The sequence below is a fragment of the Coccidioides posadasii genome, chromosome 1 (assembly GCF_018416015.2).
Source record: "Coccidioides posadasii str. Silveira chromosome 1, complete sequence".
In the NCBI taxonomy this organism is placed as follows: domain Eukaryota; kingdom Fungi; phylum Ascomycota; class Eurotiomycetes; order Onygenales; family Onygenaceae; genus Coccidioides; species Coccidioides posadasii.
The window spans coordinates 39,048-111,136 of record NC_089407.1 but is presented as its reverse complement, the minus strand read 5'-3'; the positions used below and the strand labels follow the sequence as shown (position 1 = coordinate 111,136).

Sequence of the window (72,089 nt, the reverse complement as noted above, 5' to 3'; positions counted from 1 at the left end):
CAATAAGTTATAGAGTGAAGCTCTTGCCACAGTCTTCATGATGGTAAATCTATTACCTACCTCAGTACCTCTATATGGATGCAAGAACATAAAGCCATTGACACTCTTTGAAGCCTGAATAAATCACCAACCCCATTACAGATGGGTTTATAGATGAGAATGTGATGTCTACATAAAGATTTTGAATAAATTGTTGAAGCTCCAACCTAGGTTCAAGAAGATCAAATTTGTAGAATATTATAGCATGCACACCTACAGACTTTGAAACCCAGAAACAAATACTATAATAATCTTGTGAGATATTGTATTTGATGAGAAATTGAATCAAATTGCTATGAATTTGCTAACTGAAGCTGAATATGTTGAACTCTGGAAGAAGTATGATTATATAAATTCACTGAACAGCTGGCAACACAAGCTACTAGATTATCTTATGAAGAAGAAGCCAGTGTAGTGGGAATTCCAGTACCTCATTAGAACAAAGGTTGTTCCAGTCTGAGGCGCAAACCACCCCAAAGCTACTATTCTTAAGCTATATAAACCATCTGTAGCTCCTGCATCTTGCTTATTACCTTCATGCACCATTGCTCTTTTCTACACACTTGTTCCTTACTACCAGTTCAGTTATTAGTTAGAGAATATGAAGATTTCTTGTTTATGAAACTTGCTACTGTTTCTCATTAGAGCTGCCTGTGTTAGTATAGGGCTCTTTAGTACTATTACTCCTTGTGAGCTTAGGTATCTGTTAGAACATATCTATCTCTACACTTAATACTCAACCATACCTTTACTATGTGGTGATTTTTCATCTTTCTTGCACTCTCACCATATCAACCAACTAATCTATCTTGACAAGGCATCCCATCATACCTCACTTCATTTAGTGACCAAGCTGAGACCTGAAGATAATGATGCAGTGATTTGGTGACTGCCAAGAAAGAGAAAAACAAATTCTGAAACACATGAAGTGATACACTATTTCAAGATAAGATCTTATGCACTAGCAACACAATACTAATCAGGTTTTTTATTTAGAAATAAGATTAGAGAGCTTAGATTTGAATGCCTCTTATTTAGAGCTTGCCCAATAAACAGGTTTTTGGAAGATATTAACTAATAGACAGAACATACTGTGTGACATGACCAAAGATCAAGATATCAAGAAATTGGAATCAGAATCAACTATGGCTGAAGGTACTACAGAATCATATGCAACTATATCACAGAGTGAGAACAAGAGAATTGTGGTTCATTTCCATATTTCTATGCCTTCCCCTGGCACAGCAAATGCATCTTGGTTTGACAGCAGAGATGCTACCCTGTTTATTGAAAGATTTTATCAGATGTGCAAGAATTATGAGGTAATTGGCTCTAAAAACATTATTAAATAGTTGGCTAGATACTGTGTTACATGGATTGAAGAATGGATGAAGACCTTGGAAGGCTACAAAGAAGGTAATTGGAAAGTATTCTCTAAAGAGATTATTCATGAATTTTATGATCAAGATATTACTTACAAGATTCACCATCAGGATTACCTCCAGGCAATTACAAAGAAATCACATGCTTGGGATGGCAACATTCACATCTATGTTCAAGAATACACTACTATTGCCAGTACAGCACAAGCCAATAAAAGGCTTGATGAATTCACTAAGATATCTTAGTTTCTTCAGAGACTACCTGAGAAGCTCTAGAATAAGATTATTGACAAGGCCAAGCTCAATCTTTCAGACAATACATCACCTATTAATTTTAAGAAAGTTGTTCAGGTGACCATGGATTTGATCAACCAGTATGAAGGAAATAAGAAGATCTTTGAAGAAGATGAAATGAAACAAAAGAAAATGAAGAAGCTTGGTAAGCAATATTAATTAGCTAACAAGCCCTCTACAGTTAAAGCTCTAAAGAAAACAGCTAGTTTTGTAAAGACTAAAGAATCCAAATCAAAATTCAAAGCCAAGGGCTTTGACAGCACCAATATTGAAGCTGCTATTGAAAAGATGATCAATAAGTTCACAAATTTGGCATTGGCCATGAGAGTACAATCAAATCAGATACAAGGGAATTTCAATTAGTATTATATGCTGCAGAGAGAAGGACCTTCAAAATCTATACCAAATTATTCAAAAAATGTGACTGTTAACTCTACAACTGTACAAGAGAATACTTAACTACCAGTTAATCTCTATTTGGCTTGAAATGAGTTTCTTATGACAGGCTATACTAGTGCTTGTGGATGAGAAGAAGCTCAAACTGGAGGAATTTTGACACATCTCTCATGCTTCTACTGTGGAAAACCTGGACATCATTAATCTCAGTGTTATGAATACCAATCCAATATGAGTAATGGATACTGCCATATTGATGATAAAGAAAACTTATACATGAGCTCTAAGAGTCAAAACTATTGAGCTATCACTTCTAAACCTGGAATCCCAAATATGTATATTGTATGGTCTATGAGAGAGAATGAATGAGCAATTCCAGAGTCAACAAGTTCTAAAAAGAAGATCAATCAGTAAGAAGAGATACCTCCCACAAATTTAACTAGTGTGAAGGTCCAAGCAGGATAACTTGCATACCTAATGTCTGATGGAGAATCTGATTCAGATAAGAGATATAAACCATTGGAAGAAAGAACATCAGTCAATATTGGAATAGTTGGAGAAGCTAAGAACAATCAAAAAGCTAAGATTGCAACACCCTGTACTCAGCATACTGGATAATTTATTACTTACCAGGATAATCAGGCTAGTGTTGATGATAATGTCATGAAAGACATTGAACTGATCAATCAGAAGAAGTCTGAAATTCAGAGCAAGTTTACAGAAAAACAAAGACCAAGATATTCTGCAACAGATTGCTTATCCTCTCAGATCCATGATTTAACAGATGCCAATGAATTAATGGGTCAAATTCTCAATGGAAAAATCAAATTGTCAGTCAAGAAGCTTATAGATATCTCACCAAAGCTTTATTAAGTATTCTTTAGATCAGGCTGGAATAACAGTACTAGCAAAAGCCATGCAAGGGTTGAAGTCTCTGAACCAGTTCAGCCTGAGCTAAAGATCAATTCTGGTTGACTTACTTCAAAGCCCATGGTGCCAAAATCCAAAACAGCATATGGAATGTGTTCATTATATGTGTCAGTCACTATAAATCAACAAGAATTAATGATATTGATTGATACTGGTTCAGAAATTAATTTGTTGTCTTGGAAGTATGCTGAAATATTGAAATTGCCAATGAAAAATAAGCTGTGAGTGATTATGATTGTTCAAATAAGAGAAGTCACTTCTTTTTATGTGTTTTGTAACAAGATGCGTGTTCAAATTGAAGATATTGTTACACATACCTCTTTTCTTATATTTGAGAAAGGGGATCAGCAACTTATTCTTGAAAGACCTTGGCAATTTGCTGTCTGTTAAGAGTGCAACACCTCAGAAGACAGTAGAGTGAACTGTAAAATTTATAATAAAAAATGAATGTGTTGCCTAGTTTTTGAAGGCTTTAAGCTAAACTTGAGCAATATAAGATATGTGACTGATAAATTAAACAGTAATTATTTAAATAATTCAATGAATATTTAATCAGACAGGTGCCCATGGATACAAGACCTGAGAAGAATAAAGAAGATGTGATGAAGATAATGGATATAAGAATTAATGATGAGAAGATTGAAGATCAGGAGATTGAAAAGAATAGAGAAGTTGGGAGTGTTGGCAATAATGCTAGTGTTGGTGATTATAGTGATGAGAAGAAATATAATTCCAGCATTGGTGAATTCAAAAGCATGCTAAGCCTAATTAAATTGACCAGTGTGCTGGTGAATCAAATGAATTAATCAGAAGACAAGAATAATTTTGCATCAGAAGTTTAAATTTTCTGATCTCTGCTTTCTGATCAAGACAGTGTCACAGCTTACTGCAAACATTACACACACAATATTAATTCCAGCTTAATTCAAAAATCTATTCCATGAAGTGCTTGATTAATTTATACATCTCTGAACAAAAATTACAATTTTGTCATAAAGAAATTGCATCAGATAGATATTTTCAATAGTGAATGAGATATCAGGCTGCTTTCTTCAGAAATCTGGAGAGTGTGCACTGCTTATAAGTGGAAAGCTGATAAGATAAGACCATTAGCATCTGGAAAATCTGATGGAAGCAAGCCAGAAGGCCTAGATAATTGAGTGGATGTTTGTTTAGATAAGTATTACTCTGAGAAGAAACATATTGTGTTTAATTGTAAATTTGATGACCATATTAGGCCTAGAATCATGCTCTTTCCTGTTGTAGAATGGCTAACAAATGAGAGAATTGAGAAGCTCAAAATTGGATTCAAACTGACAAGTCAGGAGAAGGAATTTTTCATATTAGTTCTTTATAAATATAAAGGAGCATTGACTTGATCATTCAAAGATCTATGTGGTGTTCATCCTGAATACTTGCCTCTCCAGGTTATTCAGACAGAGCCCCATGAGGCTTGGCAGACTAAGACTTACTGAATTTCTCATGCTCTACATGATAAGCTAATTAAAATCATTCAGGACAGGTTAGAAGCTAAAACATTAAAGCCTTGCTATAGTTTATATACTAATCCCTATTTTCTGGTTGCAAAGAAACAGAAAGGTGAATATCATTTAGTTGATGCAGCATATATGTACAATAAAGTTACTATTCAGGACACTTTTATTTCTTCTAATGTTGATGAATATGCTGAAGACTTTGGTGAACTTGTTATGGCTAGCCTATACAACTTATTCTCTGAATATAATAATTTTCCATTAGCTGAAGAAAGCAGAGATATAACAGTCATTGCAATCTCTATTAAGCTCTTTCACCATATAACTTTAGTTCAAGGGACAATGAATTCACCAGCTCAAGTCTAATGTGGGATAATGAAGATAATATGTGAGGTTTTTCCAGAGATTGCTTGAGCCTTTATGAATGATCTTGAGGTAAAAGAATCACATATCAAAAATAAAACTGAAGTTCTCTCAGAAATAAGAAGATTTGTTTATGATTATCTGCAGAACCTGAACTATATTCTATAACTTGTCAAAATCTCTGAAGTCAGAATCTCCAGTGCCAAATCTTAATTCTGCATGTCTGAAGTCAATGTTGTTGGATGGGTCTGCAACTATAACAGATAATAACCTGAGAAAGCCAAGATAGCTAGAATTGCAAATTGGCCTACTTCTACAAGTGTTACAGAATTACAAGAATTTCTAGAGCTTGCTGAATATTTTTAAATACTTATAGAGCATTATAGTTGGATAACCAAACCTTTACATTATCTGCTTCAACAAAATATTATATAAACATGGACTGAAGAGCAAAATAATATCTTTATACTTTTGAAAGAAAAGTTATTTTCATTCTCTATCATTCTTTTAATCAATTACAAATAGAATTATTTGCTTATCACTGTGGCTGTTGATGCCAGTAAATTACAATAGGGAGAATGCATTATTCAGAAGCAACAAGAAGCTCAACATCCCACACAATATAAATCCAGAGTATGAAGTGATTCAGAGAAAACATATAATGCTGGCAAACAAGAATGCAGAGCTGTTTTGAAAGTCTTCAAGAAATTTCAACACCATATCTATAGAGTGCTCTTTACTTTGGAAATTGATGCAAAAACTCTTGTCACCCAACTTAATAGAACTGCTACAGATGTTCCAAAAGCTTTGGTTACTAATTAGATAGCTTGAATACACCTCTTCAACTTTACTGTTAAACCTGTTTTTGGAACAAAACACACAGCTGCTGATGGACTATCTCACTAAGGACTAGGTATTGAGAAACAGCCTAAATCTGAAGAAGATGAAGATCTGTTTGCCTTTATGAATTCTATTAGAGTTTTAGCTGGCTGAGCTCTCAATAGTGAAGATCTTAGGATACTGGACTTCACATATTCAGAAGAATCAGAGAAAATTGCACAATACCTAACCACCCTATCAAAACCATTGAGCATGGAAGGAAAAGAGTACGCGAGATTCCAAAGAAAAGCAATTAAATATGTGGTGGAGACCAAGCAGCTATTTAGACAAGCAGGATCTGGTGTGCCTCTAAGACATGTTGTGGACAACTGTAAGGATTCACCGCGAACCCCTTACATGGACAAACAGCACCTGTGAGGGCCAGAGGCCTCAGCTTGCGAGCTGCTGGGAGTTGCATGTGTCCTTGTGAGGCACTAAGTCATGTGCTCATGAGCACACATAAAAGACTGTCACTGTGTGAATCTCTTGCTGGGAGTCAGTGGCAATCTTGTTTACAAGTCATATATAGTTGCCAGAATACAGACCTTTTACCTTGTGTACTCTTTTTCCATGTATATTCCCTCTAGAGATTCATTGTCACACTGATCCACATGTACAATCCTCACAACCACAAAGAACAGCGCAAACAAATTTTACACATGATGCATGACAAATTTGGCCATAAAGAGCAAGAGAGAACATACTCTGCCCTACAAGCTTGATACTGGTGGTCAGGAATGTATAATGATGTGTCTGCTTATGTGAAGCACTGTTCTCAATGTTAACAAAGAGATTCACAAAGATTGAGTGAAGAGCTTCATCCTACCTGAGCTCCTATCTGTTGAGAGAAAGTTGGAATAAATATCAAGCACATGCCTTTCTGCCAAGAACAAAATTATTTAGTTATTGCCAGATGTGACTTTACTGAATGAGTGAAAGCTAGAGTCTTGAAAAAGACAACAGCTGAAGCTGTGGCCAAATTTCTTTATGAGAATATCATCTGGCAATGGGGCCTGCCTGCCAAATTTATTATGAATGGAGGACTAGAGAATAAGAACATTGTCAAGACCTTACTGAAGAAATTCAGCCTTAAATATATTATTATTTTGCTCTATAACTTTCCTGCAAATGATATGGTGGAAGTTGGCCATAAGTCTTTAACTGATAAGCTAGCTAAAGCTACCAATGATACTGGAAGAGATTGAATTAAATATCTTTCTGCAATTCTGATGGCAGATCAAATAACAACTAAGGCTAGTACTAGTGTCTCCTCTTATAGATTGCAAATGGGCCAGAAGGCAGTTCTTCTAATTAAACTCAAGATTTCTACTTGGCAAACAATTCTCTAGCAAAAAATTTAAACAACTGAAGACCTGCTTCTGATACAAGCACAGTAAATCAAAAGATAAGATGAGAATATTCTGAAAGCAGCTTATCATCAGCTTCAAATACACACTAGAAATAAGAAATACTTTAATAATATCCATAATATTCAGATCAACTCTCTTCTACCTGGAGACCTTGTCTTGCTTTACAATACCAAGAGAGAACAGAATATATCTAGAAATAACACTCTGCACTTTCAATAACTAGAATTCTATAGAGTTAAGTTCACCAATCCAGAACTAGGTTCCTATCATCTTGAAGAGTTAGACAGCACTGAACTCAAAGAATCTATTTCAGGAAACAGATTGAAGAAGTATCTTATGAAACCTGGAATGAAGTCATTTAATAATAGCTCAGCAGATTCTGATATAGAGATAGAGAACATCTCTCAAAGATATGCCACCAGAAGTCAATCTAATATCTCCTCTAGCAGTTTTTCAGATGCCAGCTTCTTACATCAGAGTGAAAATGAAAATGATCAAGAAGAAATGAAGCAAACACAATTTCCAACTGTTATACCAGATAACTGAAGCTTTGCTGTTGTTATATCTGCACAAGATATTTAATTTGTTGTGTTTTGTTTGCAAAAGTGAAGTTTTTGCTTGCTCATTTAGAAAGTTTTTCTTTCTTTATTATTTGCTTAGCATTCACTTTTTCTGAAAATATTTAAAGATTAATTTTTCTTTTCTGAAGCTTTTACTTTCTTTTACATTCAAGCTTGATTCTTTTTACAGATTTACCATTTCCTTCTATTCTATTATTCTGACATTTGCAAATTTTTTGATTTCTGATATTCTTCAAAAATGACTGGACAAAGCAACCTGCCTTCTTTAGCACTAGCAACCAAAAACCAAGGTCTGGTCATTACCAGAGATAGTGGAGTCAACTTGAATGGCCATTTCTTCAATAATCTAACAGCAGCTATGAAATACATCAATAACCAAGCTCCACACCATCAATATGGTCTACAAGTCAAGCTGATGAACACACTTATGCAAGTGACTGATGTGGTCACTGACTTAGTGGCCCATTTCTATCAATATGTTGAAAGATCCAGAGCTTGGCAACATGTTACATACACCAATTTTGAAGCCAATTTCCATGATGCTCAAAAGATTACTCTGGATGTTGAATGATGTTGCATTGATATGCAAAAGATCAAGAATAGGCTTGTCACTACATAGAGAATAGACAAAATTGATGTCATATGGCCAAAAGTAAAGAGGCTGTGGGCTGCATAAAAGCTTTGCCATATTCTAAATATTTACAAGAATTAGGATAAGTTCACCAACAATATTAACAGCACAGTGCTCCAAAGACTAGATGCTACAGAACCTGGATATCATCAGAGCTTAGCTATATTGCCAGGCAATTATACTACAGCTGACAAAGAAGTTAATCACACTTGTGAACTTTCTTCAAGAGATGCCCTACACTAACAAGAACTTACTATTGGAAACTATAGTCTTCTACAGCTGTTGGCTCTTCCACAGTCATCTAGCTCCCAACATTCAATTCAGAATATCACTAGAAGCCCTCCTACTGCAAGCAGCCCCCAAGATCTACTAGAAAGACCACAGTCACCAAGATCACCAAGAGATGTTCCAATGAGTGGGATGTCAATGCCACATAGCTACAATGTATCAGAAGCCTCTATACATAGTACAATATCAATTAGATCACATGGATTGGAAACTGGCCAATCACAGTCATTATTTGGATTCACCAGCACACTGGCCAATCCACCCAGCTAATCAGAAGCTTCAAAGCACCACAGTAAAAGAATCACAGTCATGTCAGTACACCAAACTCTCCAAGATCTAGACAACAAAGATGAGTTCATTATTCCTTCTGAAAGTAATGAGAAAATACCCTAACATGAACAAGAAGAATCTGTCATGGCAGTACACTCTGATACTTGCTATTACTATGGTTTCAAACAGCAGCTTCTCCAAAAGATAAAGAGTACTAAAACATATTCAGAGTTGGAGCTTATTCACATTCTGGAGCAGTTAGAAAAGGCCTTTAGCAATAAGAAAGCTGATATCTACCTATACTATAATCACGCTAAACTAATGGCTTCAAAACTTGGTTTACAGACTCACACATTTAATAGAGAGGAGCTTCTCAACCATTTAGCTTATATTCATAGAAATTGTTGCAACATTGACTCAGTCAAGACCAATAACAGCACCTATCTCTGGTTTCATTTGGCAAATAGACCAGCTAGAGCTGAAGATGCTTTAGACATTTACAAATTCAAACATCAGTTAATTATTTCTCTGGTCACAAACATGAGAATATTTAGCTTCAACCAATATATGTGAATCACTGGAGTTAACAAGTTCACCACCAGCAATCTTCAGAAGAAATGGGAGACTACTGAATCTGTTGTTATTCTCCAGCTAATATGCTGGTGGAATGATAAGTTACAAGATGCCACCACTACAGTACTCACCTGGGTCAATAGTGAATACAACATATACTACCATCATTAGTGAATGATGGAAGGTCATGACAATTACAGATGGTTAAGAACAATGTATTACAGTATCAGCCCACAACTTATGTGCTAGGACCCTGCATACTATCTATAGTACATACTGACAAGACCCAACCACACTTGAAAATTAATCTTCTATCCATACTGTAGTGGGGATTCCGGTACCTCATTAGGACAAAGGTTGTTCTGGTCTGAGGCGAAAACCACCCCAAAGCTACTATTCTTGAGCTATATAAACCACCTGTAGCCCCTGCATCTGGCTCATTACCTTCACACACCATAGCTCTTTTCTACACACTCGTTCCTTACTACCTGTTCAGTTATTAGTTAGTGAATATGAAGATTTCTTGTTCATGAAACTTGCTACTGTTTCTCATTAGAGCTGCCTGTGTTAGTATGGAGCTCTTTAGTACTATTACTCCTTGCAAGCTTAGGCATCTGTTAGGACATATCTATCTCTACACTTACTACTCAACCATACTCTTACTATATGGTGATTTTTCACCTTTCTTGAGCTTTCACCATATCAACCAACTTGCCTACTTTGATGAGGCATCCCATCATACCCCACTCCATTTGGTTACCAAGCTGAGACCTGAAGATGATGATGCAGTGATTTGGTGACTGCCAAGAAAGAGAAAAACAAATTCTGAGACACATGAAGCAATACACTATTTCAAGATAAGATCTTATGGACTAGCAACACAGTACTAATCAGTTTTTTTTATTTAGGAATAAGGTTAGGGAGCTTAGATTTGAATGCCTCTTATCTAGAGCTAGCCCGATAAACAGGTTTTTGGAAGATATTGACTAATAGACAGAATATACTGTGTGACATGACCAAAGATCAAGAAACCAAGAAATTGGAATCAGAATCAACTATGGCTGAAGGTACTACAGGATCATATGCAACTATATCACAGAATAAGGACAAGAGAATTATGGTTCATTCCCACATTCCTATGCCTTCCCCTGGCACGGCAAATGCACCTTGGTTTGACAGCAGAGATGCTACCCTGTTTATTGAAAGGTTTTATCAGATGTGCAAGGATCATGGGGTAATTGACCCTAAAAACATTATTGAATAGTTGGCTAGGTACTGTGTTACATGGATTGGAGAATGGATGAAGATCTTAAAAAACTATAAAGAAGGTAATTGGAAAGTATTCTCCAAAGAGATTATTTATGAATTTCATAATCAAGACATTACTTACAAGATTCACTGTTGGAATTACCTCCGGGCAATTACAAAGAAACCGCATGCTTGGAATGGCAACATTTGTGCCTATATTCAAGAATACACTACTATCACCAGTACAGTTCAAGCAAATGGAAGGCTTGATGAATTCACTAAGATGTCTTGGTTTCTTCAGGGGCTACCTGAGAAGCTCCAGAATAAGATTATTGACAAGGCCAAGCTCAATCTTTCAGACAATATATTGCCTATTGATTTTAGGAAAGTTGTTCAGGTGACTATGGATTTGATTGACCAGTATAAAGGGAATAAGAAGATCTTTAAAGAAGATGAAATGAAACAAAAGATAATGGAGAAGCTTGGTGAGCAATATCAATTGGCTAACAAGCCCCCTACAGTTGAAGCTCCAAAGAAAACAGCTAGTTTTGTGAAGACTGAAGAATCTAAATCAAAAGCCAAAGCCAAGAGCTCTGACAGCACCAATATTGAAGCTGCTATTGAAAAGATGACCAACAAGTTCATAAATTTAGCATTGGCCATGAGAGTACAATCAAATCAGATACAAGGGAATTCTAATCAGTATTATATGCTGCAGAGAGAAGGATCTCTGAAACCTATACCAAATTATCCAACAAATATGACTGTTAATCCTACAACTGTACAAGAGAATACTCAACTGCCAGTCAACCCTTATTTGGCTCAAAATGGCTCTCCTATGACAGGCTATAGTAGTGCTTGTGGATGAGGAGGAGCTCAAACTGGAGGGATTTTGACACATCCCTCATACTTCTACTGTGGAAAACCTGGACATTGTCAATCTCAGTGTTATGAATACCAATCTGATATGAGTAATGGATACTGCCATATTGATGACAAAGAGAACTTATGCATGGGCTCTAAGAATCAAAACTATCAAGCTGTCACTCCTAAACCTGGAACCCTGAACATGTATATTGTGTGGTCTATGGGAGAGGATGAATGGGTGATTCAAGAGTCAACAAGTCCTAAAAAGAAGACCAATCAGCAAGAAGAGACACCTCCCACAAATTCAACCAGTGTGAAGGTCCAAGCAGAACAGCTTGCATACCTAATATCTGATGAAGAATCTGATTCAGATAAGGAATATGAACCATTGGAAGAAAGGACATCAGTTAATGTTAGAACAGTTGGAGAAGCTAAGAATAATCAAAGAGCTAAGATTGCAACACCCTGTACTCAGCATACTGAACAATTTATTGCTTACTGGGATAATCAGGCTAGTGTTGATGATGATGTCATGGAAGATGTTGAATCAATCAATCAGAAGAAGCCTGAAATTCAGGGCAAGTCTGTGGAGAAACAAAGACCAAGATATTCTGCAACAGATCACTTATCCTCTCAGATCTGTGATTCAATGGATGCCAATGAATTAATGGGTTGAATTCTCAATGGAAAAGTTAAATTGTCAGTCAAGAAGCTTATAGATGTATCACCAAAGCTTCATCAAGCATTCTTTAGATCAGTCTGGAATAACAGTACTAGCAAAAGCCATGCAAGGGTTGGAGTCTCTGAACCAGTTCAGCCTGAGCTAAAGATCAATTCCAGTCCACTTACTTCAAAGCCCATGGTGCCAAAATCCAAAACAGCATATGAAATGCATTTGTTATATGCACCAGTCATTATAAACCAACAAGAATTAATGACATTGATCAATACTGGTTCAGAAATCAATTTGTTGTCTCAGAAGTATGCTGAAATGTTGAAATTGCCAATGGAAAATAAGCCACAAGTGATCATGGGTGTTCAAATGGGAGAAGTCACTCCTTTTTACACATTTTGTGACAAAGTGCCTGTTCAAATTGAAGATATTGTTACACATACCCCTTTTCTTATATTCAAGAGAGGGGATCAGCAACTTATTCTTGGAAGACCTTGGCAATTTGCTGCCTGTTGGGGGTGCAACACCTCAGAAGATAGTGGAGTGAACTGTGAAATTTATAACAAAGAACAAACACATTGCCTAGTTTTCAAAGGCTTTAAGTCAAACTTGAGCAACATGAGATACACAACTGATAAATCAAACAGCAATCATTTAAATAATTCAATAGGCATTTAATCAGGCAGGTGCCTGTGGATACAAGACCTGAGAAGAATGAAGAAGATGTGATGAAGACAATGGGTATAAGAATTAATGATGAGAAGGTTGAAGGTCAGGAGATTGAAAAGAATAGGGAAGTCAGAAGTGTTGGCAGCATTGATGATGTTGGTGATTATGGCAATAAGAAGAAACATAATTCCAGCACTAGTGAATCCAAAAGCACACTAAGCCTAATCAGATTGACCAGTGTGCTGGTGAATCAAATGGACCAATCAGAAGACAAGAATAATTTTGCATTGGGAGTTTGGATTTTCCAACCTCCACTTCCTGATCCAGACAGCATCATGGCTCACTGCAAACATTACACATGTGATATTAATTCCAGCTTAATTTGCAAACCTATTCCACAAAGTGCTCAATCAATTTACACATCTCTGAACAAAAATCACAATTTTGTCACAAAGAAATCACATCAGACAGATATTTTCAATAGTGGATGGGACATCAGGCCACCTTCTTCAGAGGTCTGGAGAGTGTGCACTGCTTATAAGCAGAAAGCTGATAAGATAAGGCCATTAGCACCTGGAAAATCTGATGGAAGCAAGCTGGAAGGCCTAGATAATTGGGTGGATGTTTGTTTGGATAAGTATTACCCTGAAGAGAAATGTGTTGCATTTAATTGTGAATTTGATGACCATATTAGGCCTAGAATCACACCCTTTCCTATTGGAGAATGGCTAACAAATAAGAGAATTGAGAAGCTCAAAATTAGATTTGAACTGACAAGTCAGGAGAAAGAATTTTTCATATCAGTCCTTTATAAACATGAAGGGGTGTTGGCTTGGTCATTCAAAGATCTATATGGCATTCATCCTGAATGCTTGCCTCCTCAGATTATTTGAACAGAGCCCCATGAGGCTTGGCAGACTAAGACTTACCAAATTCCTTGTGCTCTACATGATAAGCTTATTAAAATCATTCAGGACAGCTTAGAAGCTAAAACATTAGAGCCTTGCCATGGTTCATATACCAATCCCTATTTTCTGGTCGCAAAGAAACAGAAAGGCGAATATCATTTAGTTGACACAGCACATATGTACAACAAAGTTACTATTTGGGATGCTTTTATTCCTTCTAATGTTGACAAATACACTGAAGACTTCAGTGGACTTGTTATGGCTAGCCTATATGACTTATTCTCTGGATACAATAATTTTTCATTAGCTGAAGAAAGCAGAGATATGACAGCCATTGCAACCCCTATTGAGCTCTTTTCCTATATGACTTTAGTCCAAGGGGCAACAAATTTGCCAGCTCAAGCCCAACATGGGATAATGAAGATAATACACAAGGTTTTTCCAGAGATTGCTCAAGTCTTTATGGATGACCTTGGGGTAAAAAAATTGTGTGTCAAAGATGAAACTGAAGTCCTCCCAGGAATAAGAAGATTTGTTTATGACCACCTGCAGAACCTGAACTACATTCTATGGCTTGTTGAAATCTCTGGGGCCAGGATCTCTGGTGCCAAATCTCAATTCTGCATGTCTGGAGTCAATGTTGTTGGATGGGTCTGCAACTATGACAGACAACAACCTGAGAAAGCCAAGGTGGCTAAAATTGCAAATTGGCCTACTCCTACAAGTATTACAGAATTACAAGGATTCCTAGGACTTGCTGGATATTTCCAAATACTTATAGAGCATTATAGTTGGATAACCAAACCTTTACATTATCTGCTTTGATGAAATGTTACATGGACATGGACTGAAGAGCAAAATGATGCTTTTATGCTTTTAAAAGAAAAGTTATGTTCATTCCCTATCATTCTTCCAATCAATTATGAACAGGATCCTTTGCTTATTACTGTAGCTATTGATGCCAGTGGATTAGAATGGGGAGAATGCAATATTCAGGAGCAACAAGAAGCTCAACATCCTGCATAATACAAATCCAGAGTATGGAGTGATTCAGAGAAAACATATGATGCTGGCAAACAAGAATGCAGAGCTGTTTTAAAAGTCTTCAAGAAATTCTGACACCATATCTATGGAGTGCCCTTTACCTTGGAAATTGATGCAAAAACTCTTGTTGCCCAACTTAATAGAACTGCTACAGATGTTCCAGAAGCTTTGGTTACCAATTGGATAGCTTGGATACACCTCTTCAACTTTACTGTTAAATATGTTCCTGGAACAAAACACACAGCTGCTGACAGACTATCTCACCAAGGACTAGGTATTGGGGAACAGCCTGAATCTGAAGAAGATGAAGATCTGTTTGCCTTTATGGATTCTATAAGAGTTTTAGCTGGCTGAGCTCTCAATAGTGAAGATCTTAGGATACTGGACCCAACATATTTAGAAGAATCAGAGAAAATTGCATGATACCTAACCACTCTATCAAAACCATTGGGCATGGAAGGAAAAGAGTACATGAGATTCTGAAGAAAAGCAATTAAATATGTGGTGGAGGCCAATCAGCTATTTAGGCAAGCAGGATCTGGTGTGCCTCTAAGATGTGTTGTGAACAATAAAGAACAGCACAAACAAATTTTACACATGATGCATGACAAATTTGGTCATAAAGAGCAAGAGAGAACATACTCTGTCCTACAAGCTCAATACTGGTGGTCAGGGATGTATAAAGATGTGTCTGCTTATATGAAGCACTGTTCTCAATGTCAACAAAGAGATTCACAAAGGTTGAGTGAAGAGCTTCATCCTACCTGGGCCTCTATCTGTTGGGAGAAAGTTGGGGTGGATATCAAGCACATGCCTTCCTGTCAAGGACAAAATTATTTGGTTATTGCCAGATGTGACTTCACTGGATGGGTGGAAGCTAGAGTCTTGAAAAAGGCAACAGCTGAAGCTGTGGCCAAATTTCTTTATAAGAATATCATCTGTCAATGGGGCCTGCCTGCTAAATTTGTTATGGATGGAGAACCAGAAAATAAGAACATTGTGGAGACCTTACTGAAGAAATTCAACATTAAACACATTGTTATTTCACCCTATAACCCTCCTGTGAATGGTATGGTAGAAGTTGGCCATAAGCCTTTGGCTGATGGGCTAGCTAAAGCTATCAATGGCACTGGAAGAGATTCAATTAAACATCTTCCTGTGATTCTGATGGCAGATCAAATGACAACTAAGGCTAGTACTGGTGTTTCCCCTTATAGATTGCTAATGGACCAGGAGACAGTTCTTCAAATTGAACTTGAGATTTCTACTTGACAAACAATTTCCTGGCAAAAGATTTGAACAACTGAAGACCTGCTTCTGATGCAAGCACAGCAAATTGAAAGACAAGATGAGGATATCCTGGAAGCAGCTCATCATCAGCTCTGAATGCACACTAGAAATAAGAAATACTTTGATGATATCCATAATATTTGGACCAACCCTCTTCTACCTGGAGACCTTGTCTTGCTTCACAATATCAAGAGAGAACAGAATATGTCTAGGAATAACACCCTGCACTTTCAATGGCTAGGACTCTATAGGGTTAAGTCTGTCAATCAAGAACTAGGTTTCTATCATCTTGAAGAGTTAGACAGCACTGAACTTAAAGAATCTATTGCAGGAAACAGATTGAAGAAGTATCTTATGAAACCTGAAATGAAGCTATTTAATGATAGCCCAGCAGATTCTGATGTAGAGATGGGGAACATATCTTAAAGATATGCCACCAGAAGTCAACCTAACATTTCCTCTAGCAGTTCCTCAGATGTTAGCTTCTTGGATCAGAGTGAAAATGAAAATGATCAAGGAGAAATAGAGCAAATGCAATTTCCAACTGTTATATCAGATGACTGGAGCTTTGCTGTTGTTATACCTCCACAAGTTGTTTAATTTGTTGTGTTTTGTTTGCAAAGGTGAAGTTTTTTGCTTGCTTATTTGGGAAGTTTCTTTTATTTGCCTGCAAAGTGAAGTTTTTGCTTGCTCTTTTGGGAAGTTTCTCTTTCTTTGTTATTTGCTTAGCATTCACTTTTTCTGAAGATATTTAAAGGTCAATTTTTCTTTGCTGGAGCTTTTACTTTCTTTTACATTCAAGCTTGATTCTTTTTACAGATTCAACATTTCCTTCTATTCTGTTATTCTGACATTTGCAAATTTTTTGATCTCTGATATTCTTCAAAAATGGCTGGATGAAGCAACCTGCCTCCTTTAGCACCAGCAACTGAAAACCAAGGCCTGATCATTACCAGAGACAGTGGAGTCAACTTGAATAGCCATTTCTTCAATAATCTAACAGCAGCTATGGAATACATTGATAACCAAGCTCTGCACTGTTGATATGGTCTACAAGTCAAGCTGATGAACACACTTATGCAAGTGACTGATGTAGTCACTGACTTAGTGGCCCATTTCTATTGATATGTTGAAAGATCCAGAGCTTGGCAACATGTTACACACATCAATTTTGAAGCTGATTTCCATGATGCTCAAAAGATTACTCTGGATGTTGAATGATGTTGCATTGATATGCAAAAGATCAAGAATAGGCTTGTCACTACATGGAGGATAGACAGGATTGATGCCATATGACCAAAAGTGAAGAGCCTGTAAGCCACACAAAAGCTTCACCATACCCTAAATGTCTACAAGGATTGGGATAAGTTCACCAACAATATTAACAGCACAGTGCTCTAAAAACTAGATGCTACAGGAGCTGGACATTGCTGGAGCTTAGCTATATTGCCAGGTGATTATACTACAGCTGACAAAGAAGTTGATTGTGCTTGCAAACTTTCTTCAAGAGATGTCCTACATCAATGAGAACTTACTATTGGGAACTATAGTCTTCTACAGCTGTTGGCTCTTCCACAGTCATCTAGCTCCCAATGTTCAATTCAGGATATCACTAGGAGCCCTCCCACTGCAAGCAGCCCCTGAGATCTACTAGAAGAACCACAGTCACCAAGATTATCAAGAGATGTTCCAATGGGTGGAATGTCAATGCTGTATAGCTGCAATGTATCAGGAGCCTCTATACATAGTACAATGTTGATTAGATTGTGTGGATTGGAAACTGGCCAATCACAGCCACCATTTGGATTCACCAGCATGCTGGCCAATCCACCCAGCCAATCAGAAGCTCAAAGCACTGCAGTGAAAGAATTGCAGCCATGTCAGCACACCAAATCCTTGAAGACCTAGATGATGAAGATGAGTTCATTATTTCTTCTGAAAGTGACAAGGAAATACTCTGACATGAATAAGAAGAATCTGTCATGGCAGTACACTCTGGTACTTGCTGTTGTTGTGGTTTCAAACAGCAGCTTCTCCAAAAGATAAAGAGTACTAAAATGTGTTCAGAGTTGGAGCTTATTCACATCTTGGAGCAGTTAGGAAAGGTCTTTAGCAATAAGAAAGCTGACATCTACCTATACTATGATTATGCTAAACTAATGGCTTCAAAACTTGGTTTACAGACTCACACACTTAATAGAGAGAAGCTTCTCAACCATTTGGCTTACATTCATAGAAATTGTCACAACATTGACTCAGTCAAGACCAATGACAGCACCTATCTCTGGTTCCATTTGGCAAATAGACCAGCTAGAGCTGAAGATGCTTTAGGCATTTACAAATTCAAACATCAGCCAATTATCCCTCTGGTTGCAAAGATGAAGACCTTTGACTTTAACCAATACACATGAATAACTGGAGTTAACAAGTTCACCACCAGCAATCTTCAGAAGAAATAGAAAACAACTGGGTCTGTTGTCATTCCCCAGCTAATGCACTGGTGGAACAATAAATTACAAGGTGCCACCACCACAGTACTCACCCAGGTCAACAGCAAATACAACATGTACTACCATCATCAGCAAATAATGGGAGGTCACAACAATTACAGATGGTTGAGAACAATGTATCACAGTATCAGCCAACAACTTATGCACCAGGACCCTGCATACTACCTATGGTACATACTGACAAGACCTGACCACACTTGGAAATTAATCTCCTATCCATACTACATCAAGTATGCTAAGCCAGGGGATAAAACTGGGTTTTGCCATATCAATGTCAATGTTCCAGATGCTATTACTACTGGAAGGGGCATTAACATGATACAAAGATTCTTGATCTTAACTACAGAAGAGCCCAGCAACTGTACAGAAATCTTGCCAGAAATGCATAACCATCTAGAGAATTAGTGGGAACTAGTTGAAGAACAAGACTTATCCACTGATGGCTATATTCACTGCATTAAAGATACAATGTATACTAAAGATGATGAAAGAAAATTTGGTATTAGGTGGACCAACATCATTTGCAAGTCTGGTGATATCCAAATTACAAGCCCTCTGCTACCCCATGGAGCCCATGGTCCATGCAAGAAGATCTGATGCACTATGCTACTCTGATATGTGGCAATCCAAGAGAACCATGAACATCTAGAAGTTAATGAAGCTGGTACATGGTCCCAGCTCTTCACTGCACATAGAGATCTAGTTCCAGGGCCTTTGTCTCCATCTGGCCATTCAAATCATTACACATTGGTTCCATATTAATTCTCTACTGCTATTCAATTACAAGGCTTAGGAGCTATATTGAATGCCCTGGTAGAATGAATTAGGTGGGACAACCCCATAGTAATTGAGGAACTTGATATTCTCTTTGACCCTGATGACAAAAAGGCTCAGGACTTCATTAATAGCTGGCACCTAAAGACCATGTGAATTGCTCTGGATGCCATTATCAAGACTTACCAAATTAAAAAGAAAGCTTTTGGTAATAAATCCTATTGGCATTGCATGCACAACAACATTGACCCAGTGTCAGTTCAGCCTTCTCCTCTTCCTGAGAACTTGGTGGAAGAAGAGGATCATGGTGATCACTATTAAGAATTGCTGCTATCACTCTCCTTATTCTTATTTTCTATGTTTTTCCTTACCAGACTGCTCATTACTATTTATTATTCTCTTATTTTACTAAATTGGTTTTGTTTTATTTTATATGTTGTTTGTTGTCAGAGGACACCAATATTGAAGGCCAGGAGGAAATGTAGTGGGGATTCTGGTACCTCATTAGAACAAAGATTGTTCTGGTCTGAGGCGCAAACCACCCCAAAGCTACTATTCTTGAGCTATATAAACCATCTGTAGCCCCTGCATCTGGCTTATTACCTTCATGCACCATGGCTCTTTTCTACACACTCATTCCTTACTACCTGTTTGGTTATTAGTTAGTGAATATGAAGATTTCTTGTTCATGAAACTTGCTACTGTTTCTTATTAGAGCTGCCTGTGTTAGTACAGGGCTCTTTAGTACTATTACTCCTTGCAAGCTTAGGTGTCTGTTAGGACATATCTATCTCTACACTTACTACTCAACCATACCCTTACTATGTGGTGATTTTTCACCTTTCTTGAGCTCTCACCATATCAACCAACTCGCCTACTTTGATGAGGCATCCCATCATACCCTGCTCCGATACTACACCAAGTATGCTAAGCCAGGGGATAAAACTGGGTTTCACTATATTAATGTCAATGTTCCAGATGCTATTACTACTGGAAGAGGCATTAATATGATACAAGAATTCTTGATCTTAACTGCAGAAGAGTCCAGCAACTGTACAGAAATCTTGCCAGAAATGCATAATCATCTAGAGAATTAGTAAAGACTAGTCAAAGAACAAGGCTTATCTACTGATAGCTATGTTTACCACATTAAAGATACAATGTATATCAAGAACAACAATAGAAAATTTGGTATTAGATGAATCAACATCATTTGCAAATCTGGCAATGTCTAAATTACAAGCTCTCTGCTATCCCATGGAGCCCATGATCTATGCAAAAAGATCCAACACACTATACTACTCTGGTATATGGCAATCCAAGAGAACCATGAACATCTAGAAGTTAATGAAGCTGGTATATGGTTCCAGCTCTCTGCTACATATAGAGATTTAGTTCCAGGGTCTTCATCTCTATCTGGCCATTCAAATCATTACACATCAGTTCCATATTGATTCCCTACTGCTATTCAATTACAAGACTTAGAAGCTATATCAGATGCCCTGGTAGAACAAATTAGGTGGGACAACTTCATGATAATTGAGAAACTTGATATTCTCTTTAACTCTGATGACAAAAAGGCTCAGGACTTTATTAATAACTAACATCTAAAGGCCACACAAATTGCTCTGGATGCTATTGTCAAGACTTATCAAATTGAAAAGAAAGCTTTTGGTAATAAATTCTATTAGTATTGCATGCACAACAACATTGACTCAGCATCAGTTCAGCCTTCTCCTTCTTCCAAGAACTTGATGGAAGAAGAGAATCATGATAATCACTATTAAAGATTGCTGCTATCACTCTTCTTATTCTTATTTCCTATGTTTTTTCTTACCAGACTGCTCATTACTATTTATTATTCTCTTATTTTATTAAATTGGTTTTATTTTATTTTATATGTTGCTTGTTATCAGAGAACACCAATATTAAAGATCAGGAGAAAATATAGTGGCGATGATTATTATAAGGTGGAAAGCTAGAAGATACTCTTTTTCTGATTGCATATTCTTTTGGCATTTTTAATAGTCTATAAGCATAGTTTCTGTATAGTCTATTAAACCTTACTTTAGCAGAAGGAATAGCAGCTTCAATCTCCATAGCATAAATTGGAAAAGTTTTAAAAGCTCCTAGAACCTTTCTTAAAGCAGAGTCTTAAAGTTTCTCATACTTATGGAGAAGATTCTTTTGATTTTTCCACCAAATCTGAACACTATAATCAGCTACTGAAGTAATACAAGCTATATAAAGTTGTCTCATAGCTTGAAAAGTAAGATCTTTTTCAGTATTTGAAAGTCTGATTATTTGATTAAGAACTCTTTCAGCAGCTGATATCTTAATTTCAACATGGTTCTTGAAAGTAAGAGTATTGTCAAGCCAAATACCTAACCATCTCACTAGCTTTTTTGGTTTAAAAACTTGATCATGTGGTTTAACTGAGTTACCTTCACTAAATGATTTAGTAAAGTAGATTAACTCAGTTTTTTCCATATCAAATTGAACTACATGAGAATCTTATCTATTAGACATTGCTTGTAAAGCTTTATTTAACTTAAAGCAGTTTTCTTCTAAAGAAGAGAAGACAAGAAGTCCAGTATAATCTATATAACTAGAAATTCTGATATCTTTAAGATCTAGATCATTATTATTCTTAAAGAGAAATATAGTATATGTAGAGAAAAGTATTGGAGATAGAAGTGAACCTTGAGGAATTCCAATATTTATAAATATCTTTTCTTGTTGTTTCTCACCATCAAAAACCAGTTAGGTTTTTCTTGTTTGCATAAAATGAAAAATCCATATAGCTAGTGATTTAGGTAGTTGCAAATCAGAGAAGACTTTTAAGAGTCTATTTAGTGAAACATAGTCAAATGCTCCTTTTATATCAATAAAAAGAGCTAAGGCTACCAATTGATTAGCTTTTGCTAATTGAATATCATGTACTAAGCTCATTACAGCATCTATAGCAGAGCATTGCTTCTTTCCTCTAAACTGATCAAAATATAGTAGTTTATTTTGGAAGGCCCAATAAGAAAGTCTAGAAGCAATAACTCTCTCTATAACTTTTCCCAAACAGTTAAGTAGAGAGATGATTCTGTAAGATTTTGGTAATGAAGCTTTTCTATTTGGTTTCTTTAGAATAACTCCAGTAGCTTTTCTCCAGATTTCTGGATGATATCCCTTTTCAAATAGTATAAAGTATAACTTGAAAAATCTATCTTTAAGTACTGGATAGATTTTTTGTAGTATAAGAAAGGATATACCATCTGGGCCAGGTGTACTGGTTTTGGAGCCTGAAAAAATAGAGTTCTTGATCTCTATTTCTTGAAGATTAGGCCATTCCCAATCTGGATTTTCATGATATTCATTCCAATTTATTGGTGGATAACTTGGTAGTTCTCTGAAAAGAGTTTTTATAAAAGCATTGCATTTCTCTTTAAATAAAATAGCTTTATTTTCTATTTCATTTTCAGAGTTTGAGAATTTTAGAATAGGAGTTTTTTCTACTTTTTTTTCTTTGGTATATTTATATGCTTTAAAAATCTCTTTTCCTTGAGCATTTTCCAGAAATGTAAGGATTCGCCGCGAACCCCTTACATGGACAAACAGCACCCGTGAGGGCCAGAGGCCTCAGCTCACAAGCTGCTGGGAGTTGCATGTGTCCTTGCAAGGCACTAAGTCATGTGCTTGTGAGCACACATAAAAGACTGTCACTGTGTGAATCTCTTGCTGGGAGCCAGTGGCAATCTTGTTTACAAGTTGTACATAGTTGCCAGAATACAGATCTTTTACCTCACATACTCTTTTTCCCATGTATATTCCTCCTAGAGATTCATTGTCATGCTGATCCACATGTATGATTCTCACATTTTGCCACTCTTCTTTGGTGATGCCTGACAATGGTATTGTAGTGGGGATTCCGGTACCTCATTAGGACAAAGGTTGTTCCGGTCCGAGGTGCAAACCACCCCAAAGCTACTATCCTTGAGCTATATAAACCACTTGTAGCCCCTGCATCTGGCTTATTACCTTCACGCACCATGGCTCTTTTCTACACACTTGTTCCTTACTACCAGTTCAGTTATTAGTTAGCAAATATGAAGATTTCTTGTTTATGAAACTTGCTACTGTTCCTCATTAGAGCTGCCTGTGTTAGTACAGGGCTCTTTAGTACTATTACTCCTTGCAAGCTTAGGCATCTGTTAGAACATATCTATCTCTACACTTACTACTCAACCATACCCTTACTATGTGGTGATTTTTCACCTTTCTTGAGCTCTCACCATATCAACCAACTTGCCTACTTTGACAAGGCATCCCATCATACCCCACTCCATTTGGTGACCAAGCTGAGACCTGAAGATGATGATGCAGTGATTTGGTGACTGCCAAGAAAGAGAAAAACAAATTCTGAGACACATGAAGCAATACACTATTTCAAGATAAGATCCTATGGACTAGGAACACAGTACTAATCAGATTTTTTATTTAGGAATAAGATTAGGGAGCTTAGATTTGAATGCCTCTTATCTAGAGCTTGCCCAATAAACAGGTTTTTGGAAGATATTGACTAATAGACAGAACATACTGTGTGACATGACCAAAGATCAAGAAATCAAGAAATTGGAATCAGAATCAACTATGGCTGAAGGTACTACAGGATCATATGCAACTATGTCACTGGGTGAGAACAAGAGAATTGTGGTTTATTCCCACATTCCTATGCCTTCCCCTGGCACAGCAAATGCACCTTGGTTTGACAGCAGAGATGCTACCCTCTTTATTGAAAGGTTTTATCAGATGTGCAAGGATCATGGGGTAATTAACCCTAAAAACATTATTGAACAGTTGGCTAGGTACTGTGTTACATGAATTGGAGAATGGATGAAGACCTTGAAAGGCTACAAAGAAGATAATTGGGAAGTATTCTCCAAAGAGATTATTCATGAATTTCATGATCAAGATATTACTTACAAGATTCACTGTTGGGATTACCTCCAGGCAATTACAAAGAAACTGCGTGCTTGGGATGGCAACATTTGTGCCTATGTTCAAGAATACACTACTATTACCAGTACAGTTCAAGCAAATGGAAGGCTTGATGAATTCACTAAGGTGTCTTGGTTCCTTCAGGGGCTACCTGAAAAGCTCTGGAATAAGGTTATTGACAAGACCAAGCTCAATCTTTCAGACAATATGTCACCTATTGATTTTAGGAAAGTTGTTTGGGTGACCATGGATTTGATTGACCAGTATGAAGGGAATAAGAAGGTCTTTGAAGAAGATGAAATGAAACAGAAGAAAATGGAGAAGCTTGGTGAGCAATATTAATTGGCTAACAAGCCCCCTACAGTTGAAGCTCCAAAGAAAACAGCTAGTTTTGTGAAGACTGAAGAATCTGAATCAAAAGCCAAAGCCAAGAGCTCTGACAGCACCAATATTGAAGCTGTTATTGAAAAGATGACCAACAAGTTCATAAATTTGGCATTGGCCATGAGAGTACAATCAAATCAGATACAAGGGAATTCTAATCAGTATTATATGCTGCAGAGAGAAGGATCTCTGAAACCTATACCAAATTATCCAACAAATGTGACTGTTAATCCTACAACTGTACAAGAGAATACTCAACTGCCAGTCAACCCCTATTTGGCTTGAAATGGCTCTCCTATGACAGGCTATAGTAGTGCTTGTGAATGAGGAGGGGCTCAAACTGGAGGAATTTCAACACATCCCTCATGCTTCTACTGTGGAAAACCTGGACATTGTCAATCTCAGTGTTATGAATACCAATCTGATATGAGTAATGGATACTGTTATATTGATGATGAAGAGAACTTACACATGGGCTCTAAGGGTCAAAACTATTGAGCTGTCACTCCTAAACCTGGAATCCTGAACATGTATATTGTACAGTCTATGGGAGAGGATAAATGGGCAATTCTGGAGTTGACAAGCCCTAAAAAGGAGACCAATCAGCAAGAAGAGACACCTCCCACAAATTCAACCAGTGTGAAGGTCCAAGCAGGATGGCTTGCATATCTAATATCTGATAGAGAATCTGATTCAGATAAGGAATATGAACCATTGAAAGAAAGGACATCAGTCAATATTGGAACAGTTGGAGAAGCTAAGAACAATCAAAGAGTTAAGATTGCAACACCCCATACTCAGCATACTGGACAATTTATTACTTACTGAGATAATCAGGCTAGTGTTGATGACAATGTTATGGAAGATGTTGAACCAATCAATCAGAAGAAGCCTGAAATTCAGAGCAAGTCCACAGAGAAATAAAGACCAAGATATTCTGCAACAGATCACTTATTCTCTCAGATCTGTGATTCAACAGATGCCAATGAATTAATGGGTCAAATTCTCAATGGAAAAGTTGAATTGTCAGTCAAGAAGCTTATAGATGTATCACCAAAGCTTCATCAAGCATTCTTCAGATCAGGCTGGAATAACAGTACTAGTAAAAGCCATGCAAGGGTTGGAGTCTCCAAACCAGTTCAGCCTGAGCTAAAGATCAATTCTGGTCAACTTACTTCAAAGCCCATGATGCCAAAATCCAAAACAGCATATGGAATGCATTCATTATATGTGCCAGTCACTATAAACCAACAAGAATTAATGGTGTTGATTGATACTGGTTCAGAAATCAATTTGTTGTCTCAGAAGTACACTGAAATGTTGAAATTGCCAATAGAAAATAAGCTGCAAGTGACCATGGTTGTTCAAACAGGAGAAGTTACTCCTTTTTACACATTTTGTGACAAAGTGCCTGTTTAAATTGGAGATATCGTTACACATACTCCTTTCCTTATATTCAAGAGAGGGGATCAGCAACTTATTCTTGGAAGACCTTGGCAATTTGCTGCCTGTTGAGAATGCAACATCTCAGAAGACAGCAGAGTGAACTGTGAAATTTATAACAAGAAATAAACACATCATCTAGTTTTCAAAGACTTTAAGCCAAACTCAAGCAACATGAGATATGCAACTGATAAATCAAACAGCAATCATTTAAACAATTCAACAGGCATTTAATCAGGCGGGTGCCTGTGGATACAAGGCCTGAGGAGGATGAAGAAGATGTGATGAAGACAATGAGTATAAGAATTAATGATAAGAAGGTTGAAGGTCAGGAGATTGAAAAGAATAGGGAAGTCAGGAGTGTTGGCAGCATTGCCAGTGTTGGTGCTTACAGCAATAAGAAGAAACATAATTCCAGCATTGATGAATCCAAAAGCACACTAAGTCTAATCAGATTGACCAGCACACTGGTGAATCAAATGGACCAATCAGAAGACAAGAATAATTTTGCATCAGGAGTTCAGATTTTCTGACCTCTGCTTCCTGATCCAGACAATATCATGGCTCACTGCAAACATTACACATGTGATATTAATTCCAGCTTAATTCACAAACCTATTCCACAAAGTGCTCAATCAATTTACACATCTCTGAACAAAAATCACAATTTTGTCATGAAGAAATTACATCAGACAGATATTTTCAATAGTGGATGGGACATCAGACTGTCTTCTTCAGAGATCTGGAGAGTGTGCACTGCTTATAAGCAGAAAGCTGATAAGATAAGGCCATTAGCACCTGGAAAATCTGATGGAAGCAAGCTGGAAGGCCTAGATAATTGGGTGGATGTTTGTTTGGATAAGTATTACCCTGAAGAGAAACACATCACATTTAATTGTGAATTTGATAACCATATTAGGCCTAGAATTGCGCCCTTTCCTGTTGGAGAATGGCTAACAAATAAGAGAATTGAGAAGCTCAAAATTGGATTTGAACTGACAAGTCAGGAGAAAGAATTTTTCATATCAGTTCTTTATAAACATGAAGGGGTGTTGGCTTGGTCATTCAAAGACCTATGTGGCATTCATCCTGAATGCTTGCCTCCCCAGGTTATTCAGACAGAGCCCCATGAGGCTTGGCAGACTAAGACTTACCAAATTCCTCATGCTCTACATGATAAGCTAATTAAAATCATTCAGGACAGGTTAGAAGCTAAAACATTGGAGCCTTGCCATAGTTCATATACCAATCTCTATTTTCTGGTCGCAAAGAAACAGAAAGGCAAATATCATTTAGTTGACACAGCACATATGTACAACAAAGTTACTATTCAGGACACTTTTATTTCTTCTAATATTGACAAATACACTGAAGACTTCAGCAGACTTGTTATAGCTAGCCTATGTGACTTATTCTCTGGATACAATAATTTTCCATTAGCTGAAGAAAGCAGAGATATGACAGCCATTGCAATCTCTATTGGGCTCTTTTGCCATACAACTTTAGTTCAAGAGGCAACAAATTCGCCAGCTCAAGCCCAACATGGGATAATGAAGATAATACACAAGATTTTTCCAGAGATTGCTTGAGCCTTTATGGATGACCTTGGGGTAAAAGAATTGCATGTCAAAAATGAAACTGAAGTCCTCCCAGGAATAAGAAGATTTGTTTATGATCATCTGCAGAACCTGAACTACATTATATGGCTTGTCAAAATCTCTGGGGCCAGGATCTCCAGCACCAAATCTCAATTCTGCATGTCTGGAGTCAATGTTATTGGATGGGTCTGCAACTATGACAGATGACAACCTGAGGAAGCCAAGGTGGCTAAAATTGCAAATTAGCCTACTCCTACAAGCATTACAGAATTACAAGGATTCCTAGAGCTTGCTGGATATTTTCAAATACTTATAGAGCATTATAGTTGGATAACCAAACCTTTACATTATCTGCTTCAATAAAATGTTACATGGACATGGACTGGAGAGCAAAATGACATCTTTATGCTTTTGAAAGAAAAGTTATGTTCATTCCCTATCATTCTTCCAATCAATTACAAACAAGATCCTTTGCTTATCACTGTGGCTGTTGATGCCAGTGGATTAGAATGGGGAGAATGCATTATTCAGGAGCAATGAGGAGCTCAACATCCTGCACAATACAAATCTGGAGTATGGAATGATTCAGAGAAAACATATGATGCTGGCAAACAAGAATGCAGAGCTGTTTTGAAAGCCTTCAAGAAATTCCAACACCATATATATGGAGTGCCCTTTACTTTGGAAATCAATACAAAAACTCTTGTCACCCAACTTAATAGGACTGCTACAGATGTTCCAGAAGCTTTGATTACCAATTGAATAGCTTGGATACACCTTTTTGACTTTACTGTTAAACATGTTCCTGGGACAAAACACACAGCTGCTGACAGACTATCTCACCAAGAACTAGATATTGGGGAACAGCCTGAATCTGAAGAAGATGAAGATCTGTTTGCCTTTATGAATCCTATAAGAGTTTTAGCTGGCCAAGCTCTCAATAGTGAAGACCTTAGAATACTGGACTCCACATATTCAGAAGAATCAGAGAAAATTGCACAATACCTAACCACCCTATCAAAACCATTGGGCATGGAAGAAAAAGAGTACACAAGATTCCAAAGAAAAGCAATTAAATATGTGGTGGAGGCTGATCAGCTATTTAGACAAGCAGGATCTGGTGTGCCTCTAAGACATGTTGTGGACAACAAAGATCAGCACAAACAAATTTTACACATGATGCACAACAAATTTGGCTATAAAGAGCAAGAGGGAACATACTCTGTCCTACAAGCTCAATACTGGTGGTCAGGAATGTATAAAGATGTGTCTGCTTATGTGAAGCACTGTTCTCAATGTCAACAAAGAGATTCACAAAGATTGAGTAAAGAGCTTCATTCTACCTGGGCCCCTACCTGTTGGGAGAAAGTTAGGGTGGATATCAAGGACATGCCTTCCTGTCAAGGACAAAATTATTTGATTGTTGCCAGATGTGACTTCACTGGATGAGTGGAAGCTAGAGTCTTGAAAAAGACAACAGCTGAAGCTGTGGCCAAATTTCTTTATGAGGATATCATCTGTTAATGGGGCCTGCCTGCCAAATTTGTTATGGATGGAGGACCAGAAAATAAGAACATTGTGGAGACCTTACTGAAGAAATTCAACATTAAACACATTGTTATTTCACCCTATAACCCTCCTGTGAATGGTATGGTGGAAGTTGGCCATAAGCCTTTGGCTGATGGGCTAGCGAAAGCTACCAATGGCACTGGAAGAGATTGGATTAAACATCTTCCTGCAATTCTGATGGCAGATCAAATGACAACTAAGGCTAGTACTGGTGTTTCCCCTTATAGATTGCTAATGGGCCAGGAGGTAGTTCTTCCAATTGAACTCAAGATTCCTACTTGGCAAACAATTCCCTGGCAAAAGATTCAAATAACTGAAGACCTGCTTCTGATGTGAGCATGGCAAATTGAAAGACAAGATGAGGATGTCCTGGAAGCAGCTCATCATCAGCTCTGAATGCACACTAGAAATAAGAAATACTTTAATGATACCCATAATATTCAGACCAACCCTCTTCTACCTGGAGACCTTGTCTTGCTTCACAATACCAAGGGAGAACAGAATATGTCTAGGAATAACACCCTGCACTTTCAATGGCTAGGACCCTATAGAGTTAAGTCCACCAATCAAGAACTAGGTTCCTATCATCTTGAAGAGTTAGACAGCACTGAACTCAAAGAATCTATTGCAGGAAACAGATTGAAGAAGTACCTTATGAAACCTGGAATGGAGTCATTCAATAATAGTCCAGCAGATTCTGATATAGAGATGGGGAACATATCTCAAAGATATACCACCAGAAGTCAACATAACATTCCCTCTAGCAGTTCCTCAGATGTTAGCTTCTTGGATCAGAGTGAAAATGAAAATGATCAAGAAGAAATGGAGCAAATGTGATTTCCAACTGTTATACCAGATGACTGGAGCTTTGCTGTTGTTATACCTTCACAAGATGTTTAAGTTGTTGTGTTTTGTTTGCAAAAGTGAAGTTTTTTGCTTGCTTATTCAGAAAGTTTCTTCTATTTGCCTGCAAAGTGAAGTTTTTTTGCTTGCTCTTTCAGGAAGTTTCTCTTTCTTTATTATTTGCTTAGCATTCACTTTTTCTGGAGATATTTAAAGGTCAATTTTTCTTTGCTGGAGCTTTTACTTTCTTTTACATTCAAGCTTGATTCTTTTTACAGATTCAACATTTCCTTCTATTCTGTTATTCTGACATTTGCAAATTTTTTGATCCCTGATATTCTTCAAAAATGGCTGGACAAAGCAACCTGCCTCCTTTAGCACCAGCAACCAAAAACCAAGGTCTGGTCATTACCAGAGACAGCAAAGTCAACTTGAATGACCATTTCTTCAATAACCTAACAGCACCTATGGAATACATCAATAACCAAGCTCCACACCATCAATATGGTCTACAAGTCAAGCTGATGAACACACTTATGCAAGTGACTGATGTGGTCACTGACTTAGTGGCCCATTTCTATCAATATGTTGAAAGATCCAGAGCTTGGCAACATATTACACATGCCAATTTTGAAGCCAATTTCCATGATGCTCAAAAGATTACCCTGGATGTCAAACAACATCACATTGATATGCAAAAGATCAAGGATAGGCTTGTTGCTACATGGGGAATAGACAGAATTGATGTCATATGGCCAAAAGTAAAGAGCCTGTGGGCTGCACAAAAGCTTCACCATACTCTAAATATCTACAAGAATTAGAATAAGTTTGCCAACAATATTAACAGTGCAGTGCTCCAAAGACTAGATGCTACAGGAGCTGGACATCACCAGAGCTTAGCTATATTGCCAGGCAATTATACTACAGCTGACAAAGAAGTCAATCACACTTGCAAACTTTCTTCAAGAGATACCCTACACCAACAAGGACTTACTATTGGGAACTATAGTCTTCTACAGCCATTGGCTCTTCCACAGTCATCTAGCTCCCAACATTCAATTCAGGATATCACTAGAAGCCCTCCTACTGCAAGCAGCCCCCAAGATCTACTAGAAGGACCACAGTCATCAAGATCATCAAGAGATGTTTCAATGGGTGGGATGTCAATGCCGCATAGCCACAATATATCAGGAGCCTCTATACATAGTACAATGTCAATTAGATTGTGTGGATTGGAAACTGGCCAATCACAGCTGCCATTTGGATTCACCAGCGCGCTGGCCAATCCACCCAGCTAATCAGAAGCTCTGAAGTGCCACAGTGAAAGAATCACAGCCATGTCAGCATACCAAACCCTCCAAGACCTAGGCAACAAAGATGAGTCTGTTATTCCTTCTGAAAGTGATGAGGAAATACCCTGACATGAACAAGAAGAATCTGTCATGGCAGTACACTCTGGTACTTGCCATTGCTGTGGTTTCAAACAGCAACTTCTCCAAAAGATAAAGAGTACTAAAATACATTCAGAGTTGGAGCTTATTCACATTCTGGAGCAGTTAGGAAAGGCCTTTAGTGATAAGAAAGCTGACATCTACCTATACTATAATCATGCTAAACTAATGGCTTCAAAACTTGGTTTACAGACTCACACATTTAATAGAGAGGAGCTTCTCAACCATTTAGCTTATATTCATAGAAATTGTTGCAACATTGACTCAGTCAAGACCAATAACAGCACCTACCTCTGGTTCCATTTGGCAAATAGACTAGCTAGAGCTGAAGATGCTTTAGGCATTTACAAATTCAAACATCAGCCAATTATCTCTCTGGTCACAAAGATGAAGATCTTTGACTTTAACCAATACACACAAATAACTGGAGTTAACAAGTTCACCACCAGCAATCTTCAGAAGGAATGGGAAACAACTGGATCTATTATCATTCCCCAGCTAATGCACTGGTGGAATAATAAATTACAAGATGCCACCACCACAGTACTCACCTGGGTCAACAGTGAATATGATATGTACTACCATCATCAGCAAATAATGGGAGGTCGCGACAATTATGGATGATTGAGAACAATGTATCACAGTATTGGCCAACAACTTATGCACCAGGACCCTGCATACTACCTATGGTACATACTGACAAGACCCAACCATGCTTGGAAATTAATCTCCTATTCATACTACACCAAGTATGCTAAGCCAGGGGAGAAAACTGGGTTTTGCCATATCAATGTCAATGTTCCAGATGCTATTACTACTGCAAGAGGTATTAACACAATACAAGGATCCTTGATCTTAACTGCAGAAGAGCCCAGTGACTGTACAGAAATCTTGCCAGGAATGCATAACCATCTAGAGAATTGATGAGAACTAGTCAAAGAACAAGACTTATCCACTGATGGCTATGTTCACTGCATTAAAGATACAATGTATACCAAGAACAACAAAAGAAAATTTGATATTAGATGGACTGATGTCATTTGCAAACCTGGCAATGTCCAAATTACAAGTTCTCTACTACCCCATGGAGCCCATGGTCCATGCAAAAAGATTCAACACACTATGCTACCCTGGTATGTGGCAATCCAAGAGGACCATGAACATCTAGAAGTCAATAAAGCTGGTACATAGTCCCAGCTCTTCACTGCACATAGAGATCTAGTTCCAGGGCCTTCATCTCCATCCAGCCATTCAAATCATTACACATCAGTTCCATATCAATTCCCTACTGCTATTTAATTACAAGGCTTAGGAGCTATATCAGATGCCCTGGTAGAACAAATTAGGTGGGACAACCCCATGGTAATTGAGGAACTTGATATTCTCTTTGGCCCTGATGACAAAAAGGCTCAGGACTTCATTAATAACTGGCACCTAAAGGCCACGCGAATTGCTCTGAATGCCATTGTCAAGACTTACCAAATTGAAAAGAAAGCTTTTGATAATAAATTCTATTGACATTGTGTGCATAACAACATTGATCCAGCATCAGTTCAGCCTTCTCCTTCTCCTGAGAACTTGATGGAACAAGAGGATCATGATGATCACTATTAGAGATTGCTGCTATCACTCTTCTTATTCTTATTTCCTATGTTTTTCCTTACCAGACTGCTCATTATTATTTATTATTCTCTTATTTTACTAAATTGGTTTTGTTTTATTTTATATGTTGTTTGTTGTCAGGGGATGCCAACATTGAAGGCCAGGAGAAAATGTAGTGAGGATTCCAGTATCTTATTAGAACAAAGGTTGTTCCAGTCCAAGGCACAAACCACCCCAAAGCTACTATTCTTGAGCTATATAAACCACCTGTAGCCCCTGCATCTGGCTTATTACCTTCATGCACCATGGCTCTTTTCTACACACTTGTTCCTTACTACCAGTTTGGTTATTAGTTAGCAAATATGAAGATTTCTTGTTCATGAAACTTGCTACTGTTTCTCATTAGAGCTGCCTGTGTTAGTACAGGGCTCTTTAGTACTATTACTCCTTGCAAGCTTAGGCGTCTGTTAGAACATATCTATCTCTACACTTACTACTCGACCATACCCTTACTATGTGGTGATTTTTCACCTTTCTTGAGCTCTCACCATATCAACCAACTCGCCTACTTTGACAAGGCATCCCATCATACCCCGCTCCAGTATCAACACAAAGAAGCCAACCCCCTGAAACTTGTGAATCTGGGACACCAGCTGAAAATCTATCTGAAGAACAAACCCAAGTTTGTGAAGAGACAACCAACCTTGACATCTTATCTCTCTCAACTGTTGATGAAACAAGCACTGCAAACTCAGAGAGAGAGTCTACCCTGACATCAAAAGACAAAATCCAACAGCTTTGCAAGGAGACCAAACTACTAAAGAAAATGGTGAAATAGCAAGAGAAGTTGAATGCTCTCCAGAATACCCAAAAGCACTCACAAAGTGAATCTCTTGATATGGCCATCTCCAACCCAACACCCGTGAAGTGTCTGTTGATCTTGAGACCACCACAACACACAAAGCACTACCAGACTGGAACCTACACAGAATATCACCAGTTCACCTCAGATATTAAATCCATTTGTGATGCAAGTAAACTGAATGATGAGGATACTCTTGTGTATGCCCTCACAGGACTTGATTATATTGAGAAAGATCTTTGGAAGGCTCACTGCAAAGGCAATCCATCAAAAAACAACTGGACTGGTCTTAAAGAATTTCTATGTGTAAGGCTAGGAGACTCAGTAAACCACATACAAAACTCTTGGTGAGCAATCTTTGGCCTTCACAAAAGTTTGGATGAAACTGATTATGCCTATTGCCAATAATTTCTAGAGCTCACAACAGAGATTGGTGAAGAATTTGAAGATTCCATGAAAATGAAGAAGAACCTGTTTATATAGGGCTTGGATAAGCTCATGCACACCAAACTGGATGAACAGCTGGAGATACCAGATGACATTGATAACATAGTAGCACTGGCCACCTGGCTCCAACCAAGTGTGTCAGTAGCCTATATGAAGAATGCCTCACATGTGAAGTCTACCAATCTAGTTAGAAGTGCTTGCAGAGGTATGAAGACCAATGACTCAAGACTGTGAATGGATAAGAGGAGTCAACTCCAGAGGCCTGCTCAGAAGATGGAGAAGGATCTTACCAAGGATTGCAAAGTCTTAAAAAAGGATGGAGTGTGGCCAAAAGAACCATCTTGTGAAAGACTGTTTCAAGAAGAAGAAGAGTAGCAAATAGAAAGTTGGGGGGCTGTGAGTAGATAGAATTAATATAATGAAGTTGTTCAAGAATAGTCTTCTTGCCCTCCCCCCTATTGTCCTAGATGTGCAAAGCCCAACTGACAGAAGTATTACCTGGTCAGCACTAATAGATTTGGGCTGTCAATCTCTAGTGATCAGTTTGTGATTGGCTGTGAAGCTAGATCTAGAGATGCACAAGATGCCTATAGAGATTGAAACTGCTATAGACCATGAGAATGTCACTCTTGTGGAAGGAATTGTGAATATATTCTTTGAAGCCTGTGACTCTCAGGGAAACTGGCAGTTGTTCCATAAACAAGTGATGATTGTGAACATAAGAGATGAGATGCTAGTGGGTTTGAGCTGGCTGCAGCAACACAATCCCAAGGTGTGTTTCAAGAAACTAAGGCTAGAGTTCCAAACTGTGTGTTGTGACTCACTTGTGAAGGTTAAACCAGTTAACCTCTCAGAGCTTGTGGAAGAAGGGAAGCCCATCTATGTGATAACCCTCTGTAAATCAGAACAGGTGGTGACAGTGGACCTAGATCTCCAGATACTGGAAGCCTACTGCAAACTTGTGGAAGTGTTTAGTGACAAGAGAGCTTGGGAGCTGCCACCACACCATAAAGATGATTTGGCCATAGATCTTGAACCAGAGAAGCAGCCAGAATTTGGAAGAACATACAAACTTTTACAAGCTGAGCAAGAGACTCTTCACAAATATCTGAGCAGTACTCTAACCCATGAGTTCATCCAGTCTTTCAAGTCATCTGCAGAAGCACCTATTCTGTTTGTGTTCAAGAAGAATGGCAGACTAAGAATGTGTGTGGACTATCACAACCTGAATTCAAAAACAGTCAAGAATAGATATCTCCTATCACTGATTAAAGATGTGTTGTATAAGCTTGTGGGAGCTGCAATATTCACTCAGTTGGATGTCAAGAACACCTACCATAGACTGAGAATTTGTGAAGAGAATGAGTGAAAGACTGTATTTTGAACTCCACAGGGGCTATTTGAGTACTTTATAGTGCTTCTTAAACTTGTGAACACACCAGCAGCTTTCCAATCATATATTGCAAAGGCACTTAGTAAATATCTGGATGTGTTTGCAGTGGCCTATCTTGATGATGTGGTTGTGTACTCAGCTTGTGAGGAAGACCATGAGGAGCATGTGAAATTGATACTTAAGGCACTCAAGAATGCAGGTCTTTATTGCAAGCTGGCAAAGTGCAAGTTCAATGCTTGCAAGATTGACTACCTTGGGTATGTCATAACACCAGAAAGTGTTCTTATGGAGAAGAGCTGTGTGAACACTATTCTTGACTGGCCAGAGCTAACCAGTAAGAAAGAGATCCAGATCTTCTTAGGATTTGCAAACTTTTACAGGTGCTTCATCCCAAGATTCTCTAAGATAACTTGCAGCCTGACTGCTCTCCTAAAGAGAGAAGAAGCAAAGCTAAGCAGATGTGTGTGAAGAGAGATAAGAAGAGAAGTCAACACTTTTATGACTAAGAAAGATCACAAAGCCTTTATAAGTCTGAAAAGAGCATTTGCAGAAGCTGTTATGCTTCACTATTTTGATATAGAACAGAAGACCAGATTGAAAACAGATGCATCTGGCTTCACAGTGTGTGGTATTCTATCACAGCTGGTGAAGAATGGTATCTGGGTTCCAGTTGGATTTTATTTGTGGAAGATGCAACCTGTGGAGATGAACTATAGTATTTATGATCAGGAACTGCTTGTGATTGTGGAGTTATTTAGATATTGGTGCTGCTGGTTGGAAGGCTTGCAAACACTAGTTCAAGTTCTTACAGATCATGATAGCCTGCACTACTTTCAGACTGCTCAAGATCTCTTGTGAAGGCAGGTCTGCTGGGTGCAAAGACTGACAGTCTTTTGATTCACAGTTGACCATGTGAAAGGAACTAAGAACCCAGCAGATGGACTCTCACAAAGATCTGACTATGCTAAGAAGGCTAGTCTAGATGATATGAAGAATTGTGAGACTGCAAATCAACTAAGAATAATGCTTGTGAAGAAGCAAGAGACCACAGAAAAGTTAGAATCAACAGCCTAAGTTTCTCCCAATCAGAGAGAGAAGAAAGAAGATGAGAATGTGCAACTCATCTCTGTAAAGCTTTAGATTGAGATCAAGAAACTACTTATGAAGGTTGTCTTGGGAGACATGTGCAAAGTGAAGAAGATTGCAATACAGGTTCAGAAGATCAAAGACCTGGTCTGTGAGAAGAATTCTTATGAAAAGGGCAGCTCCAACCTGTTGGCATCACTGCTAAATCTACTGCAAAGTGATGACTATGCAGCTGAGGTCCACAAAGGCATTAAGGTGGGCACAAAGAAATTCACAATATGGAAAGTGAAGAAGAGTATCCTCTATAGAAATAGTCACATGTACATCCCTAAGAATAAGGCTCTGTGAATAGAGCTGATTAGGTGTCATCATGACCTACCCCTTACAGGGCATTTTGCTACAGCAAGAATGTATGAGCTTATAGCTCACAAATACTTTTGGCCAAGAATGAGAGAACTGGTGAAGAAGTGTTGCAAAGTCTGTAGAGTCTGCCAGGGCTCAAGAAGAGTTCATGGGAAGCTCCAAGAAGAACTATCACTCTTATCAATTCCAAATTACTCTTGGGAATTCATTAGTATAGATGTTATTACAGATCTCCCTGCAAGTCTGAATTTTGAGAAGATGCAGTTTGACTGTATTCTGGTTGTAGTGGACTGGTTCACAAAGATGGCTTACTTTATCCCTATAATAAAGAAGCTGACATCAGAGGAATTGGCCTATCTCTTTCTTTGTAAGATAGTGAGATTGCACAGATTACCTGTGAGTATAGTAACAGATCAAGAATCTCTGTTTGCAAGTAAATTTTGGAGTGATTTAACTTATATCTTGAAGATTACAAGAGTAATAAGTACAGCATTCCACCTGCAAACTGATGGTCAGACTGAGAGACTAAATAGTGTGCTGGAGCAGTACCTGCAAAGCTATGTTAATTATAATCAGAATGACTGGGTGATGTGGTTGCCAATGACTGAGTTTGTGTACAATAACTCATGACAGACTTTCATACAGAAATCACCTTTCCAGCTGATATATAGACTGAATCCATGAACAGAATTCTTGAACTCTGATGAGTATGACTATATGTGCAAGAATTCAAGAGATCAGGTAGAGGCAATGAGATTGCTCTGTAAAGAGGCCAAGAAATCACTCATAAAAACACAAGCCTATCAGAAGAAGTACTACAATCAGAAGCACACTGCAAAGATTTTCCAGGTGGGAGACAAGATGTAGCTTGATCTTTACAATATCAAGACTGCACAGTCTAACAAAAAACTGGATTTGTTGAGGCATGGGTCTTGTAGAATTGTGAAGAAGATAGGCTTGCAAGCCTACAGACTGGAACTGCCTCCAGGTCTGCAAACTTATAATATCTTTCATATATCCCTGCTCTGTGAACACAAGACCTGTGAAGGAATTGATAGCTCATCTTATTATAAAGTTTGTGAGGTGGATAAGAATGAAAAGAAGTACTGGGTCTGTGAGATAATTAACTTAAAGAGAGAGGGTCACAAGCTGTGGTACAGAGTATATTGGGAAGAATATGATGATGAGAAAAACAAGACATGGGTTTCTGCAAGCAATATTCATTCACTGAGAAAGCTACTCCAACAATTCCATAGTAGAAACCCAGACAAGCCTGGTTTGTGAAAGAGATGGATGGAGGTAGTGGAACTAGAAAATAGATTAGAGAGAGAAAAGATATAGTCAAACTGAACTGAATTCAATTGATTTCAAAACAAAAGAAGAAAAACTAAACTAAGACTATATAATTAGAGCCTTCAGCTTCTTTTGTGAAGACCTGTAACAACTACTTATAATCTCACTGCTGGAAAGAGCAAGCAAGATGCTTATAATATAGACAGTTGTTATATTTTTGATTCAAGTCTGTGAAGATGCACTCTGCAAAGACTATATTGTTATAGCTCTGCTGTGCTCTCTTGCAGGCAGAGCACTTCTGTTCTGGTGACAGCTGGACCCCAGCTCTAGTCATGAGAATACTCTTGTGAAGCTGGGTGTGGACAGCCAACTAATTTGAATTATTCAAACCAGTAATAAGCACAGGTCTTTGAATAGACTCACAACACCATGCTCTTTCACAGACAGATAAAGCTTGTGCCCCTGTGTGAGAGAAGAGACTTGAAAGAATTATCAGATTGGCCTGCAATGCATTAGCAAAAGTAGCAGCTGGCAGTATTTGAGTAAAGATGGTCTGAGATCATTATTATCAGTTTCACAGGAGGGAGTGCTGGATGGTCTCAAGCATCTCACAGGACCACAGCACCCACAAATCCTGCTGGTGCAGGGGAAACAACAACAACAATCTAAAGAAGGTTAGCCACAAACTGAAATATAATAGAGAATACTTATATTTCCAGCTGAGGCCAGAGCAATAACCACAGAGAGAGGAGACAGAGCAGCAGAACTCTAACTTCATCAGCACACAAACTAATATCAGCTTGTGAGAAGCACTTACAGCTTGAGCTGGTGTAGAGGGGACAGCAATAACTAGTGAAGGGGGGGGAGAAGAAACAACAATGCTCTAGAACTATTAGTTGTGAAAACTTTCTAAACTTCTTGCAACTACTCACCAAAGACCCAATCTCATCTGTAAAAGAGGGGGTGGGGGTCCTTCTGAGAGAGGAAAGCAGAGATAAGTTACAAGAGAGAGAGAGAGAGAACTGCACACTAGCAGCAACTGCTAGCAAGCATCAGTCTCTCCACAAATCAAACCCCACACAAAGACAAAACTGAATGGCCACACAAAGCAAAGATACAATCAGGGGTGAACTCACCAGCTTGTAGTCTTTTGATCAATCATACAGAATGTTGAAGTGAAGCTATTTTTCTTTCAGAATATCAGAGATCTCCTGTGAGCCTGCCTTCTATATGAAGCAGTGCTTGAAGGGTTCACTTATCTTTGTAAAGATAATATAGACTAGAGAAGAAAGAGAAGAAAAGAAGAGAAAGAGAAGAAAGAGAAGAAAAGAAGAGAAAGAGAAAGCAAGAGAAAGCTCTCTCTTAAGCTAGTGTTCATTATCTAATAGTGACACAGAACTAGCAAGAATAATAAAGACTCTCTACATATTGTTGTATTATTGGGTTCTGTTGTGTTATTAGAGTTGTGTTGATATCACATCTCTAGTGAGGCTGTACTCTTTTTCTTATAAGGAAATTTTTATTTTTCCCAAGAGGTTTTTTGTTTTTCTACTCATGAAGGTTTTTAATGAGACAGCTGTCTTGAGGGACCAAGGCTTACAAGAGAGGAGAATCTGTAAGAATTTGCTGTGAACCTCTTACATGGATGAACAGCACCCATGAGGGCCAGAGGCCTCAGCTTGCAAGCTGCTGGGAGTTGCATGTGTTCTCATGAGACACTAAGTCATGTGCTTGTGAGCACACATAAAAGGCTGTCATTGTGTGAACTTCTTGCTGGGAGCCAGTGGCAATCTTGTTTACAAGTCATATATAGTTGCCAGAATACAGACCTTTTACCTCATGTACTCTTTTTCCCATGTATATTCCTCCTAGAGATTCATTGTCACACTGATCCACACATACGGTCCTCACAAGAAATTTATTTCAACAAGATGACTTTGCCTCTTTAATAGCATTAAAGTAGTCATTTCTAGTTTGTTGAAGAACTTTAAGCTAACTTGCTTATTCTTCAGTTCTCTAAAGGCTTTTGTCATAGCTTTTCTCTTGATTTTTAGCTCATTATTCCATGAAGGCTTAGATATTTCAGTTATTCTCTTTTTGAGAATGTGTTTCTCAATAGAGATTTGAATTAGATTTCTTAATTTAATTGCTTCTAATTCAAGTTCTGATGGAGTATTTTCTATTGAAGTCCATTGAAATTTTCTTTTTCTAGATTTTGAAGAAGAGATTTATTTACTTTATCCCAATTAGCTTTCTGAAAGTTATATTGATTTGAATAAAGTGGATTTTCAACAAGATTTTCAGTATTTAGTTCAATACTGAATTGAATAATTTCATGATCAGAGCCAGAGTGAAGAGCTTCATCAATCCACCACTCATGTATCTTTTGAGTTAAGTTGGTGGAGAAAAAGATCAAATCTGTAATTGATTTAGATGATAAATTTGGTCTGAAGAAAGTTTCTCTGTCTATCTCATTTATTAAATCCATATTATTCTCCTCAAGCCATTCTACTAGTTTTTCAGCTTTAACTGAATTGACTATATTTGAATTCTACCATGAATGGTGAGCATTCATATCTCCAGTAACAATAGAGTATTGAGAAGCTGAGATATTTACTAGTTCTCTCTCAATAGTTCAAAGATTTGAGTTGTCCTCTAGATTTTTTTGATTATAGATATTTATCAGTTGTATGGTTTCAAACTGATTGTATTTATCTTTAATATCTATAACTAGAAGATCATTACTAGAGCATATGTCAGATCTTAAGCAGGGTTGATATCTGGACTGTTTTCTAGCAAAAATAGCTACTTTAGATCTCAAATCTTTATTCTCAGGAAGAATGCAATAATATGCATTATGAGAGACTGTAAACTGATTATCTGAGCTCATCCATGATTCCTGAAATAAAATATGGTTCCTGAAATAAAATATAATCAATTTTTTTTTCAAACCCAATATCAAGACATGTATGCATTGACTTTTCATTTCTTCCAACATTATTTTGAAGAAAGATCAATTTTGAAAAAGTATTTGAAGTTTTATTTAACATAAATTAATAAATAGTGGTCTAACTTCAATCTTCTTCTTAAAGATTTCAACTTGATTTTCATCTTCAGAATCTGTTTTATGAGATCTCTTAGAAACAGGTTTAGTTCTGAAAAGATTTTGCTCAGCTCTTACTAGTTGCATTGATTTACTAGTATTTTGTACTGAATAGTTGGATTTTTTGAAGAAAACACACTCTGTACTTTTAGCCACATGATTTTCTAGACAATTAGCACATTTTAATATAGAGTGTATACATTTTCTTCCAGTAATCTCACAAATTGAGCATTCATGCATACTTGTTTGATGTTTTTGAGCACAGATACCACATCTAGCTTCTTTTTTACAGTTTGATGCTGTATGTCCATAGATTTGACAGTTAAAGCATTGTACAGTGCTTCTAAATCTTTCTGACTGTTTGTATTTACAAACTTTAAGATTCTGTCCAGCAATCACAACTGTTTTCAGCCAGGTGGCTTACTGGTAAAATGAGCTGCAGGTGCACTCTAGGGTGCAGGGTTTGAATCCTTCAACTGGCACACTTTTTTACCTACCAAAGTTGCAGTGTAAAACGCAACCCATGTATGCTCATGGCTCTACTAAGCTACTTACTATCTTTTACCTAATGACAACTGATGATTGGGTAGAGATAGTGGGTCCATCTAGCATCTGGTGAAGCTAAAATGAATGCAAGTGGGTAGGCTCCACTGCACTACTAAAAGCTACTTACTATCTGTTATCTAATGATAACTAATGATTGGGTAGAGATAGTAGGTCCACCTAGCATCTGGTGAAGCTAAAATAATATGAGTAGGTAGGCTCCACTGCACTACTAAAAGCTACTCCACCTAGTGATCCAATAATAACTAATAATTGGGTAACTAAGTGGGGCACCAATTCAGGGAAATGGATTTGAAAACCACCTAACAAGGACACCCCTGGTTATCTTTTGAGATAGTAGTCAACTATCTCTTGAGATAATTGGTTAGTCATTAATGGCAAGACCGCGACAGCTAATTGGTAGGCTAGAATGCTGAGATTAGCAACTGAAAGGTAGGGTTTAGTAGCTAGTAGACTAGCTAGCTTCTAGAACTAGTTACTAGATCAGTAGACTGGGCAGTAGTGACTTAACTAGAATCAGAATGGTTAATGCTGGCTTGAGAGGACAGTTCACAGCAGTCAGTTATTATAAGTGCATGTATAATAGCTTAAAGTGTATTCCCCTGTGTTTGCATTCCCTACAGGCCTGGTTAATCCCTGGATGGGCCTTAGGGACTTCAGGGCTAGGGTGGCTGTAGGGCCAGGGGCTTTAAATTTTATTTTTGAAACTGAATTAGGCTTAAAATAGCTAGTTTTATTTCTGAAATATACTGGAATAGCTACTAGACAGTGGCTTTCCCAAAGTTGTTAACTTTGTTTCCTTTATTTGTATGACACTGCTACAAGAACTTTGAATTTTCTTGAAATTGATATTATATACTATCTGTTATTTGACTTTTGTGGAGAAAGAATATCTCATATTGCCTTGAAATACTTTGAATTTTTTCCTTTATTCAGTTTTTACAATGTATACTAAGTAAATTCTAACAAAGAAGCTGTTAGGTAGTCTTCATAGTCACTGACTGCATAAGACTATAATGAATAATAATAATAATAATAACAACTGTTTTCAGATTTTCAGCTATTGTAGTATTTTGAACATGAAAGACAGCAGATGCATGTCTTTTCTGTATTCTATTTTCAGCAGAAGATAGCCAAATTGGAGTTCTTTTTAAAGAGATAGAGTTAAAGGTTTCTACTTCTTCTTTTAGAAGAGATAATCTATTCTCTATATTGAAGATCTTTGTAGAGATACCATGAACTACAAAGACTCCCCAGTGCTCATCTTTGTGAATTTTCATGCTCTCTATATTAAAGTTCATTAGATCTGAGAGTATAGATATCCAAGTTTGCTTGTGTTTTTGAAGAAAATCAGCTGAAAAGTCTTCTGTTGTCATTAGAATTAGAGATTGGCCTTTAAATGACTTAGCAATTGAAGAAATAACTGGTTTTTCAGTAATATTTACTTTAGTAAAGCTGTCATTTATTCTATTTCTGACAAAAAAAGCTTTATTACTGATCTTTTCAAGTACTTGAGTATTCATCTTGAGAATTAGTCTTCTTTCTCTAAAGAGTTTTGGCTCAGAGAACTGTTTTTTATCTTCTTTACCATTTACTTTAGAGAGTAAAGAAGATTTAACTGAAGATTCAGTATTTAGTCCAGTTTTTAGAGCAGAAGAATATGATTTGAAAGCATTACTAGCAGATACTTTCTCTTGATAGTAGTTTTGTGAAGTATTACTACTGTCAGTAGCTACCTTTTTTGATTTTCAAGGTGTATAATTCTTTTCTCAAGATTTTGAAGTTCAGAGTTCTCAAAAACAGTAGTATCTTCTTTTTCTTTAAAAGAAAAGATTTTTTGAATACTCAAGATACAAGCATTTAGTTCTTTTTGCACAAGAACATGATTTTTCTTCTGAGATTCTTTAGCAAGAAGCTTAAGAATTAGCTTTAGATCTTGCTGTTCAGATTCAGAAGAAGAATCAGAAGTAGAAGGCATTTTGACTATGTTTCAAGAAGCATCTTCTTGAATAAGAAAACAGAAGATAATCTTTTGAAATTACTTTCTTAAGAAAATCTTCTGGGGTTATTTTGTATCCCACTTGCTAGTTAATCCAAACTAGTTCAGTTGTTTTACTGAGAGCTGAAAATCTCAATGTAGTAGGTTTTCCTTTAGCCAGAGCTACACCTATTAAATTCTGGACTAGTTTTTTGAGAGAACTAGCAAACTATATAGTTTTTTTTGAAGACTGTGATCACAGGAACAGCTTCTAAGATAAAAACTATAGAAAAATTATTGGGAGAGTAGAGGGCAAGAGGGCAAGCTAGTAAATTTAAGAGATATGAGCAATTATATCTCAAAAATCAGTTAAATTAATACTAGCAAGTATACTTTTTGAAGAGAAGTATCAAACTAGAGAGCTTTTTACAGAGAAGCTTTCAGAAACCAGCTGAGAGTATTCTTAAATTTAGTAGAAAAGACTCAATTCAAGATACCAGAGCCAATACTATAAAAATAAGATATATTCTAAGCAGAAAAGTGAGAAGGGCAGCTTGGTTTTTTCAGATGTAGCAGCACCAGAAAGCTACCATATCTTTTATCAGATGGAAAAGATAGCAAACCTGTTAAGTCACTAGAAATCTAGCTTGATTTTTTTCTTAAATGCAGAAAAATTAATAAAAACTGCTCTGATTCACAAGACAGCCTATATTATAGCTTGTTCCTAGTTCAAAAACTTAGTTACTATAAGTATTTGAAAAGCTATTTTTCACTAATTAATTCTGATTTCTCAGCTACTAAACAGTATAGAACATACTAGTATTTAGTAGAGATTGGTCAGAATTTGCAGGAATCAATTTGGCTCAGCTATACCAAGGGTATCAAGTTGATAGGGCTGATTTAGTGCTAGTGTGAGACCTGGGGAGCAAAGATCAGATGAGAAGGGGCAGAAAGATAAGATGGAAGTAGATAAGATAAGATAAGAGCTCTAGCTTAGCTTGGCACACCTCAACAAAATGTGAGTAAGCAAGAGTCTTGGCAAGGAAAATCAAAATAAGAGAGTGTCTGGTAAGAGATTTTTCAGATAAAAAGAGTGCAATAACACAACAAATAGTAGAGATATAGTAAGGAAAATTTGGTAGTTTGTTTAAAGAGTGTTATTGAGCTTGTCTCTCAAAATTCAGATGAAAAGATCATATGGTTGCTGAGTAATAGTGTGAGAAGTGTTTCTGACAGGCATGAGGCTGGCACTATGTATTTCCACTTATATCTCAACAACCGGCAAGGCAATTCACATTTCTAGCAAGAGGTTCATGCAGTGACAGTCTTTTATGTGTGCTTGTGAGCATGTAACTTAGTGTCTTGTGAGAATACATACAGCTTCCAGCAGCTTCCAAGCTGAGGTCTCTGGCCCTTGTGTGTGCTTTTTGTCCATGTAAGAGGTTTGCGGCAAATCCTTACAGAGTAACCCCATATTATATGGAGAGATCTGGAATCTTATAGATTTCAGATAGTCAGTAGCTGCTTGATACTAAAGTCTAGCAGCTTGCTTCAACCTATAGAGTTCCTGGCAAAAGAGCCTTACTAGGTTACCCTTCCTGTGCTTGAATCCAGTAGGTAGTTGAACATATACATATTTGTCCTCTGGAAGAGTTCCATTTAGAAAGACTGTTACAAAGTTAAAGACTCTGACCTTTCAGTTCTTGGCTGTTGAGATAGCAAAGAAGGCTCTTGTTGTAGGTTCACTAACAACTGCTGTGTAGATCTTCTTGTAGTGAATGCCTTTTTGCTGTTTGAATCCACATACAACTTAATAGGCTTTAAATTATACTGTGCTACCTGTGTTGTTGAGCTTTCTATCAAATATCTATTTGCCAGAGAAAATCTGCATTTGGGGTTTCTTCTTAACTAGAATTCAGATGTCTTTCTCTTGCAATTTGAAGACTTCAATATCTAGAGTCTTCTTTTAATAAAGCAACTTTTCAGAGCATTTGGCTTCAGTAACGGATTTTGGTATATCTGTACATGTACTGAGCACTGGAAGCTCAGCTCTATTTGCCTCTTCTTTCTCTGTAGTATTCAAGAGAATTTCTTGCTCTTTGCCCAGGTATGTGGGCTCTAAAGTCTCTAATTTGTCATCTGCAAGCTTCTTCATGATTTCTGGTGGAGCGGGGTACGATGGGATGCCTCATCAAGGTAGGCAAGTTGGTTGATATGGTGAGAGCACAAGAAAGGTGAAAAATCACCACATAGTAAGGGTATGGTCAAGTATTAAGTGTAGAGATAGATATGTCCTAACAGATGCCTAAGCTCACAAGAAGTAATAGTACTAAAGAGCTCTGTACTAACATAGACAGCTTTAATGAGAAACAGTAGCAAGTTTCATAAACAAGAAATCTTCATATTCTCTAACTAATAACTGAACTGGTAGTAAGGAATAAGTGTGTAGAAAAGAGCAATGGTGTGTAAAGATAATAAGCAAGATGCAGGGGCTACAGATGATTTATATAGCTCAAGAATAATAGCTTTGGAGTGGTTTGTCCCTTGGACTGGAATAATCTTTGTTCTAATAAGATACTGTTGTCGACCGCGGATCTTTACTAAATGTAAGTTTCAAAATCCCGCGGCAGGAGTCAAACCTAAGCACGGGGATTCATGCCGTTCGGTGTTGAGTGGGCGAGAGCGGAGGGCAATCCCACCCATAGCCAATTATTTTGGTTCACAAAGGTCAGCCCGTTCGCAAGGCAGCAGCAAGGATCTGAAGTAGCCCACTTCGTTGACGGAGCGGCCCGGGAGTCTTGCTGGTTTGTGTCGCTCTAACAGAATAGATTCCCAAGACCAACGTTGATTGGAGCGTGTGGATCGGGTGGAACGTGGTGTCGCTGGAAGTCAGGCAGCGCCGCTATTCGTCATTGCCCCGGGCGCTTGCTACAGCTCACTACATTTTTTTCGCTGGAACAGTACCATGACAGCCACTAGATCTACCCCAGGCGAATGGTGGCCTAAATGGCGGGGTATTTCCTTTCCGTCCAACATTCCCCTCGACCTGCCATTTGCAAATTTTCCTTCTATCCTCTCCTGGAGAAGCAAGGCCGGAGCTTTCACGGTCGCTATTCCGTCACTACTTTCGAAACTGTACATACCTGCTAAGGAATGCCCAAAAGCCTTTAACTACAGAAAGAAAGAGAATTCATCTTGTTGGCTTGGAACGCTCGATGCTCAATTTTTTAAAGTCATGCATGACCATGCGCATAATCTCCTCAGCAGCGCCCCGGGCAACATCAAACTTAATCATGGCCAATGGTTTTCCTTGCCGACTCGCGCATCACGTTCGTCCACCGACAGCGCCGGCGCGGCAGCCGCAGCACCGAAATTCCTCGCTGAAGGCACCAGGGTCCTCTGCCGCCCCTATTATATGGAGCTGGGGACATCGGTTTGATAGGCCGCAGGCAAAATTGGAGCCTCATTGGAAAATGCAAGTACCCCAGGCCGTCTGCCTGTCGTTGTCGAAGGGCCTTCTATCTCTCTTTTCGGACAAGGGACCTCAGCCAATGGATTGCAGTTTGGGTTAGTGATATGAGACATAGCAGAGCCAGTTCGTTCCAGGACGAACCTTTGCGCATCTCCCTGTATTTCCGGCGTTAACGAGTAATAGCGTATTTTGAATCGTTAGGAGGAGGAAGCTGAGATATATAAAAATGGGTTCCCCAGGCCACTGGGGTGAGCCTGCAACTCGGCTCGGATTTCATTTTTTTTTCAGAGATTAGGATACGAAGCTGTAAGTAGCTACCCTTTCATTACCTTCTCATTACCTTCTCATCACCTTTGCTAACATGAGCCGAAGAGTGCAGAAGCCACCATCGAGACAGCACATCTAGTATTCCATTTGCTGTCGAGTAAGCCGCCGCTGGGTGACGGAGCGATACAGAACGTTGGAGTTGAGCAATCTAACTTATTCAGCAGGATGTCCGCCAGCTCAGGTGTAAACGGATGGTGTGATGTCTGCCGGCATCCCAACAACGAGCATAATTATTACACCTGTACCGCCACAGGCTGCCGGAAAAAATTCAAAATCTGCCAGACTGGCAGCCATGTGGAATTCAATATGGACATGAATATGTGCTGTGCAAGTGGTGCCCTAATCATCCCTACAGCTCCCCTTACAACGTCACCGATATGCCCCGGCTATACAAATAACAAAACATCCCGATATCGATGTAGATAAATCTTGGGTGGCTGGGACACTGGCTCAAGAGATACGTGTAGTTAATTCTAACTTATTCGTAAGAAACACGACTTGGTTGTTTCGAATTTGTACTTTGCAGTTCCCCTAATTAGGCGCCTGCATCCAGGGAACACTCAGGCAAGTTTGTTAACTAACCACTTGTGGTTAGCTGACAAGCCAAAGGCCCAGTTTAACTTAAATACTCCAATCCGCTCTGGAGTTCATTTATTTTCATACACCTCATCTCAGACACGCCGACGCTTCTACCTCTCTTCATCCCTTTGCAATACCATCTGCCATGGAGCCTGAAGATGCTGTACGTCCAAGCCCTGAGAAGAGCCGAGCCGTGTATGAACAAGGCTTTTGTATTTGGACAAGGCTTCACACTCGCGCTCGACAGGAACCCAGCCTGCCCCAAATTTGTTTCCACCTGCAGGCCGCAGTTCGAAAGTTACCTCCCTTGGTCTATGATCTGGATCTGAAGTGCAAGTATGCTTGTCTCTACGCGACCGGAACGTCAATTTGGGGAACTTCACGGGGGCAATGCAAGATACCTCTTGTGGAGAAAAGACTTGAGCTACCAGTTTCTATCAACCACTCGACGCAACTTGCTCTCTCTGAAAGCCTGGAGCCAGTCTATCAGAAATGGTTTAATCATGAACATAATCACCTTTCTGTGCTAATATTGGCATGGAGCTACATATTTTCAGCGCGTTGGGTCGAGCTCATTCCTGGAGCCGAGCTGACTTATACTGAGAAGTACGCGGAATATGGCAACAACAAAAGAGACGAACGACCCGGAGTCATGGTGAATGTAGGAGATGTCGACAATGATGCAGCCAGATGGTGGGCCGCTGTTTTGTCTCCTGGTGAGGGCTGGGAGGCTCACCTAACAAGGGAGCGAACAAAATTCCGATCACCTTGGTCGACTGCTTTGGAAACAAGGCTGAAATTTACGCTTTCCTGCGGCAGATCCCGCTGCCATACGTCAACTACCGCACCTTCGTTCACCACTGCCCTTCGTTTTCTCGCAGAATACTGCGATCTACACAACATTGTTGACCAAACTCTGGCGGCGCTCTCTTCAACGTTGTTTCTTCCTTCGTTGAATACAAAGAAAAGCCCAACATTGCTCCCGAAACCCGATTCTCATAAGAGGCAAAGGCTGGAGCCACCCGTATCAGAGCCAACCAAGCAGAAGCCACTTGGCTTTATATTGGAGGAGATAGCGCCGGAGCTGGACAAACTATTGACACTGAGTTGCAACACACGGGGTCTACGCTCTCTTTTGTCGAGTGTATTTTATGAACCTGGAATACCTTGCAATGCCGTGAGCCCATGGCTGCAATCTACGTTCGCTGTTCTTGACTCTGTGGTGGATGACCATCTACTTGCTCATATCCTGATGAGCCGAGTCCCGCAAATTTCCTTCCTCTGGCTTGGGGGTATAGTTACGGGTAGTCACAAGAACGTCCTCCAGGATGGTCGATTCGGCCTCATACCGATTGAACTCCATGCTGCATCATGGTGTGATGTCACACAATCGTTTTTACAGGAACCTGTCTCTGAACCGCCAATAAGTAATGGGGCGCTTTCACGATCAGATGAGTGCCGACTTCTCTATCTGGTCCAAGAAGAACGGCACAGTCGGTGGCCGGTGTCTCCATGGATGCCTTTCGGCACCATGGCGCTCGACGATGCTGAAGTTGAAGTCCGTCTACATGCACAGTGTACTGGTCACGGTCTCCAATATGCGGGTTGGCGTTGGGCGTGTCGAGATGGTACACTGATACATCCCTTGTGCGTTGAAACCGCTATACCTACCCATTCACCGGCACGGCACCCGGCAATAAATACGCCCATCAGATACGAAGCTCTGAATCTCGAGGAAGAATCAGCTTCAGAAAATGCTACAAGAAATATCTTTGGCTGGCTCCGAGTTGATGGATATCCCCCACGGGAGCGAGAAATAAGTAACCACGAGTGGATTAATCTTGATGAATCTGATAATGAATCACCATCCCTGAATGAGTCACCGAGGAGTCACACCGCCCCAGCATCAAAAGCCGTGGAAGATTGGATACAACAGAGCACTCTGGCACCTGAACCAATAACGGATTCTTCACCGATTTGATCCTTCCTGACATCTGTCCGGGCTGACTTCTTCTGGTAGCCAAGCTTGTTTTCTTTCAGTGTCCAAATGTGTATGATAGATGGGATTAGTTCAATTCTTTTTGAACCGCAATTATGGCCGATGAGTTGTGGTTCGAGACGCCCAGAATGGAGTCGCCTGAAATGGAAGACGGTTGAAATGGAGATGTCTGGAATGGAGACGCCCGAAATGAAGATGGCCGTCCTGGCAGACGCTTGAAATGGAGAGTAGAAGGGTAGTATGAATTCAAACAGGCTACGTCTATCAGTCATCCTATCTTGGGGCATTTCGTTGACGTCATTACAATGAACCTAAAGTCACATGAATTCCTTGGATTTGAAACTGGCCAAGCGCTCAGAACACCACATTGTTTGATCCATTGAGATTCGCGAAATAAGACATGTGTCTATACCTCAAAAATGGTCGCCGAAAGCTTTCAGAAACAATCTGCCCTGGCACTGCTGGGAGGGAAGATGAACCCCTTTTGTGAGGAATTTGAACACTCATGGGCGGAAACCTCTGGTTCGACTCCTGTTGGCCCGCTGCTTAGGGTCTGGGATCCGTGGTCCGGCAGCCAACCGGCCAAATCAGGCCGGATGCAGGCGCGTTCACCCCGCAAGCCTTTGGATTTGCGGGAGAGCCGGAAGGAGTCACTTGCAATACACGCTGATTATAAAATCTGGGAACCAACGCCATTTATATCCTTCACTTCGTCGATAGAAGGCCTTGAAAGACTCATCTCAAAACGACACTGGCCGGAAAGCACTGCAAGAACATTAACTGTTGTTAATCCAAACGCCCGTCTTGCAAAGGGTCTCCCTATAGTCGAGATGAAATCGGAATTGGAATACTATAATATCCCAGACCGATACGGCTGTTCATATAATTATTACAGAGATGAATATCTCTGCCTGTGGGAGATCACACCGGAAGAGGTTGTCCAACACTGGAACTGGGACGAGCTCTGCGAGAATCCACGTTGGTACGAGGACGAGATACAGCCTGCGTTTAATCAACACAACTGTCATCTTTTAGGCAGAAAGCCGAACCACAGCGCATTCAATATGTCAATGCTACATGATGCTTTACCGAGTGTCGCTAAGACGGTCGAAATGGAGTCGCCCAGAATGGAGACACCCAGAATGGAGACGCCCGAAATGAAGATGCCCGTCCTGGAAGACGCTTGAAATTCGCTCGCTTACGAATTACAAGGTCGCATACGCTGGGATTAAACACGGGCAGAAATACCTTGTCGCAGAGAGGCAATATCCCACTAATCGTGGGTCCGCGACGGTGTTTTCATTTTCGGCAGAATTGTTCAGAAGGGTCGACTATGGCGCTCATAAAACCCTTTATGAACTACTTTCGCAAGATGAGTACGCTCCTTTACAAGAGCTTGCGGAAAGGATATCTCCTAAGGTGGACCGCGTGCAAGCGGCGTACGATGGTATCACATCCAGAGTGATTAGTTTATTACTTCACATCTAACGGGATGCAGGGTCTTTGAACGAGATATCTATATTCATACAACATGGCCCGCAAGTCGATACCATGTTCAGTCAAGAACGCACCTCGATCGCACCGGCAGAACCTGGATTTAGTGAGTAACATTTATGATTTGGTTTCAAATACCCATTTGGTGCTCCGGTGCTTATACCTGGCTAGTCACTGAGATAGTGAATGGTGATGAAGGTTTGTTGTTATCTTTTCCGTTTGATCTAGCCTTCACTAAAATCAAAAACCATGAAGAACATAGCGAATCGTCCTCGGGCGATAGGAGCATAGCCAACGGTGGTCTAGCAGTTAGAACACCGGATCTTTTTCTGCGTCCCGCTACAGATCCAGAATGTTTACATCCTCCGATCACGGCTGGTGAAAATGGACCGGACGGTATTAATTCATGCGAACCTCTGCCACAGCGAAGTGGTATTTCCCTAGGAGAATCCTTTGACGATGAATCATCGCCTAACCCAGTTGTGCGTACTCTGAATGTGGCTCATGGCAATCCGGAGGGACTTGATATACTAGCTCACGCAGCCGAAACGGAACTATCGCACCAGAATATAGCTGACAAAAGATCTTCTGGAGTAATGAATTGCGAGAAGGGAGAAGTCCATCAAGCCCTGGGATCAACTAGTTTGGCTGTCCAAGGTGAAAACTCTTTCCCAGCAAAGACATGCATTCGCTAAGTTGACTAGGGATTCGAACACATGAATTAAACAGCAATGGGAGATCATGCCCTTTGGAAGTGTCAACTACTAGCCCAAGCTCAGTGGGTGTACCTGAATGCGAATACTTGACTCTGACTACCTCAGAAAGCAAGTCACCCTTCTGACCCGATGACCTACGGAGCTGCAGGGCTAATAGATTTTATAGACAACAGTTCCTCAATCAAGGGTGCTTTTGCATCTGGCTTGGGTTATGAAGAATCAGCAGTCGCAGCTAGCATGGAAAGGACCCCTGGTTTTCAGGAAACCTCACCGCTAAATCCCCAGTGTTTCTCTAGAAAGCGACGCTTTGTGGAAATAGACAACAACTCCAATTCTACACCCGGCCTGGCCGCGCAGACCACTGATTCGGGCCGTCCAACTAGAGACACCGGTACTGGGACAAACACTAGTGTTATAGAGGACGAAGGCGAAGAGCGAAGACCCCGCCATATGTTGGATCCAAGCATAGTCGGAATGCGGGAGTTAGAAGTGGGCAAAAGCAAGGCTTCTACTACCCGCGAGCAAGAAGTTTCACAGTTCTACAAAAACAGCAACTTCCAGGCCACATTAGCAGGAACCAACTTGCAATCAGACCCGACTTTAAGCATTAGCCTATTCAGTCAGATCAAGGCGGACCTCACATTACAGCTAACCTTGTTCAACAATCCCAGCAGAATCACATCAGATCGAACCCTTAGCAGTGCACTATTTGCCGAGGGTCTTCTTGCTCTATAAGATTTGATGCTCAAGTGTGTTTTTATTTCTTGTATAGTGCCTCCCCCAGGCTTTGGAAATCTAATTACCAAGTCCCCATCCATTATCAGAACCTGGTTTAGACCAAGTTGCAACCCCTCCTCTGGAGCTTGCATAATCTCCTTGACATCCTGCATCTTGTGTGAACCCTTGATATACCTTGGGAACCCAACATTCTTGGACAGCACATGATCTACTGCCCTTATCACCAAAACCTTCCCTGGTAGTATTCTCCAAGACAGAAGGTGAATATCATTCTCCACCATTGACAGTATTACTGTATTCTTTATTGCTTCCTCATATGGACCGCACAGATGGGAGATGAATGGATTGCTTGCTAACTATTAAGTATCAGTAAGATATTGTGCTCTCAAACAATCAAACTTACATCAACTCCATGATGAAATAGGGCTTTGCATTGCTTTCCAAATTTTCCTAGTGAAACCCAGCCTTCATCAGAAGATTTCTTTATAGATCTTTCTAGAGCATGTTTGTATTCTTTGAATGTAGAGTGTATGAGAATGCTCTTAGCTGGAAGGCAAGAAATTGTGCTAAGAGTGGGATCTTCAGGCATGGTGATTTGGCTGCAGGTGAACCAGACTACAGGCTTGCAAGTCTTGTCAAATTATCTGTGACATGTGATGGAATAGTATCTTTACCTGCTAGGCCCAACTGAAAGACATTGATATTTATCAGATAATACTGTAGAAGTGGTAGCTTTAGTGTGATTTTTGAATCCTCAGAAAAGTGAAATGCTGTCATTAAGAGGGGTAAAGCCAAACATTGTTATGCCAAGATGATTACTTAAGGTACTTAGCTCACCACTCAACAAGCCAAATCACTCAACAAGCCAAATTCCTCCAAATGCTTCATGCAATGAATTTATCACATATCTCAACAACCAGATCTTTATTATTAAAAAGCTATTAAATATTAAATGAGTGTGTTTTTTGAAGCATAGAAACTAGTGTAGCTAGGAAAATAAATAGGTGGACAGCCTAATATTGCAGCCAGAGCAAGAGATTTGAGGGATAGATAGGAAAAAATTCAAAGAAATGTCAACAGTAGATTTCTCAGCTAGGGAGCCTAATATCTTGCTAGAGATGCTTGTAGAGCTCTTACTTTCCCTTTTGAAAGGTTGTATACACTTTCTGTAATAAGGCTCTTTAGTAGGGAAGTCCTTCTGATGGTGCTTTAAAGCCAGTACTTGAAGACCTGACTGCTGGTGTTTAGTAACACATTTAGCTGTCTGTTTTTTCTTCTCTGCTAGTTGTAAAGTCTTCTTCTCCTCACAGGCAATATGTTGTACCTCTCTTTGTATAATATGTTTGATTTTTTCAGTCTCTTGTTGCTTGCAGGCTTTTCTACAGGCATTCTCCTATTCAGTCCACTTTTCTTCAGCATCCTTAGCAGCCTGCTTCTTTTGAAGCTCTTGTTGAAGCTTTGCCTCTTGTGTTTGAGCAATTTTATTGGCTTTCTCAGCCTCTATTTCATTCAGGTGCTCATGGGCCTTAAGAACTTTTGTTGAAGACCAGAACTGTGCTTGACTAGAATTATTCTTATTGAGTAAGCCTAGCAGCTTGCCTTGCTTGCAGTGTTGCTTCTCTGTCACTAGAGTTAATCTTAGACACTAATTCTCATGCTCCAGCAGTTTGTTGTTGTAATTTCTTCAGCAGAGACTGAGCAGAGCAATGAGAGAAATTCCTGACTACTATTCTGGATGACAGCATTCTTTCCAGCTTGTAGGGCTTCAATAGAGACTAATAATTTCCTGGACCTGCTCAAGTAGCTGGTTTCTCTCAGCTTACAGCTGCTGCATGTTAAACCCTTCACTATACATAGACTGTGCTATCTCTATATGCACACAGTCAGTATCTTTCTCCAAGGCATGAAGGAAGTCTTCTTTTGATATTACTGTTGCAAAGCTCATGTTCTCTGACTTCCATATTATGAACTTCCAGTCTGATCTTCAGACTTCTCTGCCAGAGTTGAAGCTCACCATTCTGGTATTTAGTATCTGTTTGTTAGTTCATTTATTTGTTTATTTGTTGAAGACTTTAAATGTGAGTCTCTAAAGGGTCAAGATGTTGTAGGTCTTAGTATTATGTTAGAGTTTCAGCTAGGCACTGTAGGAGAAGAATTTCTGTTGCCAACTAGGTAGCTATAATAATGAAATACTAAGACAAGCTCTAGGAAGGGGGCTCAGAGCAAGGACTCACTATATATACTACAAAGCTTCTGTGTCAGATAAACATTTATTCTTTTAGCAAACTCTCCACTCTAGAATTTAGAGCTTTGCACTGAAACAACTGTGAGGATCATATGTGTGGATCAGCATGACAATGAATCTCTAGGGGGAATATACATGGAAAAAGAGTACTTGAGGTAAAAGATCTGTATTCTGGCAACTATGTATGACTTGTAAACAAGATTGCCACTAGCTCCCAGCAAGGGATTCATACAGTGACAGTCTTTTATGTGTGCTTGTGAGCATGTGACTTAGTGCCTCACAAGAACACATGCAACTCCCAGCAGCTCATGAGCTGAGCCCTCTGGCCCTCATGGGTGCTCTTTGTCTGTGTAAGGGGTTCGCGGTAAATCCTTACAACAACCTTCCATAGGTCTGCTGGCTCTGCCTGAAGGGTTGCGGGCCCTCACACTTAGAGTGGTATCCGGTTCCGGGATTTCCCGTCCCGGTCCCAGATTCCCGTCCCAATTCCCGTCCCGAGGACGGGATCAGGTTGAAGCTCAGCTTAATGGGATGGGACCGGGTTGTTTAACAGCATATTGGGACAGTTCCGTGGGAATTGGGATTGGGATGGCATTGGGACCGGGATCAAAATCTAGCTAGTAGGACGGGCCCGGGACCTGACATGACAAAATGGGATAGGACCGGGATTTCAATATTGTATATGGGACGGGACCAGTAAAGTGTAGGATGGGACCGGGAACCCCGGTCCATTTGTGTTGTCAAAAAGTAACGAAATTTGGTAACGGTCCTAACATAATTTTATCAATTTATTCAACTTCGGAAAAGTACCGAAATTTGGTAATGCTCTTTGCATAATTGGATCATATTGCAAGCTATTAGCTACTTGAGTCTATCATCTATTGATAACGTTGACGTATTTCCTGTTCCTCATCTGGATTGAGTAGTGGATTTAGCAGGCTTGCAATCTCTTCCCGTACAATCTCTGGGGTATCTTGATCATCTTGATTGTCTTGGATGACTTCCTTGGCCAACTCCTCATGCGATATGAGTGCTTCATCCAGCATATGCACCTTATCTCCATGTTTAAGCAGCATGATCTTCTTGATTGTAGATGCATGGAGCCGCGATCGTCGATAATGACATGTATCCCGAGCAACATTGAAAACCCGTTCTACCCCAACCCCTGTCAAAGGTATAGCCAGAATGTCCCTTGCCATCCGAGCAACAGTTGGAAAATCAGGCTCTAGCATCCTCCACTGTTCCAGAATTGGAGCTCGAGGTGATGTCAAATTCTCGTCATTTAAATATCGCTCCATTTCATTTTGGAAATTTGCTCGTCTTTGATGGGGTCTCTCAAAAATCATTTGCTCAATATCCTAGAGAAGTTAGCAGAGAAGAAATCAGAATAATACTTATAACAAACATACATCATTCACATCAAGTATTACTTCTCTTGGCTGTTCATATTTCTCATAATGCTTTTTGTAAAACCTCAAAATATATTGTCGGTATGTTTCACGCTCATCACTGGTCCAATCCTCTGAATCATATGCTCTCATGCGGCGTGATGGATGGAGGGCAGCAGCTACAGCTAGCAGCTCACCCTTTGGATGCTCAGTATCACCATAGTATTTCTGGAATTTCAAGTTGGCAGCTTTGATAGCTTCTTGAATGTTCTCTCTTGTTGTCAACTGTTGGGCCTTGTCCTCCTCTCTTTCTAAATGCTGGAAAAGATGATTGTACGTTGCCCATACCAGATGAATTGTTGGGCCTGTTGTTTTGGACAGTACCTTGGTAAATCGACTGAATGGCTGCAACAGTCCAACCATATACTCTAGCTGCTTCCAGTCATGGTCCAATAAGCGAAGCCTTTGGTATTTTGGTGATGAGTCCTGGATCCATAAGTCCACAGCTTGTCGAAGCAACAAGGCACGAACACACATCTCATAGGTGGAATTCCATCTTGTGCGAACATCTTGGATCATCTTGCGCTGGTTCTCTTGTTGATATTCTCGGAAACGTGCAGCGAGTTGGGGGGAGGCATTGGTTGCATTGGCAACAAGACGAATCTATTGTCAAGCAAAGATTAGTAAATCAACTCAAGTATATCAAGACCGTTACCAAATTTCGTTACCTTTCTAAGAGTATTTGCAAATGTGTCTGTTGATGCTAGGTCATCAGTAATTGAGCTCTCATCAAAGGTAGTGGGTAGAGCATCATTGTCTGGCTGAATCTTGAGATTGCAAACCAGCTCTCGAACCACAAGTTGAATCACATGAGCAAGACAGGGTATTGTCCCACTCTCTGCATCCCAATCAGTTGTCTTGTTCAACTGCTGCAATGCTGGCCTCAACTGATGTGTAAGATGTGCTCGCATGGTACCATTGTTTGATGCATTGTCACTTGTAATTGCAAGAAGATTGCTCTCAAGCCTCCATGCTGCTAGTGATTGTTGGAGAATCTCTGCCATATTCTTGCCAGTATGAGCACCCTCTAAACTTTCAAAACCCAGTAAATGCTCACGGTACTCCCAATCCTTTGTAATGTAATAACCATTAATTGCCATAAAGGCAAGGTTATTGGGACTTGTCCAATTATCCACTGCCAGAGATACCTTGGTTGTTGGGTCATGGTCAAAGAGAAGATTTCGGAATAGCTGATTGTACATATCATTCATGACCTGATATAATGTTCCTCGTGTGGGTATCTGTAAAGCCATTGCAGGGTTGAGCATGGTTATTAATGTGCGGAATGCTGGATTCTCAATAGCACGAAATGAGAGATTCAAGGATATTAATGTTTGCACAAGCTGCCGGAGGAAATTGTCTCGATTGCATTCAGGAACAGGCAGATCTGAATCTGTTCGAGGACGCTTCGGAAACTGTTGCTAAGACACCAGGACCGTTACTAAAATTCGTTACATTTGGGAAATTAGGATCCATGACCTACCATCATGTTAACCAGAGTGTTACCCTGTCCGTCACCAGTTTTTGTACAATCTTTGCTCGTTAAATGCTTCTTCAGACCACTTGTACCGTTTCGAGAAAAGCTTGGATGGCTGAGAAAGGTTTGGCAATGCTTGCAAATCACCCCTGGAGTGCCCTTAGAATGCTCTGCCACCTGATCAAATTTTGACCAAAAATCAGAATGGCGTTGCTTTGCCTTCCAGTTGGGGTCACCACGCTTCTTATCATTAACCAACTGAGCAGCTTCAGTAGTCAACCACCAAGTAACAAACAACTTATGATGCAGCTCCTTCCACAATACAAATTGTTTTTTTCCATGTTGAACTATGGTCAATTCTGAAGGAACCTCTGTAGATTTTGCTTGTTTGCTGGCTTCAGCCATTAGGTTTTTCTTTCTTTTTTTTTTTTTTTTCACAATCAAATTGATTTTTCTCTAAGTTCTGCCTTAGTCAAAAAAGTAACAAAATGTGGTCAGAGCCCACGCAAAATTTGACAATCTCTAGGTAGTTAGCCTCATTTTACTCTGTAAGTACAGCAACCAACTACAAAATCTTCTTCTTCTACAAAATGGAACATTCTTCTTCAGGAAAATAAAACATTTTGCCAATTTAATGGCACCCCATTCTCAAATTAATATGAAAAAAGAACTAAAAACCTAACTTCCTCCCCTAGGCATCAATAATCCAATCATCCTCCGCCTCATTGTCCTCCTCATCATCCTCATCAGAGGACACCACAACCTCAAAATCATCTTCCTCCACCTCCTCTGGGGCAGGTGGGCTGTTGTTGTCTTCACTCGGACCCTGTAATTGGCCCAGGAATCCCCTCATCTCCTCCTCAACCCCCTCTCTCGACACACCGACCGCAGCAAGACAATCATGACCATGGGCCATGACCTTGGCCTCAAGCCTGGCTATCATTTGGCAGAATCGGGCCTCCCTACGTGCAGCAATAGGATGCTGCGCCTGGCTTGTTTTGGCCTAAATATGTCAGGACCGTTACCAAATTTCGTTACTTTTGGATCCTACCTTCTTTTTCTGCCGAGCTTCATTCTCGGCCTCTGTGGCCTCTTCTCGGCGACGCTTCTTCTCTTCCTCCCTCTCCTTTTGCTGAGAGACCATGAGCTGGTGCTCATGGTACTCCTTTGACTTGCCCTTGGCAAATCGCTTGGCCATCAACTCTTCAATGGCTTTATCTTCAATCATCTTGCGATCCTCCTCGCTGCTATTCTGCCTGCAATGGATGTCAATATGATTCAACGCAAACCACTGAGGGTGCATACCACTCATGTTTTGCTCGGATCCTCTTCAGCACGTCATGGCGTGCCTTGCGATCCGCCTCTCCTGCCTTGAATATGTCTTTTTGATGGCCTTCCAAGGCCTGGCGGTGCTCCCGTGCCGCACGGGTCTTCTCTCTCATTGAATATTGTTTTGGCCCCATCTTCACGATCGTATGCGATGAGTTGAATTGCTGGCTACAGGATAATGAGATTATAGAGTATATTGACCAAGTACTTGCATAGGATGGTTACTATACTCATTGTTTACATTCTACAGGCACGTTGCTATGGGCAAGCTCAACGCGTTGTTGCTATGCTGGCTACAGGATAATGGGATTATAGAGTGTATTGACCAAGTACTGTAGGATGGTTACTATACACATTGTTTACATTCTACAGGCATGTTGCTATGGGCAAGATCAACACATTGTTGCTATGCTGGCTACAGGATAATAACATCAGGTCAGTCTCTCTTCTCTTCTCTTCCTCTTCCTCTTCTTCTTCTTTCTCTTCAGGGCTAACGTTGACGATTCCCCCCCTTCCCCCCCCAACCACCTTTTTATTTACTGCGCTTCGACGTCCGCGCGTACAACGAACATATACTGCGACAAAATGGGTCGCGTTAAGAGGTGAGTGCTTGCAGAATACTGCTCTGGCGCACATTGTTTACTGACAAGATGTTAGTTTTCCCCGTGCACGTCCATTTCGCACAGCTGGAGAGGAGCGGCACAAGGCCGCATTGAAAGAATGGGCCCTGAAGAAGGGCAATTGGCGTAAAGCCAATAAAGATGTTGACCTGGCCAACTTTGACCAGGAGAATCCCCGCCCCCGCCCCCCCGTTCAAAATTGGAAGGCCGGCACTCGTATGTCAAAAAGTAACGATTTTTGGTAACGGTCTTGATGCTAATTGGTGAAAATAGGTGCCATCAAGGAAATCCGCCACTTCCAGAGCTCTACCGAGCTAATCTTGCCGGTGGCCCCGTTCCAGCGATTGGTTCGGGAAATTACTTTGTCCTGTCACCAAGGACATGAATATCGCTGGCAACGTACTGCCATTGAGTCACTTCAGGAGGCGGCTGAAGCAACCTTGTGCGCTCTGTTTGAGTGTAAGTCACCCTTAGCAATGGCACCAACAATTATACTGAGTAATATAGGCTCTGTTATGGCAATGGCGCACCGTAAGCGCGTTACGGTCAACGCCGACGATATGAAGCTCGTTCTTGGCATCGGTGCCAAAATCGGGTCGAACTATTTCGGCCCGATTGATGCGCCTGATCGCCCCGCCCCTGCCGCCACCACCCGCCGCCTGCGTGCTGCCCCCGCCCCGCCCACCACCGCCTCCCTGCCTCCCCCCGGCGCCGTCAGGGTCTCCGCCCGTCAAATGGCGGGTATTAGAGCCCCTGTCCGGTTCACAAAGCCGGTTCTGGAGGAGCAGGAGGAGGAGGAGGAGGAGGAGGAGGAGGAGGAGGAGGAGGAGTGGGAGGAGGAGGAGGAGGGGGAGGAGGAGGACGATGATGATGATGAAGATGATGACGATGATGATTAACTTGCCATTTAGGCAGTTCCTGTTTGTTTGCTGGCTTCGGCCATTAGTTAGTTTTAATACTTTGTTTCTTTTGACAATCAAATTGATTTTTCTATGGGTTCCGCCTTCATCAAAAAAGTAACGAAATTTGGTAACGGTCCACACAAAATTTGATCAGTTTGACTCTTCCCTATGAATTTGACACGATGGGACCGGGAATCCTGGTCCCATCCCGGTCCCACTATGGACCCGGCCGGGATGGGAAATGGGAGTCTACCATCTCTGCTGGGATGGGATGTGGGACATAATTTTCTATTTGAGGATGGGACCGGGAAATAATTTCTGGGATAGGGATGGGAACGGGACCTCAAGCTCTTGAGTGGGATGGGACATGGGACTGAGATTTCATATTTGGGATCCCGGCTGTTTCTAAATTCGGGACCGGGACCAGGTTCAATGGGAAATGGGATCCTGTCCCGGTCCCGAATACCAGCCTATGTGGGCTGAAGACCTTGCATCAGCACATTACTTTTTGACACCAAGAACCAGCTGAAACAGCTGCACTAACACAAATCAAAATTGTTTAAGAGTACAATAACCCAGCAGTCATACCCAGAAAAGAAAGTTTCAACCATCATTTATTAAAGTTCATAATGTTCAACATGAGTGAAGAGGCCCAATATATTAAATCCTCTGATAACAATAATGATCTACTTTGCAGCCTGTTAGTATGTGCTGGCCTTTCAACAATGTGAGTGTACCTGACTTGTGATTCTCATGTGGCTGACCCCATGGCTGTGCTGGGAGCCACAAGATGTTTTGTGGTGCCATAAATGATTTACTTAAAAGTCTCAAATTTTCATATAATTTAAAGGTTCTTCCACAAGGTATCTGGATTGTTGCCTAAATCACAAGTCAACAGATTGAATGAAGAGCTCCTTTATGATACTCTTAATAACTGCATTAAAATTTTTAAGTTAACCAAGATGTCTGAAAAATTTCTTCAATTCTGCCATGAACATCTCAGTGTTCTGCTTGCCATCCAGCCCAAGAAGTTCAAATCCATTAAAGGCTTGATCACTGCTTCCAACCCAGCATCAGACAGCTCCAACAGAAGAAACAAAAGTTGAGAATGGGAAAACACACAACTTACAGTGGTCTTGTCTTCATCACAACCATCTCCAGTCAAACATCAAACACAGACACACAAGAAAAAGTCAGCTGAAGAAGGCAGGCAACACCTAAAGATCATCTGTAAACAAAAGAAAACATCTTTTCAGTACTCAGCTCTGACACATTTCTTTGGTATGTGCAAAAATCAGGCCACTATTATACCAGCATCTCACAGACTTCCAATCTGCTGGATTCACCCAAAACTCAGACAGACTGTAGCCTCTTGTCAGACAGTACTCAGAGACAACCACAAATATCTTAAAAAGATTCTCTGGTCCAAAAGACAACAACTCTGTTCTGAACACACAGATTTTCCACTGTCATGCTATATACTGCATCTATCAACTGAACTTTATCAGCAGATCTTTTCATATATTGTTGACGACTATCAGAGCCAATATATTCAATTCTACACATATTACAGTTTTCTGAAAATGGCACAACTGAATCATCAAATCTTCAAGAAAGCAAGTGATATACTCTACCAAAACTTCATATGCAAGATCTATTTACATTATGAAGAAATATACATCTTGTAAAGAAAATGCCTCTCAGTGTGACCTGATTTCTGACAGTGTTTCAAACAATTCCATTTCACAATTAATATATATAGGCATGGAAAGCACAACCAAACCCTCAGCAACACTAGACTTATTGCAGCACAACTCTATGATATCAATATTAAGCTCCATATTTTAGTTGCATCATTCAGCAGTCACCTTCTAGATATTTATAACACTTATAACATCTTACTCTTGTACTTGGATGCATTTCAGCATTTACAAAGAGTGCAGGAAGCCCAAGTAACAATACATTCCAATTCTTCTGTGAAATTAAAGAAAATCAAAAAGCAGACAAGATTGTCAGAGAAGACCATGACGATTTTATTAAGATGGAGAAGACTTTACAAAAAATGAATTGAAGTGCTGGAGAGTTTCTGAACTCTTCAATTACAATTGAGGTTGATAGATGGAGCTGCCATTGATAGCTTTGTTAAGAAAAATGTGAGAGAAGACTGGTGCCAGGGCATATAGATTTTGAACTTAATTAACTACCTGTTTCTGAATCTCAGACAACAATTCCCACTACCTCAATACATTTTCAACAAACCCAATCTTCCAAAGTCTCACAAATCTTCTAATGTCATCTCAACAGACACTTCATATCCACTGAATACATTTTTCACTGTTCACTCAGAGAACAGGATTGCAATGAAGCTATCAGAGCTCACCATTTTGTCCAGTCTGATCAGATTATCTAGAAGCTGTCAGAAATGCATTGCTTTAAGGTTGAACAGGAATGAATGACTTGTCCAAAGTTTCCAGTTCACAATAGAGTGAGAGTATTCAGTTGCAGGGCAGAATTCTCATACTCTTCTATGGCATGCTCTGGAATTTATCTATCTTTAGAGCACTTTATAATTGTCTATATTTCTGCAGCTTGCACCAGAGCACTTTATAATTATTCATGTTTCTGTGGCTTGCCACAGAGAATTTCTTTCTCCTTAATGCTCCCCATGATTACTCTGTATTTCTGCAGCTTGCACTAGAGCATTTATTACTGCAGAATCAAAGTGAGTCAGACTCTGATTATAATGTGTCCTGCAACAATTTCTCTTAGTGCACTCTGTGATTTTGATGCCCTTTACAGCCTGCTTTAGAGTGCTCTAGTCTGTTGAAGATGACAGAATGATTGCTTCTGGGCAGGTACACAGTAATATCACTAGCTGGTTGTCTGGACTATTTGTTCCAGAGCACTTTGTGATTGTATTGTCTTTCTGTAATCTATTTTTCCTGCAATATAGATCTGATGATGAGATTGTTTAAATACTATTGAGTATTTACATATTTATCTTGCAACATCACTTATAATATCATGTGCAATATAATATACTGATCTGAAAGGCCATCAGTCAGAAGTCCTCTCTGTAGCAGTAGCAGATGTTGAGAGTTTAAAAGCACACAAGAATAGACTTTTGAAGTTCATTCTTTCTTGAGTATCAGTATCTTCAAACCCAATGAAACTATTCTATAAATTATCACTTTCCTGCCTGACTTGGATGGTCAGCTGAATAGTAAGCTGTTCTAGAGTTTTCACTTCTTCCACCAAAATACTTTCACTGACATTCAGTAAGCACAAGATTTCCAGTTACTTTGTTGATGTCAAGAGATAAATGTGTCCACCAGTCATCAATAAGACCTTCTTCATCCTGTTTTCACCACAGCATTCTTCACATTGTTTTCTTCAAATCTGCTATTGATATTCAGATGCAGTGATAGAAAGAGGTCTAGTTAATTTCTTCTTAAGTATTCTTGAGTGATGTATTAAATACCACATAAAGATGTGAGTTCCTCATCTTAAAACAGATCTTGTTATTGATCTCAGAGTCATTACAGTTTGATAGCTTGATGGATGGTTCAAACATCACCTTCTCTGTTTCCAAATCAACTGTCTGGATTTCCCACTTCCAGTTCTTGTTCTATCTCCAATAAGAGAGGGATCTGTATATAATAAATCTATCTGATTGCTCCTTACCAGCTGATTGCCCACTTTTCTGCCAGAGCAGTCTTATTTTGGTATATACATGGTATCTCTGCAGTCTATCTGTGGTGTTATGAGTTACCTCCTATAAAAGCTGAGTGTGTGGAGCACTTATCTGGACAACTTTACAAGCCATCTTCTTTATCTTCAAAAGAGCATAAAGTCTTCTGTCTACCAAGCTGAGCCACATATATGCCTGGTAGTCAAGATATTAAGTGGCAATGCAATACCAGATATTGTTTAAGAGGGTATTCAACATGGCCATTGGAATAATCTCTTACCAAAAAGTAAGGTATTGGATAGGGTCTGCAAAAGGGTGATCAGACTCTTTTCTTCTGCAAGCACTCTCCAAAAGCTGGGGTGGCTGCTGGCAATGCACTCTGGAATATATTCAAGATTCAGAATACAGCTTGGGAGGTTCTTGTGGCTTGGAAACACCAGTTATATCATACTCTCCTCTTCTTATTTAAACTGATCAAGAGTATACATGGAACCAGAAGAAAAGTAGGTGTATAATTGATTGATCTGCAGATTATCCAAATAAGATACTTGTAAATCAGTAAACTGGTGAGTAACTCAGCCCACATTTCTTTTTATCTACTTTCTACTTTCAAAGCAGCTGCTGCTGCATTACAGACTCTGTTTCAACTGCCAATCAGGAACAGACAAGATGTTTTCTTGGTGACAAGTTCTCTCAACAGAAAGGAAGACTTGACATTATATGGATAAGTACTTGTTCTACTCTGTAACCTCTGCTCTTTCACAAAAAGAAGAAAATCTGATAATCTTCACAACATGATTTGCTTAGCAGAGTAATTCTTGACATTATATAGATAGAATCAACTACAATGTTTCTCCAGATTGGACCTGCACTGCAGCAATAATTGTTGCCTTAGGAGATTTCAGATCTCTCTCTTAAGAAGTAGGCACAAGTGGTCCAGAAAGAGATGATTTGGCTCAAGAATAGTAATGGAAGCTTTCTGCTTATCTCTCTTTCATTATATATTTTACCTTTAAGTCCCACTTCATATCTTATAATACTGGCTTCAGCATTCTGCCAGCATTTGCCTGAACAATGGATATCACAGATAAAACTATCAGAAATGTGCTGAAGCCACCCCCTACAGAGAATAAGCTCAACTTTAAATTAGATTTCTGGAAGAATGTGGATGATGAGAATATACATAGCCTTTTTTGGGTGGCTGATGCTGCATCCAGATCCACATTTTGCCAGGTCCCTTTTGCAGTATAAGCATTAACCACTCTTAACAAGAAAGTTTCTGCTGTGGAGTTACTTCATTGGTATCTTGACTTCATCACCATTAAACTCTCCAACCATCTGCAAAGATGTCACAGAATTGAGGAATATTTGCCTGAGATATATGAATTGCCCTTCAGTTTTTATTATGCTGATGTGATGGTTAGGTTCTTTGTGAGACTAGTTCTCCTGGGTGCCTGGTGATTTCCAGTGCTGTTAGCAGAAGCCAGGGTGGCAAGACTAGTAGAATAAATAGAGATTTTGTTAAACAGCCTCTTCAGCACCTGTTTCATCAATTCTTTGCTGAATCTATTGCAGATACTTTAAGAATTCTAGATCTGCAATTCCAGCATATCTATCACTTCTGAGTTTACAGCAAGCCTACAGAATTCAGAACTGAATTATCTCTACTTCTAGAGGTTACAGCAAGCTCTCCTCAGTTGCTGGCACAGTTAATTATGGAAGTAGATTTAAAGTTGTTTCAAGATGCATTTGTACTGGAATTCATGGACCCAGATCAGAAGCATAAGCACTTGAAGAAATTAGGCAATGCATGAAATCAATAATGCAAAGATATTAATGAGTGTGTCACAGTAAAACCAGAGTTGGGGGGCATCTTTCTTGAAGTTGCTCAGGTAAGCATTCTTAATATATAATTCCAAGCAGAATTAACAAAAAATTGCATAGTGTTTGCATCAACAGTGAAATTTTCATGCTTCAACCATAGTAGCAACAGATCTGAGAAGTGCCAGGTATGATGAAGGCCTGATACTGCAAGACTTGCTCCAGATACTGGATGATGTTCAAGCTAACCATGATGAACTTCACAAAGAACCAGCAGTACCTGCTTTGTTTCCTCTTTTGAAAGAACTAGAAATTCTCAGCCAAGGAATGTGATTGCATGTAGCCAATTTTTCCAGTTAGCAACCTCTTGTGTTGCTGAATTGCATTTCTTTCATACATTTTAATCCACTGATGAACTGGAGTCAAGTGGGATTTGCAGGTAGATTGAGAGCATACTGTGTATCAGCTCCTGATATTGGTAACTAGATTAAATATGTATGAGATTAGTCAATTCTTGAATGCCACATTTTTCTATGAATTGGCTGTTGTTATGATTGGCTATATGATCTGTGTGCAAGGCAGCAGTGTGGGAAGGTGATGAGACTCAAAAGACAGATTGTTGCAAAGTATCAATCTGTAGGTTTATTTAATACAGTCATCTCTCTGTTGGTATGCCCAGAGATTCTACTGAATGTTAGGATCTCAGAATGTAAACATGCTGGTACTCTGAAAGCATCTCTTGTCAAGCTTGCTGCTCATATGCTGTTTAGGCTGGTATTCGGGACCGGGACAGGATCCCATTTCCCATTGAACCTGGTCCCGGTCCCGAATTTAGAAACAGCCGGGATCCCAAATATGAAATCTCAGTCCCATGTCCCATCCCACTCAAGAGCTTGAGGTCCCGTTCCCATCCCTATCCCAGAAATTATTTCCCGGTCCCATCCTCAAATAGAAAATTATGTCCCACATCCCATCCCAGCAGAGATGGTAGACTCCCATTTCCCATCCCGGCCGGGTCCATAGTGGGACCGGGATGGGACCAGGATTCCCGGTCCCATCGTGTCAAATTCATAGGGAAGAGTCAAACTGATCAAATTTTGTGTGGACCGTTACCAAATTTCGTTACTTTTTTGATGAAGGCGGAACCCATAGAAAAATCAATTTGATTGTCAAAAGAAACAAAGTATTAAAACTAACTAATGGCCGAAGCCAGCAAACAAACAGGAACTGCCTAAATGGCAAGTTAATCATCATCGTCATCATCTTCATCATCATCATCGTCCTCCTCCTCCCCCTCCTCCTCCTCCTCCCACTCCTCCTCCTCCTCCTCCTCCTCCTCCTCCTCCTCCTCCTCCTGCTCCTCCAGAACCGGCTTTGTGAACCGGACAGGGGCTCTAATACCCGCCATTTGACGGGCGGAGACCCTGACGGCGCCGGGGGGAGGCAGGGAGGCGGTGGTGGGCGGGGCGGGGGCAGCACGCAGGCGGCGGGTGGTGGCGGCAGGGGCGGGGCGATCAGGCGCATCAATCGGGCCGAAATAGTTCGACCCGATTTTGGCACCGATGCCAAGAACGAGCTTCATATCGTCGGCGTTGACCGTAACGCGCTTACGGTGCGCCATTGCCATAACAGAGCCTATATTACTCAGTATAATTGTTGGTGCCATTGCTAAGGGTGACTTACACTCAAACAGAGCGCACAAGGTTGCTTCAGCCGCCTCCTGAAGTGACTCAATGGCAGTACGTTGCCAGCGATATTCATGTCCTTGGTGACAGGACAAAGTAATTTCCCGAACCAATCGCTGGAACGGGGCCACCGGCAAGATTAGCTCGGTAGAGCTCTGGAAGTGGCGGATTTCCTTGATGGCACCTATTTTCACCAATTAGCATCAAGACCGTTACCAAAAATCGTTACTTTTTGACATACGAGTGCCGGCCTTCCAATTTTGAACGGGGGGGCGGGGGCGGGGATTCTCCTGGTCAAAGTTGGCCAGGTCAACATCTTTATTGGCTTTACGCCAATTGCCCTTCTTCAGGGCCCATTCTTTCAATGCGGCCTTGTGCCGCTCCTCTCCAGCTGTGCGAAATGGACGTGCACGGGGAAAACTAACATCTTGTCAGTAAACAATGTGCGCCAGAGCAGTATTCTGCAAGCACTCACCTCTTAACGCGACCCATTTTGTCGCAGTATATGTTCGTTGTACGCGCGGACGTCGAAGCGCAGTAAATAAAAAGGTGGTTGGGGGGGGAAGGGGGGGAATCGTCAACGTTAGCCCTGAAGAGAAAGAAGAAGAAGAGGAAGAGGAAGAGAAGAGAAGAGAGACTGACCTGATGTTATTATCCTGTAGCCAGCATAGCAACAATGTGTTGATCTTGCCCATAGCAACATGCCTGTAGAATGTAAACAATGTGTATAGTAACCATCCTACAGTACTTGGTCAATACACTCTATAATCCCATTATCCTGTAGCCAGCATAGCAACAACGCGTTGAGCTTGCCCATAGCAACGTGCCTGTAGAATGTAAACAATGAGTATAGTAACCATCCTATGCAAGTACTTGGTCAATATACTCTATAATCTCATTATCCTGTAGCCAGCAATTCAACTCATCGCATACGATCGTGAAGATGGGGCCAAAACAATATTCAATGAGAGAGAAGACCCGTGCGGCACGGGAGCACCGCCAGGCCTTGGAAGGCCATCAAAAAGACATATTCAAGGCAGGAGAGGCGGATCGCAAGGCACGCCATGACGTGCTGAAGAGGATCCGAGCAAAACATGAGTGGTATGCACCCTCAGTGGTTTGCGTTGAATCATATTGACATCCATTGCAGGCAGAATAGCAGCGAGGAGGATCGCAAGATGATTGAAGATAAAGCCATTGAAGAGTTGATGGCCAAGCGATTTGCCAAGGGCAAGTCAAAGGAGTACCATGAGCACCAGCTCATGGTCTCTCAGCAAAAGGAGAGGGAGGAAGAGAAGAAGCGTCGCCGAGAAGAGGCCACAGAGGCCGAGAATGAAGCTCGGCAGAAAAAGAAGGTAGGATCCAAAAGTAACGAAATTTGGTAACGGTCCTGACATATTTAGGCCAAAACAAGCCAGGCGCAGCATCCTATTGCTGCACGTAGGGAGGCCCGATTCTGCCAAATGATAGCCAGGCTTGAGGCCAAGGTCATGGCCCATGGTCATGATTGTCTTGCTGCGGTCGGTGTGTCGAGAGAGGGGTTGAGGAGGAGATGAGGGGATTCCTGGGCCAATTACAGGGTCCGAGTGAAGACAACAACAGCCCACCTGCCCCAGAGGAGGTGGAGGAAGATGATTTTGAGGTTGTGGTGTCCTCTGATGAGGATGATGAGGAGGACAATGAGGCGGAGGATGATTGGATTATTGATGCCTAGGGGAGGAAGTTAGGTTTTTAGTTCTTTTTTCATATTAATTTGAGAATGGGGTGCCATTAAATTGGCAAAATGTTTTATTTTCCTGAAGAAGAATGTTCCATTTTGTAGAAGAAGAAGATTTTGTAGTTGGTTGCTGTACTTACAGAGTAAAATGAGGCTAACTACCTAGAGATTGTCAAATTTTGCGTGGGCTCTGACCACATTTTGTTACTTTTTTGACTAAGGCAGAACTTAGAGAAAAATCAATTTGATTGTGAAAAAAAAAAAAAAAAAAGAAAAACCTAATGGCTGAAGCCAGCAAACAAGCAAAATCTACAGAGGTTCCTTCAGAATTGACCATAGTTCAACATGGAAAAAAACAATTTGTATTGTGGAAGGAGCTGCATCATAAGTTGTTTGTTACTTGGTGGTTGACTACTGAAGCTGCTCAGTTGGTTAATGATAAGAAGCGTGGTGACCCCAACTGGAAGGCAAAGCAACGCCATTCTGATTTTTGGTCAAAATTTGATCAGGTGGCAGAGCATTCTAAGGGCACTCCAGGGGTGATTTGCAAGCATTGCCAAACCTTTCTCAGCCATCCAAGCTTTTCTCGAAACGGTACAAGTGGTCTGAAGAAGCATTTAACGAGCAAAGATTGTACAAAAACTGGTGACGGACAGGGTAACACTCTGGTTAACATGATGGTAGGTCATGGATCCTAATTTCCCAAATGTAACGAATTTTAGTAACGGTCCTGGTGTCTTAGCAACAGTTTCCGAAGCGTCCTCGAACAGATTCAGATCTGCCTGTTCCTGAATGCAATCGAGACAATTTCCTCCGGCAGCTTGTGCAAACATTAATATCCTTGAATCTCTCATTTCGTGCTATTGAGAATCCAGCATTCCGCACATTAATAACCATGCTCAACCCTGCAATGGCTTTACAGATACCCACACGAGGAACATTATATCAGGTCATGAATGATATGTACAATCAGCTATTCCGAAATCTTCTCTTTGACCATGACCCAACAACCAAGGTATCTCTGGCAGTGGATAATTGGACAAGTCCCAATAACCTTGCCTTTATGGCAATTAATGGTTATTACATTACAAAGGATTGGGAGTACCGTGAGCATTTACTGGGTTTTGAAAGTTTAGAGGGTGCTCATACTGGCAAGAATATGGCAGAGATTCTCCAACAATCACTAGCAGCATGGAGGCTTGAGAGCAATCTTCTTGCAATTACAAGTGACAATGCATCAAACAATGGTACCATGCGAGCACATCTTACACATCAGTTGAGGCCAGCATTGCAGCAGTTGAACAAGACAACTGATTGGGATGCAGAGAGTGGGACAATACCCTGTCTTGCTCATGTGATTCAACTTGTGGTTCGAGAGCTGGTTTGCAA

General features: G+C 39.9%; 4 protein-coding genes across 4 annotated transcripts; all 4 read left to right on the top strand.

Moving 5' to 3' along the window:
• Positions 1-48,963: 48,963 nt before the first annotated feature.
• D8B26_000004 (uncharacterized protein) lies at positions 48,964-51,083 on the top strand (the record flags this gene model as incomplete). Its single annotated transcript, XM_003067774.2, has 1 exon — positions 48,964-51,083. The coding sequence occupies one exon, from the start codon at positions 48,964-48,966 to the stop codon at positions 50,797-50,799; it is 1,836 nt and encodes a 611-aa protein (XP_003067820.2). The 3' UTR covers positions 50,800-51,083.
• A 120-nt stretch (positions 51,084-51,203) lies between these two features.
• D8B26_000003 (uncharacterized protein) lies at positions 51,204-52,509 on the top strand. The gene is made up of 2 exons (XM_003067775.2): positions 51,204-52,417; positions 52,483-52,509. Exon 1 carries the CDS (start codon positions 51,237-51,239, stop codon positions 52,002-52,004), a length of 768 nt encoding a protein of 255 aa, XP_003067821.2. The 5' UTR covers positions 51,204-51,236; the 3' UTR covers positions 52,005-52,417; positions 52,483-52,509.
• Positions 52,369-53,006, top strand: D8B26_000002 (uncharacterized protein; the record flags this gene model as incomplete). Its single annotated transcript, XM_066123088.1, has 3 exons — positions 52,369-52,417; positions 52,483-52,509; positions 52,567-53,006. The coding sequence occupies 3 exons, from the start codon at positions 52,369-52,371 to the stop codon at positions 53,004-53,006; spliced, it is 516 nt and encodes a 171-aa protein (XP_065979160.1).
• A 150-nt stretch (positions 53,007-53,156) lies between these two features.
• Positions 53,157-53,762, top strand: D8B26_000001 (uncharacterized protein; the record flags this gene model as incomplete). Its single annotated transcript, XM_066123087.1, has 1 exon — positions 53,157-53,762. The coding sequence occupies one exon, from the start codon at positions 53,157-53,159 to the stop codon at positions 53,760-53,762; it is 606 nt and encodes a 201-aa protein (XP_065979159.1).
• Positions 53,763-72,089: the final 18,327 nt, after the last annotated feature.

Coding starts and splice junctions, on each gene's coding strand:
- D8B26_000003 (XM_003067775.2), top strand. CDS start 51,237: ATGGTCGCCGAAAGCTTTCAGAAACAATCTGCCCTGGCACTGCTGGGA.